The sequence below is a fragment of the Cupressus sempervirens genome, chromosome 3 (assembly GCF_028749045.1).
Source record: "Cupressus sempervirens isolate cs-2001-9-10 chromosome 3, ASM2874904v1, whole genome shotgun sequence".
NCBI classification, from domain to species: Eukaryota; Viridiplantae; Streptophyta; class Pinopsida; order Cupressales; family Cupressaceae; genus Cupressus; species Cupressus sempervirens.
In genome coordinates, this window is record NC_143120.1 from 565,431,095 (window position 1) to 565,503,183 (window position 72,089).

The 72,089-nt window shown below is 35.6% G+C and overlaps 1 protein-coding gene across 1 annotated transcript; it reads right to left on the minus strand.

The window, feature by feature from the left end:
• Positions 1-14,842: 14,842 nt before the first annotated feature.
• Positions 14,843-31,225, minus strand: MMT (methionine S-methyltransferase). Its single transcript, XM_089820938.1, has 12 exons — positions 30,958-31,225; positions 27,022-27,218; positions 26,510-26,716; positions 26,205-26,300; positions 19,516-19,704; positions 18,666-18,854; positions 18,334-18,570; positions 17,282-17,416; positions 16,862-17,182; positions 16,576-16,755; positions 15,518-16,477; positions 14,843-15,355 (listed from the first exon to the last, which is right to left on the minus strand). Exons 1-12 carry the CDS (start codon positions 31,199-31,201, stop codon positions 15,041-15,043), a joined length of 3,270 nt encoding a protein of 1,089 aa, XP_089677064.1. The 5' UTR covers positions 31,202-31,225; the 3' UTR covers positions 14,843-15,040.
• Positions 31,226-72,089: the final 40,864 nt, after the last annotated feature.

Sequence of the window (72,089 nt, forward strand, 5' to 3'; positions counted from 1 at the left end):
ATGGTCAATTTCATTGAGACCATCAAACAGGTGAAGATACCACTATATTGGGCCATCACACTAACTGAGAACTTGTGTGAGCAACTAAGGACGATAAAGGACAAAAAGTTTTATATGACTTCTTACATAGTGTACCTGCTTGCAATAAGGGCAACAAACTATCCCGATTTTTATAGAAGAGGCAGTATGCAGGATCCCAATGCCTGGCCATACATATTCTACCCTCAACTGGTGAAGAAGTAGCTCTCAACATAGAGCAAGGAATATAGAATCATGAATGATGCGTTCATCTTTGTGATCATTCAATTCATTGAGGGAGACTATGGGAAGAGGTTATCTGATGAAGCCAAAGCACAAATCAATGCTCTTGGAGCCTACTCCATCCAGTTCAAGACATTCACATATCTATGGCTAGCTGGTGCATCCATCAATTCTAAGAAGCTCCCAAGATATCCTAGTGACAAATTGGTGTTGTTGGGGATTTCCTAGAAAATTGAGTCAGCCTATGAGAAGATAAAGAGACAAAGGAGACCTTGATGGGCATGGCCATTTTTCATTGGACCATATCAAGTAAAGAGGACGCAAGATATTTTGTCCTTTGAGTAGGAATAGGAGAACTATCCCCTTGAAGAATACAACTCTCCTTGACCCAATTTTGATAATGTCGAAAGGGTGGAGAGTCTACCAGGAAAGGACTTCCATCATGAGGATGTTTTTGAAGATCATTGGATGAATGCCACAAATGACTACGATGTTTGCATTAGGGACTATTGTAGGATGACTTTGTATCTAGCAAAAAAAGCTCTCTAGTTGAACATCCCATAGGAGATAAAGCAATAGGATTCTAAAGAGTTACTGGACCCCCTATTCAACACTAACAAAATTGGTGAAAGACCTATTATGAATGTTGAGGTTGACAGGGAGGAGGTCGATGATATTAATCATCGAGAGAGGCATGTCATCAAAATGATGAAGGATTAGATCAAGAAACCTTTTCCACTTGATCCAATTCCTGATACAGTAATCTTCCATGCACATGCTTGCCCAAAAACAGGTAAAGGAAAGAAAGTAACAATTCCTACCTTCGCAGATCAGTCTCTTATCAGGCCAGAAATAGTGTACCAGCTTGATCACCCAGTTGGATATTATCACCCTCCTGAAAGGAAAGGAAAGGAAAGAACAAAAGGAAGAGGACCTCCCCTTGGAGGATTCAAACAGAACAAGCACCTCCTCAGCAGCAAGAACAAAGTCCACAAGGGTCCCAAAATACTGGAGCTACCCAAGTCTAGGATGAACCGCATTTAGTTGCCTCCTGTTGTGCCTAGCCAACTAGAAGAGGGAGAGATTCTGAAAGTCTCCATTCCTCCTATGCAAGAAGAGCCAACTTCTCCTTCTGTCCCAAAGAAACATAAGAAAAGGATTAAGATTTGGATGAAGAAAAGGCAAAGAATTAGTAGAAGAATAGTGCCTAATTCATCTATTCCTGAAAGCATTCTAGAGGGAGACGAAGAGGAGGAAGAAGAAGAATCAGAAGAGGAAGAGGAACAAGTGCACCTATAGGGAAGAACTCGGCTAGCTAGAGCCACAGAGTTGCAAAGGAGAAAGAGTGCCACAGGTACCCCGCCATCCACTCAAGCAGAACCCTTAGAACTCTCTTCTTCAAAAGATGAAGTACAGCAATGGATGGATGAGAAAAGTGAAGAGGGAAATGATGTTTTTTCAATGTTAGATTTTAGTTTCATGCCCATAGGTACAGAGTTGATCAGGGATAAGATCAGGGAAAACCCTATAGGTGAACCTCAATAGGAAGACTAGATGCAAATGCTGCCAGATACATAGGGTCTTGATCTTACTCCTCCATCTCCACCATGAGTTACAGTGGTAGAACAAGGCTCAGTGACCCCTCTACCTTAGATTTCAGAGGAAGAGTAGGTTCAAAAGGAACCATCATCAGAGGAGAGACCAAAACAAATGATGACTAATGAAGTGTCGAACGAGGGACAAATAGTGCAATATTCTCAACCACCTTCCCAAGACACCGAGGTTCGAGCCACAGGATCCACAAAGAATGAGGCTATAGAAGAACCTTCCCAATAGGATATGACTTTGAGCAGAAGCGACAAGGGGAAGGAGATAGCAGAACACACCCCTTCGTCATCAAGAGCCAGGTCTTCAGTAGGATGCATCCCTAGATGGATCCGAAAAGAAATAATGAGTACCAAGCCTCAATTTCGTGCTTCAGAGGAAGATATTTGTGATATTGTAGATATCCTAAATAAACTTAAGTCTCCATCACATGAGGAAACTCCATTGGCATTTATCACCACCATAAGGACCCGGGATTTATTTGCACAAGTGGCTCTCCCTCCTAAAGGCACATATGCATAAGGCCTTAGCCTCAAAGACTATGAGTTAAAGGATGTTATGTTGGGGAGGCCTACATGGGATTCATCCCAACAAATGATGACTATGGGGGTCAAAGAGGTCCTCAAGTACATGGAACAAGAGGAGGTTGAACTCCAAGCACTTCGAAGGCAAGTTGAGATGCTAAAGGGATATCTAGCCAAAGTAGTTGGTCCTGATTTTGAACACCCCGAACAGACTTTGAACACTATACTTAGAGAAGGGGGAGGTGTGCAACTTGATCCATTTTTGAAGGCTTGCCAGGAATGGCAAGAAAGTTTTGAGGAGAAAGGTGTCACCATCATCACAGGGAATTTGAAGTTATTGCATGCTATGCAAGAGAATGTGAATAAGATCGTAGCAATTTTGAAGCAGGACTTCAATATTATGGATGAGGTATGGGCTTGGAGTAAGGATTCGCAAACTCTACAAGCCATAAAGGGCCAAAGATATCGAGTTTTGATTGATGTATATATTGAAGAAGAATTAGACATGATTGATGATTGGATAGAGAAAATATTGGATAGCAATAAAGTAGTGGAGACATTACATGAGGAGATTCATCGGCTTAAGGACCAAGCCCGAGAGCGAATTTTGGAAGCAGAGAGACATTACAGTGAAGCATGCTTGGATATTTTTAATGATGAGGAATGAGAAAAGTTGTTACCTATAGAGATAGTAGTGGAGAATTTTAGGAAGATTTTTGTGGAGGTTGTTGATGATGAGGATATCCAACAAGCCTTCAGGATAGAAGAAGCCTTGTTAGAATTGGATACTAAACTCAAGGATTTTGCTAATACCTGAAATGAGGTAGACAATTATAGACAGAAGGTAAAAGATAAATATGAGGCTTTAGATCTTTTGGATGCGGCTAAGATTACTGAGATAATAGAAAAATTCAAGGGCAAACATCCAAACATAGCTTTAGGATGAAGATGATCGAAACCCAGATGCCAAAATTTCAATTTTGACACTCAGTAAAATTTTGAGATTTTGACCCTGTTGAGGTCCATAGCTCTACAGGTTCGCAGGTCCACAACTCCGCAATTCAGAGGTGCACCAATTGTTAAACTGCTAGTTCAAAAATAGCACTTTCCATGCACCGGGAACAAATTTGACTGCAGTTTAACTTTGACACACACCTGGTAAAGGAATGGCTTCTATTTTTGGCACCTCCAGACACGCCTACTTTGACTAAAGGCTTCCTCCTACTTTCTCTCTCATGTTTTCTTTGTTTTGGACATATAAAGGGCTCATGCATCCAATTAATGAATAAAATATGGATAGAGTCCCTCTAAGTACCAGATTAATTGTTAGTATGTATATATTTAGTTTGTTTTATTAGTTAAAAGCATTTTATTGCATGAAGAATATCTCTCACTCTCAACACAAATTGAGCAGATGATTTCTTATAAATACCCCATTATAATATGTAACAAGGGCCACTATTATTATGCAATAAAATTATGCTTTTGGTGCTCGCATTTGGAGTGTAGTGATTCTTGCCTAAATGTGTCATTGTTTTGTGAATTTTGTTCATGGAATTGTGATTGAGCCAAAGGTTTATTGCATTGTTTTTTGTTGTGCTATCTTTTAGTTCTTGTGTTTGCTACAAATTTACGAATTTCGTTGACCTATCTAGCTTGAGAAGAGATCATCTAATTGTGCCTGCATAACCTTTTGTCTCGCATGAGCGATTTGATGAAAGGTGAAATATCATACGATTGTTAAAGTTTCTCACTAACGATTGCATCAATGGATTCTAGGAAGCGCTACTCCTATTTTTCGTTGGTTTTCTCCCGATTTCTGCAAAAGTTTAACTTGCAGCATGTTGTTTTCTATAGCTTATGTCCATTAGGATTTCAATTTCAAGTTATTTCAATTTCATGTTATTTGCTTTCAATTTTTTTGTTTGCTTTGCTAACCCCTTGATAGAATAGGAACTCATTTTAGTTGCATTGTTAGAATTGCATTCATTAAAAAACTAGAAAATACAAAAATATTGTTCTTTTGTGAGTTATTTTGAGATAGAAAATAGATTTACTTCATTTTAAGATCATAATCAGAACCAGCAAAGGCCTCGTCGTGAACAATCGCATTTATCTTTAACTGAGTGGATTTTGGTATGTCGCAAGACATACTGAACCTTGGAATTGATCCCAAAAGATTAGCTTTTCAAGAGAGGAATTGTGCAATGGATTCTTGTCGTTGAACTTGTGCATAACGACCACCCAACAGATACCCAACCTAAAACTGATAATCTTGATAGTCCTTATGCACTTGACTACATCTTTATTGACCCTAATAGCCTACCTATGGAGAATAACCATGTTACTATAACTCCACCTATCACTCAAACTAACTCTACACCTTGGATCAAAACATTCTAGGATCCAAGTCCTCTAGCTTCTGAGCATGATCCTGATGACACCACTGAATCAAATATCGATATTTATACCTTTGACCAAAGCCCATTCAACACTGATAATGACATCACCTCAAGCTATCTTGAATTGTTGGATAAGGACCAGTGTGGACCATCAATCTTTGATCAATGCCACAATGATGATGCCCTTGTAAAAGCCTTTGAACTCTATGAAAGCATTACAGTTAATGACCATAAAGAAGGAATTTCTCCTAAATTGAACACATTGACATATGTTGGGGAGTCAACTCCATCTCTCAATCACAAAACAGAAAGCAAAAGGAAAAATGGAAAAAATGACAAGAATAGGTCTCTTGATGAAAATCAAAAGGCACCATTAGACTGTGAAAGAGAAAAAGCTAAGTAGGTCCCAAGGTTACAAAATGGACAAGTTGATGCCATGAATATAGGTGTTCCAATGTTCAACATGCCAGGAAGCCTTTTTGAGCTCTCTCAATCAACCTTCATTTGGGAAGTCAGTGGTCTCAATCCCTTGAGTCCTTCATTGTATCTAGCTACTTATACCCAAATCCTACTACCTAACTTGTCATCATCAGTCCTACCTCTATCCAAAAAGCCTTTGAGTATGTCATCATTAGTGATCTCCTTTTCAAAGAATCCTTTGACCCTACTATCCTCAGATACCTTGATTTGCAAGAGGTAGACATTGTCTTGCATACAGTACATGATAGTATGTCCCAAGGCTATTCTAATGGTTTGAGTTTAGCTACAAACTTGGGATGAATCCTACGTAGTTATAGTCACTCATGTATCCAGATGTTATCAGCCAATAGCATTGACAAAAAATTCATGTCTAGCATTCGTCAGCAAAATTCTTGATTCCATCTTAAAGTCCTAAAAAATAGCAAAAAAATGGCGAAAATTCATTCAAAGAAATGAAACAAAAAAATGGAAAAAAAATTCATGAAAAATGGATGCCTTGATGAAAACCTAGAAAATAGGCATCTTGGAACAAAAATTTGAGTCAAGAGAAAAATTTCATCCAAAAGTGAAAACCTAGCAAACAAGTGCTTTGCGCGAGTACCATGGTGAAAACCTAGCAAACAGGTTCCATGTGTAATCATTTGTTGCTCCTCCATCTATTGAGATTCCATTTGGTTTTTCCCCCTCTTTTCATTCCCTGACCACATCCTTCAAATTACAAGATATCTTAGTCCTTGATCATGGCCAACAAACTGGTTAATATCCATTGTTATCTTATTCAAGTGTTGCCAGTCTATACATACTCATTCTATGGTCTTTGTACATAGTTTGTGTTTTGTATAGGGGCATATTACTTACACAATGCATGAGTTTGAAATTGAACTAGGGGCATATCCCTAAGAGCACTCCATCCATTGGACTTATCACATATTGGATTAGAGCTAAAACTTTCGAATCCTTTATGATCTTGAAAAAATCCTAAAAAATTCAAATATGATCAAAAAATCCATAAAAAATCATAAAACGTCTTGAACAAATCCATAAAAATCATAAAATGTCCTAAAAAAATCACTAAAAATCATAAAATATCCTGAACAAATCGATAAAAATCATAAAACGTCGTAAACAAATCCATAAAAATCATAAATGTCATTAAAAAATTCCTAATAATCATAAGACACCCTAAAGAAATGGGCAACACAAAAACGTCAAATATCATCAAAAGCCCTAAAAATCACATACCCATTGAAAATTTGCAATACACCTTGTAGATAGTCACTATGGATACTCACCCCTTTTTCTTAAACACTTGAACTTTTGTAGACTAAATCTCAAAACACTGCACTTCAAAGACACATTATTTGAGCAATGTGAACCAACAACCAATCCAACTTGTCACTATCAATCAAACCAACAATCAGACCTATCACATCACAAATCTGACACACAAAAGAAGACACTACAAAAGCAAGTAATGATGGACAAGAATAGTTGTTGGCTCATGTTGTTTAGTGAGTGAGTTACTTTTTCTTTGTTTTTCTTTGATCATGTTCCTATGCCACTTGATGATATAAATTGATATATGAGAGTGGTCGGGATGGTTCATGGTCATATTTTGTTTTCTGTCTATTAAATGTACCTTTGAGATTCTAGGGCATGTATATATGCCTCAAGAAGGACAAGGTCATTCTTTTCTGCATTGTGCTTGTTTACGCAAAAGGCTTGCATTTGCGCTCTGGCCCTTTATGCCATGATGTGTTGCATTCTATTTACCATATCAAAATAAAGCTCCTTTGACATATAGTGCACTTTATGAAAGCAAAAGTCCTCAACTCCTACTAACTGGTCCTCATCTTGTCTCTTTTGTCTTCTCAGATCCATCTCATCAACCACCACCATAGTCATGTACTCTAATACACCAAAATCATCTTCATCCTCCATTCCTAGATTATACATTATCTATCAACCTTTTGTGGCTTTCTACCAAGTCTAGCCTAAGTTTGACCTAGGTTTGACCAAGTTTGATAGCATTTGACCATTTTTTACTAGGTTGACCTATGTTTTGAACTCTCTCCATGCATGCCAAATTTCAAGTCATTCCAAGTTCATTTGCACTCTTTATGACCCTCTACATTGCTCCTTGTCAATGTTCAGCCAAGTTTTCCTAAATCTAACCTAGGTTTACAGTGTTTTAACTAAGTTAACCTGTGTTCTAACCTTGTCCTAGGGTCTTGGGCATGTGTACCAAGTTGCAGGTCATCTTGGCCCCATTTTGACTATTTTTCAAGGCCCTGAAGCATCCTAGAGCGCAGTTGGGGCCCCCAACTGAACTTAGTGCACACTTGGGCATGCCAAGTGCACTCAGTGCATACTTGGTCATGCCAAAGTGCACTTGGGTGCGTTTTGAGTGTACCTGGGGCATGTTGATGCCCTAATCTGTCCTCAAGACACCAAGTGGGCCCTGTTTGACCCTTAACTAATACCCAAATGCATAAAAAGCATAAAAGACATAAAGTAGGCCTCGATGTACTCACTAGTGGTCCTATATTTGCTCATCATCAGTAGGTATGCACTCGTTCTCCATGATGTTTCTCCCTAGGTATTCAGTATATTTTCCTTTCTCTAGAGCTCTTTTCTTCTAAATGAGAGGATGAAAATGACCTCTAAACTCTCTCCAAGCCTTTTTATAGCCCTATCATTGCCTAGATAGACATGCAAGAGGCATTTTCTATGTTGATTGTGATGTTTTTTGCACCCTGGACCCAATAACTTTCACATTTGAGCTCCAATTTATGATATGTCAATTGTTGTGGTTGTCTTCTCATTGTTGACAAATTGACCTATTAGTTGAATTTTTTCAATTAATTTCTCGAGGGGGTACCCATATATATCACCTCTACTAGGGCATGCTTTTACGGCTTTTTCACCAGTAGTCTTTGACACAACGCTCTAAATCATATTGTATCAAAGATGGGAAAAATGTAGATGCTCAAAAATGGTTCGCATCTACGGTATGATCACATTTTCATACTAACTTTCTCATTTCACTAATTTTGATCTTTTGGCCAACTTATTATCATTTGATAATATTTTGACAATATCCTTCATCACTCGCATCCCCTTTCAAATCAATTGTAGATCACTTCGGAATTGGTTCCCATTTTATCCAAACTTTTCAAAATCAACCCAAAACCATTTCAACATCATCAAAATCACATCCAATCAACCCAAAATCAGCCCTAATCAACCTGAAACATATCAAATATCTCAAATCAATCATCATCTATCAAACCCTAGGCATTGTCGTGTCCCTTAGTGCCTTGGCAACCTATCAAATCTTATCAAACCTATCAAATCTGACCTTAGTATTGTCATGTCCCTTGGCACTAGGTCAAATCTATCATTTTTATCATCCAATCATTGACATTGTCGAGTCCCTCAATGTCATATTGTGGCATTATCCAATCAATTTAATAACATTGACAATGTTTGTCAATGTTATTAGGATCAACCTTATCAATCAATTTCAATCCTATAGCATTTACAATGTGTGTTAAATGTCACATGTTTGTAATCCATGTCATCTATCCTTGGCATGTTATCAATCCTAATCAGTCAATCAATTTGATCATAGCTTTGATCTACCCAGCATCATCCTAGTCGATCTACATAATCATCGCATTTCATCAAAGGATATTATCATATTTATTTCATCAAATTGGCCAATCATTTACTAATTTATCCTATAGGATTAGATAACCCATGATCTAACCATGTCATTCCAATCATTTTCATCCTGCATTATTAATTATTCTTCCTACTAGCCAACGTTTTCAATTAATTGATATTTATTAATTAATTGATTCACCTTCGCAAACTATGGGAATTCTCAAATTTCCTAAATCCTATTTTCTACTTCTAATTTCCATTTGTGTGGATATATGAATTTTTAATTCAAATATTCCACTTAGTCTTGACACATGGACATCATACATCATAGATATTCTCTCTACACTTGGCTAAAATATGTCATGTTTGATATATTTTATTCCTTACACATCTCTATAATAAGCCTCAATCATCATAGATTCTTGGCTACAAGTGGCTTTGAGGTGTCATATGCAAGTCATAGATTTTCCTCCACTTTTAACCATATTGACTTTCATGTATCATAGAATCCTACATTTGGCATATTGTGTCATGGTTGTCATAAATATCTAAGGAATATCATGCCAAGTTGCACATTCAAAGAGACAAGTGTCTATTCTCTCATTCAATTCTCTCCTCTTGCATTTTGGCTATAAATTAAGCCATCTTGCACCCATTTTCGATCTCTTAGAACTCATTAGGCTTAAAACCACATCATCCCATCATAATCATTTGCTTTCAATTTTATAGGCACTATAGGCAATTAGAGCTACATCAAAATGGAGAAGAAAGAAGGATATGGGAGCTACAATTAAAGAGGGGGTTTTGTTTATGTTTTCTTCCTTGTTTTAATTGGTTTTCATGGTAGACTAGAAGGGTTTAGTGTATTTTGATTGAGTTTTGTGGTTGCTCGTAGTATGCTAGGTTCTAACTCGTTTTCTAGTCCTACAATATGAAAATTGGAACATTGCCAAACATCGATTTGAAGGCTCTATGCTCTGCTCTTACATGGTGTTTTGTACAAACAGTAGGATATGTATCACTGATAACTAAAATAATTTGGCACATCATATACCTTTGGTGACAACGACAATGAAGACTAGGTCTATACTGGTGTACTGTTATGAAAGTAAGATTCTGAATAGATAAAAAAATTCATCCACCATGGAAGCTCAAAGAAAATAAGCCATTAAGATCACGCGATGAAAAAACTTGGCAAATCTCATTCATGATCATGGATTAGATTATAACTTCGTGTAACTTATTGGAGAACAACTCATGCCATGAGACTAAGATAATAAGATTGCAAGATGTCATGGTCAAGGTGGAATGAAGATCATTCAAGGTGTTGAAATTTCCAAACAGTGCTTCTTGTAGTGTCATAACACAACCAAGTTGTTGCTCGATGATTCTTACGATTTGCAAATAAAATTATTTTAAGTAGCGGTGATTATAATCTTACTTGGGGAATCATAAGTATCAAATTTTAATTAAGATATCTGTGATTTATTTCTAAATAATGTGACCTCTGACTTTGAAAAGTCACATCCTCAAACAAATAGGATATAAATATAAACTAGTTTATTTGAAAACAAGACAGATTCGACATTTTCCATAAGAAGAAGAAAAAATACATATTCTAAAGAGAAAACATTTTATATTCATATGCAAGGAGAAATAATGAGCTTGAATATGACTTTGTAAAATAAATTTATTTGTTATACTTTAATAAATAAATATAAGCCTTTTATGTTTTTTGCTTGTGTTGAAGACATGGAGAATTAAACTACAGATGATTCATCATTCATAATCATCTTTTCAAATTATGTATACAATTTAAATATCAGATAAGTGGACACAATCATTTAGCATCTTAAATGTGACTATCATAGATATAGTGAAATATTGAATTGTTTATTTATCTGTGTCCAGAGTTAAAGTCCAGTCTAGACTAATTTAAGATTTGCATATATATTTGATCTGTCACATCTTATTTAATTGTTGACAATTTAATTGCATAGAACATTATAAAGTTTTATGTTATAATCTTCATTGTAATTTACTCTATTGCCCAAATAAGTATCAAATTTTAATTAAGATATGTGTGATTTATTTCTAAATAATGTAACCCTAGACTTTAAAAAGTCAAGTCCTCAAACAAATAGGATATAAATATAAACTAGTTTATTTGAAAACAAGACAAATTTGACATTTTCCATAAGAAGAAGAAAAAATACATATTCTAAAGAGAAAGTATTTTATATTCATACGCAAGGAGAAATAATGAGCTTGAATATGACTTTGTAAAATAAATTTATTTGTTATACTTTAATAAATAAATAAAAGCCTTTTATGCTTTTTGCTTATGTTGAAGACATGCAGAATTAAACTACAGACGATTCGGCATCCATAATCATCTTTTCAAATTATGTATACAATTTAAATATCAGATAAGTGGACACCAATCATTTAGCATCTTAAATGTGACCATCATAAATATGGTGAAATATCGAATTGTTTTTGTATCTATGTCCAGTTTGTCTCCCTGCCAGAGGAGTTAAAAATCCAATCTGGACTAATTTAAGATTGCATATATATTTGATCTGTCGCATCTTGACTATTTAATTGTTGATAGTTTAATTGCATAGAACATTATAAAGTTTTATGTTATAATCTTCATTGTAGTTTACTCTATTACCCAAATAAGTGAAAGCATTGGTCTTTTTATTATTGAAGTCAGAAAACCTATATCTTCCTTCTTACAAGCATCAAATCCAATATTGACAAACCTTATACAATTCATTCAATTCAAACATTAAATATTTGGTTTCATTTTAATTGAGTTCAAGGACCTTGCCAAGTTGAGAACTTCAAAGTTTAAATTTTCTTTAGAAAAGCTCTAAACCAAGTAATCAAGTTCAAGGAGAAGGTCTACCTGCCTAGGTGCAGCAAAGCCTGAAGTGCGGGAGAATCAAGATGATTCTCGTTTGTTGGCCAAAACTAATTGAGAGATCCTATCGGGTAAGTGGCAAGCTCTTGGATTTCCAATCAGCGGTTCAACAACTTGCAAGATCGACATGGTGTCTTGTTCTCCTTCATGTAAATATTTCTCTCTGTGTGCAACAGCTATTATATATTGAACATCTATACTTGATGTTTGCTTGATTACTAAATAGGTACTGAGTACATTTACCTTTAGTTTGGGATCGAGTGTGTACCTATATCCTCAACAGTGGCACCAGAAGATAGTGACTTTGTCCCTTCATGTTGAGCCAAAGTCGTCCTTGTATGGGCAATGTGTCTATCTTAATGTTATTTTTAATCCATCCAACAATAGGTTCATCATGCATTATGCGATTAGACCTATGAGAGTGTGTGCATATAGGACTCCGCAATTGTCCCACAAAATGTTATTTAATATGCCAATTTAATTAATTTGAAAAAAATTATGTTTATTTTATTTTATTTACTGACTAATTTGCCATAGTTGAATTTAAAGTAATTGGAATTGCCTATTTTTATTTGGGAAAAAGTGCCAATTGGTTAAAGTTATTTTCATAACCTAATTTATGAGTCACTTTGGAAAGTTTTTATATTGGCAAATGAGAATTTCATTTCTCAGGTTTACCTTCCCATTTAATGTTTTTGGAGAAAAATTCCTCAAACCCTCTTCTTGGCATTTTATTGTTTTGTTCGTTAGGTGTGATTGGCTCGCTGAATCCTCTTTGTCAAGTTTCAGCACATTCAACATATTTTTCACTTCCTTGTTGTAATTCCCAGATTCAAGCATTTTGGTGTGAAGTAAGGCTTTCTTGTTTCTTTAGTTTAAGTTTGTTTTTGCTTCTGCTTTTGCTTGCTAACTGATAGGAGGTTGAGAACTAATGTTCCCCTTCAATTTCATGCTTATGAAAACTAAAGTCATATCATACAACTATCGCATGGCTTCTTTCCATATTATAATACACCTCTTGGAGCCCTATTATATAGTGCTGGAAAGGGATAATATTCAGGTCGTTATGATTCTTTGTTTAAGATGGATGCATGTTGGATGATTGATAATCCACTTTTCAAGTTCGAGAAGGAAGTTCGAGAAGGAAGTTCTTTCTGATTTCAGTGATCAGAATGAAATTAATTGTATGAATTAGTTTCTACCATTATAACTGTTGTAGATGAATGGTTCCTGGTTGAAGAAGGTTGGTGGATGGTGGATGGTAGGTATGATCTGATTAAGGAAGATGGTTTTTCAGCCATTTTCCTACTCATGATTCCTATGCATTCAATGGCATCTCAGATTGGTTACTGTTGTACTAGTTCCTACACACCATTGATGTTGACCTCGGCCTTTTAAGTAGTACATCAATAGCTCAGAATGGGCACATATGTTTTATCGTGTGCCTATGATGAGAGTTATGCACTTCAAAGGGAGATCATTTGCTGTTGATATGGGATGAAAACATTTGGTTCCAGCATGCAGATACAGATTGCTTCAAAAGGGAGGGCTGTAATGTCCCTTTTTGGTACAGTAGAAGTCAATTGAGCAACGAAATGTTAACTAGTCAAATTATTTAAAATTAAATGTTAAGTTGTCAAATTGTTTAAAATTGAATAACAACTTAGTTTTATTACTTGATTAGGTAAATAAATGACTGTAGGGAGCCTAGTGAAAAATTAATCTGAGACATTTTAATTTGAAAAGGGAAAAACAAAAAGACAAAAAAGAATATTGAGAGGCTTATTCTTATTATGATTGGTTTTATGTTTTTGGTAAATACCATAGTAAGTTTTCCCTTGCGTATTTCACTTTTCGAATTTTCCTATGCCTTCAGAATCTTTTGCATTCATTTGAATTTACATATAAATAATTCTCCCTCAAGTTTGATATGTTAACTTAGGGTATCCCAGCTTGTGTGGCCCCTGCATCACTTATTTCCCCTGCTTGAGTGCTGAGACTAGAGTCTAAAGCACAGTTGATGCGATCATTCGGGGGTTCTCATAAAATTTAAAAGGGATTAAGACCTCCATGTGTTAATATTCCGAAAATGGGCCTTTGGTCTAGCCTATAGGTATCTGACCCTACCTTGCTATTTATCTCATTCTGTTATAATTGTATCTGATCCTACTATCTATTTCTGAACCATTAAAATATCGGACTTAACATCAACTGGGTTTCTCCTAATATCATCAGATTCTGGGAAACCTTTTTCCATACTTTCATTCATTGGGTCCACCTTTGCTATCATTCACCACTAGTTTTACATATGGTTTACAGTTTCTGGTTTTCTTGGGCTTATGAGCTTAGGAAAACAAGCAAACAAATAAAAGATTCAGATTGACAAGTGGGGCTCACCTGTATTGTTGGTGTTGTCATTATTTGTCACTGTGAGTGCCACCTTGTGTTGTCCTTGGTAGGAAACTTGCCCAAACTATGTCTGCTTGAAGCCCTCAAAACCCACAAATGTTATGAGACATGAAACCTTCAAAATCTGCCCAACCAATGCCTGCATAAAATCCTCCAAACCCTTGAATCCTGTCATTCACTATCGTCTACCTCCACTGAAGGAAACAATTTTAAATCACAAGGATCGTAAAAGCCAACAGATCCATCTCCTAACCCACGCATCCGCCCTGCCCTCTTGGTCAACCCATGGACACCTATACACATCCTTCTAATGCCTAACTATTTGCTTCACACTCCGTGTTGAACAACACCCAACAGTCATACATCTAGTGCCATGTGCAACTGCCAAATATTTCTACAAGTTTTTAAATAAGACTCAACCAATATAACTGTTTTACATTCTTATCTTGTAATGACCAATTAAGAAATTCACAAATAATATTACCAGATACATGAAACACAGTCCTAGCATATTGTCTACTCCATCCATGGCCAATGCCATTTTCAAACCAATATTGCAATCCTTGTTGTAAAATTTCAAATACATTTGATTTCAAGATATAGATTAAATAGGGCAAGTCACAATGTAACAAATTTTGCAACATGAATACATTGTAATTTTTTTATAACTTTCCAAAACTGATAATAGGTCAACAAGCGACCTACATTACTTAAAAGTGATGGTCATAATTGAAACATCTCAGTCATAATTTTCCCTAAGACTAAAGGCTGTTTTCAAAAACATAATTTTTAAATGTCTCAAGCAAGTACAAAGCTTGCTGAAATCCTCCATCATCAAGGGCAAGAGCAAAACGGCAGTAGCCTGTTATGCCAGTCCACAAACTACTATTAATGCATAGACCTGTTGTTCTCATGATAGCTTCCCTTATGTTGTCTCCGTCAAGTTTGAGTTCTTTAATGCCATTATCAAGAGGCTGCTTCAGATGTATTGTTTTCCCTTCATATGCTACTGGCCGTGCCACCATTGAAACTCCTCCAGAACTATCAATTACCTCCCAACCACAGTGCAAAAGTATCTGATATATTGAGATGCACATGTAACAAGTATGTCGATTCATGGAAAATACAGACATAAAAAGAAAACTTTATTGACATTACACCATTACAGAAATAAAAAATAAAAACATAAGCTAAACATTGTTTTAAAATAAACAAGAGATGAGTTTCACATAGCTTACCTCTTTCATTTGCTCAAATCGTTTTTTCAAAATCTGCTTTTGCTCACAAATAGCTTCCAGCAACACATTTGATTTTTGGCCACACATGGTTAACAGCTTTTTAATAGTGTACTTGATAGTGCCGTGTGGGCGGCTCAGGCTAGGAAAGTCTTTGAATGCTTCAATCAAAGGCATATGAGTCATAATGAGATAGCCAAATTCAAGACCACCAGTAAGCATTTCAAATGAAGAACCTCCAAGAAGCGAAAGTGAAAATGACGGATTTAATGATTTTGACAATACTGATTCCAAATTCCATATTCTTGACTCTGTGATTTCAAACTCAAGGCCAGAGAATGAAGTATCCAATATCACTTGAGCACCGTATTTCTTGCAAGCCAAAATAATGGAGCAAATTTCTTCACTGGTGTAAATCAAGCCTGTTGGATTGATGGTAGGACCAGAAATATATACCCATGGTCTCTCTATTGGTTCCAAAAATTGTTCCACTAACTTATCTGTGAGCTTAAAACTAGTCTCGATACTTGTTGGAATTCTCGCAATTCTTGCTTTCAGAAATTCAGCAGCATAAACATAATTTCCATTGCACCCGGTAGGAAAGCATAATGTACCACCTTCTTGAATACAGACCAGTACTAACTTGGTGAACAATGCCAAAACACTATCACCAAGGAAAATTTCATTGCATTGGTCTGCTGGAAATCCAAATTTGCCTTCAACAAAATCCTCAACACCTAGCGCAAGATCAGTCTCGGCATCTGTGATGTTCTGTCTTGCAAAACTTTCAAACACTGCTTCTTTTACAGTGTACGGAACTTGAAGCAAGCTTTGATCCAAGTCCAGATGAATCGCATCTACATCCCTCAGCTCTAAGTTTGACAGCTCTGCTTTCTGAAGAGCCCTAACAGCTGAGTCGGAAATGCCAATCATATTACCTGAATATTCCTCTCGACAGGTCCTCTGTCCAAAAACAGAAAAATCAGATAATATCAACCAAGCCCTCACTGATCAGAAAATGTAACCAGGGACTGGAAAGAAATTGGGTGAAAACTGAAAACCTTCGCAGTTTGATGACGATCTGGAAGCTGAAAATTCAGAAGCTCATGGAAAAGGCAACCATAATAATACTGGCTAAATAGAGGTGTCCGACTCTGCAAAAGCTCCATGGTTTTTGCTAGTGACGTATAAACTTCTTGACTTTCAGATATAAGAAAAGCCACCTCTAAATCTGTGTAAACCTGCAATAAACAATAATATCCACTACTTCAATGATGTCAAGGAAAGCAATTACATACAGAGATCCTAAATGTCAAGTATCAAATCTTGTGATAAATTCAAATTAACCTGATTCTTGACAAGTCCACATAAAATCGATGCATGTGAAGGCAAAGTATTTGTCGCCATATACTTTAGTATACCATTTGTACCAGGCAAACTAGATAATTCAAGATGGTCAGACATGTCCAGAAAAAGACGAGAACCAATGTGCTGGGTAGCATCAAGCAGCTGCTCAAAAGCTGATGAAGTTTTTGCCTCAAAATCAGCTATACCAGTTACTACGATCTGTGGCTTCAACTTCTTTATCAATTCAATCATCACATCAGATCTCTGTGGCGCTTCAATTACAGTAACTGCCTCAGGACTGAATTTCTCATTTGTTTGTCTCTGAGATGGCATCAATTTCAAACATAAATTTTTATAAGAAGCTATTTCAAGGGCAACAAAAAGGTAAAACAAGCACAACCCTGTAGCCCTGCTCCTTACCTGAATTGCCAAAGAAGTAAGCCATTGCTTAGGCAGGTTTCTTGTAAGATTTTGATCAACCAATGCAAGGCATGGTGAGAAGAGTCGTAAAGCATTTTCAATCGCAGCGGACCTTGAAGGGAATATGACTATGTTCTTGGGGAAACAAACAATTGAAAAGAGTTAGACAGTCTTGCAAAGCTTTATATAAGCCCTGATAGTTTAAACTTTACCCATTGTCATTTGTTGTTTATAAAAAAGTTTATCACTAAAACAAACTTTCCCAAAAGACTGTGTAGGTGGACAACAGTGATAACAAAAGACCTACCCTTGAGCATGCATTCACTATTCATTTTTCTGTGATTTACTGTAGCAGCAAGAAACAATGCAAAGCAGTTGGGTGTATATTTCAGAGCCAGATAAAATGATTTTAAATTCTAACTATAGCTTTAACTGTGGAGAAAATTGAATAGTTTGGAAAAAATGCATGTTACAGGTGTTACAAACAATTTTTAATCTTGAACTCTTTTAAGCATTATTTTTCATATCCTAAGTTGATGTAAGGTAATATTTTCTGAATGTGCATAATGAGGACCATCAATTAAACTATTTCCCATTTTTGTAGCTCCCACAAGAATCAGTAACTTAATTTGCACTATTTTCTTCTCTTTTTAAGAAGGTTGTTGTAAGGAGACATTCATATGACATATATTCTCCTTATGTATTCAGGCAGACAGGTATTGGGATTCTTTTATTTTTAAATAATTTTCCATTCTCATTTTGGTAAAATGACAAATACATTCTCATTCCTGCAAAAACGCCTTTTGCTGCAGCATATTTTCTTTAGTGAAATATATCCTCTTCATTTTCATATATATATTGCAAACTGAAAACCATCAAGAATCCAACGCGTACTACATTTACAATACAATAGCCAAGAATTCCATACTCACACGCTTAAGAATAATTAAACATTTTTAAGAAAATGTGCATGTCTATGTGATTAAGGATAAAACATAACAGGTTGATATAAAATAACAAATATGTACAAATGGAAAGAAGAAATAACTCACATCTGGCGTTAGAGGAACATGATGATAGATGCGCATGAAATGCACAATTAGATTACGGAATCTTGTACTGCCTGCTGGTGGTTCATAGGGAAAAAATGAATGCTCTTCCAAGACTTTTGCAAGGTAACTTAAAAATGGAATCTTCTCATCTGCTACTGAATCATCTTTGAAAGACAAATCCAAAGCACTGCTAGCTTCATGGAAACCTTTTTTTAAGAAGTTGAAAATGGTTTTCACCTATCATTTGCAACTATAGAGTCAAAATCTGGGAAATAAATTGACTACACAAAACAACTATTTCTTTGACAGGATATGAAAAAAAATTGGCATACATGATTTGGCTGTCGTAGCTCGCAGTTGTAAACTGATAAAGCATGTGAAATTTGCCCTCCAGATTTTGCATAAGCCCAAGCTGTCCGAGCGCAAATAGGCTCATCACTTACAAGACCCATGAAGAACTCAAATCGATGACGACTACTTTTTTCAATTTCAACAAGTGCAGAAATGTCTGTATCAGCAGCCTGACAAAGACACCAATGCAGCTAGTCAGCTCAAAAAAGACAATGAATATCTACTAAGTTTCCAACTGAACAACAACTTTATGAAAATTTCAGTTTTAAGATTCCAAAGGAGAATAGCACATCAGTGGAAAGAATCTATAGAAGGAACTACTAATAAAAAATATTTTGACAGATCAGCATTTTTTTAATTGTGGAGATTTATTATCCTTCATATATAGGCACTTAAGAACTGATTTTCTATTAATATTATGCTGTCCTTTTCCAAATGACAACCCCACTAGACAGTTTCACTGTGCTATATGTGTGTGTGTGTGTGTGTGTGTGTGTTCTAGGACTTCATTACAAACTACGAAGACTTGCATTCTATAAATAGCCTGAACTGATTGGTAGGATTCCTAATCATTTTAAGATTTCCTTTGAACTAGTAAATACCTTCTTATGTGCGATTAACCATGTGTCTTCTTGTCATTATCAGAATTTCAAAATATATAAACGGATAATCCTAATAGTAACTATGGTTTATTGAACATAGTATTGACTCCATCAAAAGTTTTAAGTAAAGAGATCAAAAAGGTATATAGAGAAATCCGTAACAATGTCACAAGGACATTTCAAGATGTGGGAGGCATTATTAAGAAAACAAGATCATCATGTACTCAACCTGAGTAACTTTGGTTTGCCAAAGTTTTGAAATACGAAAGCCTCTTCTTTCAAACAAACGCTCACAAACAGCTTGCCCTGGACGACCTCCAATGTTGAATATCATTCTACCCATTGGCCTTATAGATGTTATCCCTTCCTCAGCAGCCCTTGCAATAAGACCAAGGCCAAATTGATCTTCAACAAAGCCCTGAAAAATTTCAAAAAAAGCCATTCATAGTCAAATATTGAAGCCAAAATGATTGCCATGAAAACAGAAGTGCAGGTTGACTGCAGACATAATTATTTACAATCAGGGAAAATGAATAAAATAAGCAACCACATCACCTATTCTTGACACTAGTGTGTTGTATATTATAAAATAAGTTTGATAAACATATATCTCCAAAATCTTTTCCCAAATAATCAAGATCTTTGATCCTTCAAATAGAAAATGAACATTGTCTTTGTAAAGTCCATTCATGGATATTTGTACCTCAAATATGATAGAATGGTTTTATCACAAAAAAAAGACGGCTAAGACAGACAGGACCAATAACTAATCTAAAAGTTTTAGACAAGGTTCATCCGAAAATTGAAGATCATTGAAATGAACTTTAGATTACAGGTAATATAGTTTCATGGCTAGCCTTGATTAATTGCATCATGCAATTTAGATGGTTGTAGATTAATTGAAGGGTATAATTTAGATGGTTTTAGATTTATTGAAGGGTTTTGAGCTGCACACATTTCTTTTTTGCAGGTAAAAAGAATTACACTAATTAATTATCAAAAACCCGTTGAGCTTGACTCCATGTTTTTTCAGATATACACAGAATTCCCACGCAAGTGGATTCTATCAGCCACCTTCTATAAACTACAAACATCCTGAGTAAATTTGCTAAAAACTAACCAGTCACTGTTGACATATCATTCTCCAACCACTTACCCAGATCACTCACATAATCATTTCACTAAGACCTACTTTACTAAGTTTAGCTTTAAGCTTTCAGCCTTTTAAAAAAATCACAGAATTGCCCATGGGACAACAGCTAAGTTCAGGTTTCAGTTTTCAATCACAGAATTGGTGGTGGGATATGCAATCACAGAATTGGTGGTGGGATAATAGAATGGTTAGCTCTCAAAGCATTGCGGAGGAAAATTTATGATGGGGGTGCTACTTTCCCAAAGATTTTTGTGGTTAAGAGTGAATGCATCTTATAGGCACATTGCTGGAACAAGTTGAATATATTAGTGTTACATGACTTGATTATGTCAATGACCTTACTCTTTCTATACCTTAATGAGGACATAAGAGTAAAAAATCTAGTTAACATATGGCTAGTGCTTTCATTTTTATCTTCCTTCTGGGGTACCATTACCCCTATTGATGTATGCTGTGTGGATGCTAGTGCTTTCATCTCATGTGACTTGTGATATACTAGTTGCTTTCGTTGTCATGTGCCTTGATGGGTCATGACTGCTAACATGCAAGACTACTGTATTCTCTAACGGTGACTTGTGAATTGAATTCATATCAAGGATGCTTCATGGCCCTTGTACAAGAAGACTTGCTGTGTATTTTTCAATACTTTCCAATAGGTTGGTGGCAAGAATTGCATTCCTGAATTGCTATTTTCTGACCTCATATTGTCTCCCAACAATATAATCTTCTCTTCTGTTCCCTGTTCTCCTAAATACCAGCTTCAGAATTATTGGATGGGAGCATGGACCTGATCTCAGATGAGCTAGACCTTTTTAAAACCTTTGGATAATGTGAAACTTGGTAAACACGTCTATATAGAAACCCATAAATTCATGTCTACTATATTAGACTCAAAAACTGCATACTGTATTGTTAGCACATGCGCATACAAGTTTTTAATGTATCTATTTGGTTTTGTATGTTTTCCATTTTTATTTTGTTCTACAATAAAGATTTGCATTACAAAAAACAATTATATTTTAAAACATTACTAAATTCACAATAATCTCGTCCATCTTTTCATGGATGCAGTGGATAAGATCTGTCACAAAAATCTATTGAGAATTTCAATTGTCTGTTGGAACGTAAATAAAATTGTACAAACTACTTTGGGAGGTGGCTCGATCTTTAATGAGAAAGAAAACCTCATCAATTAATAAAGCTCAGATGACAAAGAAAATCAACCATTGATGTTTACCTTGTTAAAACACAAGAGCATACATTCATTACACTCTTGAAAGCAATCATACTGGCATTATTGTAGACTCGCCTTTGTCGGGAATGGGGTATTTGAGAAGAGTTATTGAAGATTAAGATCATTAACTTTGTCTATTATCAGCGACATTTTTTCAAAGCCCAAAGAATCAAGCTAGAGTACCCAATTACCTCTATAAGCCCTCATTAAGAATGTGCAAGGGCAAAAAATTATCAACAAAAGCAATCTACTAACCAAAATATGAGGCAAGATGCGTGTTTTTTAATCAAGTCTTTGAAAGCATAGGTGTACCTTGTCTGCCACCAATGGTACTTCTGAATCACTCAAAAACTCAATGGGTGCTGTGAAATGCACTTAACACTACTGGAGTCCTATGCCAAAAAATAAAGATTTTTCATGCTGCATTCATGAATCTAACAGTGAACTTACCCGAAGTGTGTCAGGTTGCCTTGAGCAATCTCAGAGCTGTGTAAGGGAAAATACTTAAAATTAACTCCTCGGTGATTCTAGAAATGATAAGATTGTGCTAGGAAAAGCATTGATCAAAGCAGAACAGCTTTGAGTTAATTCTGTTGTTGACACTCAGTTTGCGACAGTCATGCTGAATTTAGGAGAATCCAAGGACACTGTGAAGAGAGTTATTGAAGACTTTATCAAACTCAAATGGGATGTGGAACTGAAAATCTGTTCTGAAGCTTCAACTGTGGGGCTTGGTTTTTAAAGTAGATATAGGGCTTGGCATGCTTTCCACCCCATTGGGGTTTAGGTTTCCTCAAAAAAATTATAGGGTCTCCAATGTCGATACTATTAACTGGACATTGCCCTCAAATCAAGCTGAGGCAGCCAAGGAAGAGGAAGAGAAATTCAAAGTGATATTATGTCTAGAGTAGGAGTTACAGCTTATAGTTCTAATAGGCCCTAGACAAGGGCAGCCAGTTTTCGGGATGTATTCTCAAAATCTTTTTATGGGCATGGACTCTTAAGCATACTCGCTGATTAAATTAATATACATACATATATTGGAAAAAGATGAATACTCAATTAAGAAGAAATTTAATTATGTTTAGGATTGAATGGATAAAGAATTACAAAAAAAAGTCATTATATTCATATCCATTTCCAAAAACTCTCTTGGAGAGATTTTAAGCTTTGGTGAAACATTACCCTGAGGACAAAACCTTCACAGTTTGTTGAGAAATTCGAAGACAGAAATCTTCGGGTTCAACAATTTTCACTTCATACAAGGGTCAAAATTGTGCTAATTCGGGAATTTGTGTGATGGTTAGTCAAGAAAAAAAAAAAAAAATTATATTGTTTTGTAACCCAGAGATACAAAAAAACAATTATTCAAAGTAACCCAGAGATAATATTTTATTTTCTGGTCACGAGCTGTTGCACCAATTTAAGATTGCATGGTCTAATATCTAAAAGTAAGGTTGTAAGGATTACTCGGGCTCACGTCATATTGAAGGAGGCATTAAAGTTGGTGCCCACAGAGCTTTGACAAATGAACTAGCAGACATAGGACACTCCCATCCAATTGCACCTTTTCAAATGCCATTTGTGAGTCTCAAAAAGGGCAATCACAATCTAGTCAAAAAATGTTTAAAAAATGAAGGAGATTGTTGCAGTGGGACATAGCACTTTGGCAGTCGGAAAGGAGACCTTTGTAAGGCAAAGAAAGAGTTTTTCCACTGTTGTTTCCTTGGTTTTTTGGAATGGGTTTGCTACTGTGCATAAATGAGACTACAAAGATAGCTAGCAACCTTGTGAATAATATTACAGAAAACCTATATCTACATTTAATGTCAGAGCTTATACAATATAAACAAGCTGAGTTCAATATGTTTATAATATTGGTCATTTGGAACTGAGTACTTACTTATCATATTATAAATTCCTGAATAAAATAATAAATTCAATTAGTGTTTATTTATTTAAATTTAAAACTGACTAAACAAAAACATCAGAATTAATTTTATAGATTTCTGAAAAACAGTTACAATAAGCCTGAGTGGCTTCTCACTTTCACTAACACTTACCTTTGCATGGGCTACAAAATATCACCACAGGACCCTCACATGATTGCACTCCACCTCACTATTCTCCTTGATCGATATCACATTATTACAAATGACTTCAAACCACATAATTGTAACTGTCTCCAACTACCCAAAAAATCTGCGTTAGCCTCAAGATGGTGCATAGCTTGAAAGTTGAAACCACAACAAACAAGTTGCCAACAGGAAACTAACAGACTTATAGATTCCAACAGTTCATTGGTGTAGAATTTCCATGTGGTAAAATTCATAACTCTCCAAAAGTCATCAGAAACACCTGAAAAATCTACCCTTTGGCAAACTAAAGATATCCTTCCCCCAGACCAAACAATTCCAGGGAACACTAATGTAACCCCATAGACATCTGTTTACTCAAAGTCATCTCAAACTTTGTAAGCAACCCAATAAATCATATAAAAAACTCCTTGTAAAACCACAAACCCAAACTGTCAAACAAACTTTGACACTAATTTCCAGTTTCCTCAACAAAATGCAGATTCCTCACAACACCCTCAATATGCCCCGAATCATGTGCAAGATTAGAAGAATATTCTTCTTGCTACACAAGGGATTGCTTCGTGTAGAAAGATATCCTATTGCTGCACACCAGATTCCTTCAGCTAGGCAAAAGGCTGACTTACAAGACACTTATATTGCTAGGCAAAAGATTTATGTTAATGTGAGAGAGATTCATGTTATTGAGCAAGTTAATGTCTTTGTTTTGTTGCACAAATGATTTTGCTTTCTCCACAAGACATTCCTTTGGTTGCAAAAGAAATCTCTTTATATAGAAAGCACTATCTTTTGTTGTGTGTGATTACATGCACCACAAATTGGAATGATGAGCTGTTCAAACTGATTTACTACTGACAAGTAAATAGGACACCAAGATCTACACCACATCTCACCATAACATTACTCCAAAGTGAGCATATAAGACTCCAAATAGGTTATGTTTGTTTGAAATTGTTTCATAACAAAAAGACATTGTTGGAGAGTTGGTTGAACAGTTAAACAGGCTGGAGCTCAGATAGAAAAAGAAACAAATTTGTTGTAAATTCACAGTGCTCCCACAGAAAACTGTTGTCTACAAAAAGTGGACATTTCTGAGATGCCACTGTACGGACATGTCCCTCCATCATGTCATCACTGCTGCTACAAAGTAGGAGGATGTCTCTCACAGAAAGAGGACATTTGTGGGGCATAAATGTGTGTAAACGAATGTATTTAATGTATATGTGTGTGTATATTCTCTTTTATTAAACAAATGAGCACAAATATCAAACTACCCAATACTTGACGGTTGCAAATGAAATAGATTTAGTGATAGGTAGGGACCCTCAAAGAAACTTGATCTAGTGCCTTGAACAAAACAGGCAAAAGGGTGTTAGCTCCAGTAAAAGCTACCATTGAGAGGACTGGATCCAAAGACCACAGCCAAGAAGTTATTATAGCAAATAAAGTTAAACAATTGCAACAAAAAAGAAATAGAACACAAAATAGCTATGGTGTTCACAATTGATAATGTATGTACATATTTTTTTATCAGATTTTGAATGGAAGGAAAATTCTAGGAGAGGATAATGTGTATGCAGATATATAGAGTGATTAATAAAATATAACAAGCCCGTGTGGCAATGTCACGTGATTAATAAACCTCTGGCGGCTTTTTGAAATATCGAGGTGGCCTATTGGACCTTTACACAAAAATATGGCAGTCTATACCTTACAAAATTCTACTCAACCATACCTATAAATAGCAAAATTATCAAATTTTTTGGCATCATGTGGATAAAGAGATTAGATAAGCCCTTGAAAAAATTCTTCAAGAAAGCCCACAAACTTAAGTGCAATATACAGGGACTTATCTGAGCCTGAGTCTCTTTGTGGCTAGGGACCTTTCAACTTTTTAAAATTACAGTAGGAATAGGGTGATCTCATGATTCATCAACCTTGGACCAGGACAACTATTCTGTTCTCATTAAGTGATGAGATGAGATAGGTGGGGCTATTTCACTGCAAACTGTGTCAGTCAAGAAAACCACAAAATTTAGAGTAGAATAGAAGAAAAGTGATTAACTGGTTAAGCTAAAGAAACAGGTGAATTCCCTGCAGACTACCCATTGTGATCAGGCTAAGAATATTCCACTGTTGGAAAGCAGCAGCAAATATTACATGTGTTTGTATTTAGATGACAGTACTCAGATGTCAGATAACCAGGTAACTACAAAAATAGAAAAAGTCAATGTAAATGCTAAGTCAAGCATTTAAATTTCTTTCTATAGTAGAACTACCTCCAATTAGAATGCAATGAGAACAAAATTTATCTGTGATCCATAGTTCCTCCAGAATTTATATTCCTCACATCACCAAACAAGAGATAACACTAAGATAGTAAATCTCATGAATCACAAAGAGAGATAATGAAATCATAAAGTCGTCATCTTTACCTGAAGTGCACAGTAATTGCTAAGTGAATACAAGAATTCCTCACTGGCATTTTCTGTGATTAATTTTGACATGGCTTCAGGATTCGGATTAAGTATCTGCATATAATTGATTTCAATCACAATATTACAATCAAGTAGAAATTGAAAACCATCAAGAAATACTATCCTAATCATTTCAACAGCTCTATAAGTCAAAACTGCAATGATCCAAACTCTAGTAACAATAGGGAGTCAATCTTGCTCCTTTGAAATTAGTTGAAACAATCATGCAGACAAAGAAATATTAGAGAACATGAACTGGGTACCTGTGGAATGCAGGCCACAATACGATCAACCATGATGTTGTGTTCTCTGCAGTAAGATAAGAGATCTGATTCATGGAATTCTACCCTTTCAAGCAGAGTTTTCCCCTCATCATCATAAATTGGGAACCCATTCTCATCTAAGGAGTTCAGATACAAGTTTATCCAGGCAACTTTGACAGCTCTGGGATTAATATCAAGACCATAAACCTGTAAAAGGAATAAATGAATCAATTACAAATATATTAGACATTCATAGGTGTATAAGTGCACATTATTATACACACAATATGAATAATTTTTGTGCAACACAATAATCTCCAATACCAAAAAATCCCCATCTGATGTTAGAATTTAGTTGCAGCCTAAGCAATAAGACAAGAGAAGCATTTAACATGGGAAGGATCGACAATTTGAATTAAATTAGGTTTGTCCAATTAAAGTAAAGGTAAATCAGAGATCTCCAATACTGCAATAATCAAATTGGCAGAAATGAGCATTTAATAGGAGCTTGCCTTCTGAGGGGACCACTTTTCAGCTAATGCAATGGATATCCATCCATTCCCACAACCAAGTTCAGTCACTGTTCTGTCCTTAAACATAGAATCAGGGTACCTGTTGATTCCTTCAAAAAATGTAAAGGACCAGTCCTCTGGAATAAAAATACTCGGAAGCTCCATCATTGTCAACTTCTTCCTATTCTGCTGAAAACCTGATTAACAAACAAATACTTGTCAGTCAAAAGATTTAATATTTTTTTAAAAGCAACAAGTGCTCACAACAGAGAATAAACGAGCAAAATGGACTGGATGGTTCTTGTTGATGACTAGTGGTCCAAGGCATAGCTATGGTCATAGTAATGTCAATTGAACAGTATTCAACTAATTAGAGCTGCCATTAGAGTTGAAGGAAGAGCTATGTCTACCTTGTAAGAATTCAAAATATCAACTGCCAAAGATAATGAATGTCTTAATTTATAATGACTCCTAATCAAAAAAATTGTCTTATAATTTTTTTTTATCCATGTGTAATTCCTCCCAATTTCCAATGATTATATCCAAGCACCGCATAATCATAAAGTACCCGAGTAGAAGATAAGCCTCACAGAACCAAAAGAAAAAGGAGAGCGAAATTTGTAAACATCAAATGTATTATCAAACAAAAGCCCATGTGAAAGATTGAAACTGGTGAAAATAAAGTTTATTATCAAAAGAAAGTGCTCATGAAACAAAAATACCAACAATCAACAGGAATCCAGGATGTGTGTGATGAGAAACAAACCTTACAAACAATGACCAATGTTTTCAAAACCCTTGATGTAGATTGAAATACTAAAAGTGTTCAAAAACTCCTAAAAGATTATAGATGAAAACATAATACAACTTAGATACAATGCACACTACATACCACTGGTAAACGAGGGTATATACAATATAAATCCAAAGATTTTGTTACTGCCTGTTCTGTAAAATTCTGACCTCCAACGAATTGTAGAAGTTTGAGTATGTTGGACGGACAGACAAAATATATAACAGGCATGAGCTTTTGAGGTGTTCACTTTCTAAAATTTGTTTTATTCTGTAGGTGAAACAACAAAATTACAAAAAATAATTGATTGACAATTTTCATATCCAGATACATTTAACCCAGAGAAAGTTTTGGGAGGACATTAATAAAACACATCTAAGGTGGAATTCTGGTAGTAATTTATTAAATGTTGCTCTTAAGAAGGTGTTGCTCATAAGGGGCTAACTATTAGTATCAGATAGCATATCCACTTGTTTGAGCTTGACCTATATTTGTAGATTTTCAGAACATATTATAGAAAAACAATTGACAAACAGATTAACTGACCAGCTGAGCAGAAAACTAATGATGATAGAGCTTTACCCTTACTGAACTAGGACAGTCAGATACCAAAATCCACCATCCAAATCTGACAATCTAGTAAAAAATGGTAGATATAATTTAGTTTGTTTGGTGAAAAAGCCAAAAGTTCAAATATTTTGATGAAATAACAGTGTTCTATAATTGTGAATAAATGAAACCATGGAAGATCAAGTAAACAATTTGAGGTCATGTGGAGGTATTCATAAAATGGGACCGACATTAAAAGGTTGAGCTAAAATTATATAGAAAGAAGACAAAACAGAAGAACATAACTTATTCTCAATGGGCCGTGATTAACAAAAAAAATTGGATTAAAATCTTCAGATTGCATGCAATTGCAGAGATTGGATATATGATTTTCTTTAAGAAAAATAGACGTGATAATCAAAGAGAAAATAGTTCCATTCATGGTGCTCAGGAAGACAAAGAAGATGGCAGTAAGCAATCAATGTCTCCCTATTTTAATTGGCTGTTCAAAATGCATTTGTCGTGTCCCGTCCTGAAACCCTGAAATGCATAGACAATGTAACTGCCACATTCTGAACCGAAAGACAAGTAGAGATCAAAAATCAACATTTATTACAGCAACTACAACTTGTCTTACTCAAGAAAATGGATTTGATGATTCAGCAAAGTATATATAAGCAAGTCAGCATTCAAACATGAATCCTTTATTTGCTACACAATAAGAATGGCTATTGAATATATTCCAAACTTATTGTCAAAAGAGAATTCGATTATTTTATCAACCATACTGGAATCTGCAACTATGACTACGAAGGCGCCAACACCATCTCCACATCAAGTTGTATAATGATCAGCATCCAATATAAATATCAATTTGTATTGAGCGACACATATGTTGCTGAGTAACAAGGAATTGTTATTGAGCAGATCACAACACAAAAGAGCCACTCTAGCATATCACTGAGACAACTCATGAAGAGGAGAAAATACAAATGTTACAAACTATATAATTCAAATTATTTCTTAATTGCATGAGGTCATAATATTGTAGTTGTTAGGTAAGCTAATGAAGACCTCAAAATTGACGTCCCAAAAATGCAACAACAAAAGATTACAATGCAGAAATGGGCATTGTAAAGGTACAGATGTAAGCAAGTTACGTGTGAGCTGGTATTGAGACAATCTTATCTAAATGGAGATCCACTTGTTTCACATGTATAAAAATCAATTGTTAGGAGTACTGTAAGAATTTTGCATGTCTTCCTTTTATGAATTTGTGGGTTTTTTGTCTTTGATATTGCGTTTGCTAGTGCTACTATTGTTTTGTCAAGTGTTGATAATGGAGAGATACAGTTGTGGTCTGCTACAGTTTTAACTTCACTCATCTTGTATTTGCTAATGCTGGTTAGACATTTGCTAAAAGTGAAAATAGACCATTTCTTTTAGCAAAGATACTCCTTTTTTGAGACAAACCCTCTTGTTAACCTTGTATATTTGGCTCGTGGTTCAAAAAATCAGCCATTGTAGCTAAACCACAGCATAACAGTGTATTTCATGAGGGATGCAAAGATTCTTAGAACAAATAGTAATAGTATCGCAATTGCAAGGTACTTAGAAGAAAAAAACATAATATGTTCAGTCTATTGGCTTAAACTGGAACATGCCAATACACTACCATTTTCTCATTTCCACAAAAGTAGAAAGATGACAATACAGAGACCGCAGTGTCATAGATGGAGGTATCAATTTCGTAACTGAGTCTTTCAAATATTTATAACCATGGGAAAATTTGGCCCATGGCATTGACTGGCTGTTTGTACATGGAGCAACTCAAAATATAGTCCACTGAATACAGAAATAAGAAATCAGAAAGAAAATATACAAATGAAGGCATGATATATTGGACTTTTTAATCTGCTCGCTATTCCCTGAGCCCTCCATTAAAGCATTAATATCTACTACAGGCTTTTCTGCTCCTCCTTGGTTGTCAACGTGAAACAAGTACATCTAGATTCATGGTATATAAATTTGATATAATTGCAAATTAAACCATAAATCTTGCCAGTAGTGACAGTTGTCCCAAGCGATTAGGGTTTTAGTTACTTTAATCGTTACTTTTAAGAGATGCACAGTGAAAGAACTAGAAATAGAAAATGGGGAAAATAGCGAGCTGCAATCTAGGAGACGAAGGTAAGGGCTACGAGGGCGAAAAGTGATCCAAAGAAAATCACATTTGCTTCGTTTTTAACTTCCCTAGAAAAGGGAAATTTTTGACAACTAATTTCTTTCCGGCAAATCCCCGATTTTTGCATCATGCAGAAATAAATGTATCTTACAATTTTGTAGCTTAGACATTTGGGGATGCTTTAAGTAATGTTGAAATGGGATTTCGTGTCAAGGGTCGTCCCACTCATGTTAACTGATCGGATCCAATCGAATGAATAACTACTGAATCACGCTAGTCATACTAGAAAATTGGACTGAGCAGAGGTCAAAACAAATATAACCCATCCATGTTAACATTGCAGGCTATGATTGAAAATATATGGTGACGAAGAAGTGAATAGAAAGAAAAAAAGCAAGGAAGAAATGACCTTCGTAACTGGAGAGGGACAAATCATGAATGTTGAAGTGCAAAGTGGAGAGGCGGTCGTGGGGGTCAGTGGCAGCAATGTGCCTTTGCACTGAGGCAAGGAACACCCGCGCTTGTTTCCGACTTTGGACATTGTCAAGCCTCTCCAGGATGCCTTTTATGGCATTGTAAGCACTATCTCCAGAGCGCCTGCACTCTGCCAAGAAGGCTTCCACTTCACTCTCCCTGCCTCCATTCAATTCCATTCTTCCCTTCCTTTCCGTCCCTTTCCACTCCCCTCGCTTCTTAATTCGGTTTAAAAGGCAGTTTGCTGTGCAATTTGAGAGATCGCGACGTGCGTAAATAAGAAGGGACCAGAACCAAATTATTGTAGATCGTTGTTTAAAGCTGCCACTCCCTAAAAAATGGAAAATTGTGAGTGCGTTCCCGACTGCTGGGTGGTCCCGTCCACAACTAAACCTCCATCTGGCAGACGTTGATGAAATCTGCGCGCAGTGAGACTCTCCGATTTCGTTCCCGCCACTCGTTCCCAATGCCTTCTGACCACGTTTTATCTTGCAAACAGACTTCTAACGTTCACCGTTTCAAAGATAGTTATGGGACATGTTAAAAAGTTTTATTATATCTTTTATTTATTTAATCGAAATTGATTATAGAATTGCTCCAATCAAATAAAAGTAATACATATTGAATGGAATTGACTTTGAAGTTTTAATTTAAACTTTCAAGTGGTATCCTAAGAATATTTTAACAGTATTATATTAAAAAAATTTAGTAGTGGACGGATTTTTTACATTCTCCTTAGTCTTTTTATTTAGGGTGATTGTATTTTTTATATATTTTAATGTGAGCCACCCAATTCCATAAGAGACACCACTTTATTTATAATAAAAAAGTGATCAATAGATCATTGTATTGTATGTGTTTTATTGTATTTGTCATAGGCTAGTATGTTGCATTGATATGTACAAAATAGTGAATTTTTTTGGTATAAATCAACCAATTATAAGTAACTATTTTTTTGTAATTCAAATATTCTAAAGCTCATATATTCTTTTTTATTTTCCTATTTTGTATAAATGGCTTATCCCAATTATGATTGGTTGAATTGGTTTAGTATTATATGACCTCTTTCCAGGGGCTTTTAAAATGAGCAAAATGCTTGCAAGACAATTGAATAAATTGTGACCTTTAGTTTGTCATTATAATAATTTATAACTCATAAATGGTATAGTGTTTATTGCTATACGCCTTCCATTTTAACTCATAAATGGTATAGTGTTTATTGCTATACGCCTTCCATTTTTACGTCACCCTCGTCGACTTCATTCTTGTTATTACGATTCAGTTTCACCTTTCTTGTTGCTAAGTATGACATTCTCTATTTACAGGTGTCATCATTTGGCTATGAAATTGGTCATTCCCATAAAATTGTCATTTCGTCTTGCAAATGTTCTCCACTTCCTTATTTATGGGACAACTTGGTTTTCTTGATACATTGCATGTTATCTTGACAAAAGTTTTAATAAATACTCAAGTATTACTTAATTCCCTTCATTTTCGTTTACACTCTTCAAAACCTTGTCTTGTATCATTTGCATTTGTTCAGTAGGGCATACAATTGTTTGTACTATCATATTTCTATTTTAGGGTTTTTTTAAAGTGTTGTCCTAGAAATTCCCTTGTTTTTAATGTTGCAATTATTCTATTTGAAGCTCTCATTGCTATAGGAGGTAAATTTAATTGCTCTTACAATGCAATTTATTCTCATCATTTCAACTTTTTTGTATTGAAACCCTTCCGCATTTTTTTATCATTATAGTGGTATATTGTGTTATCCTTGGATATAGCACTAGCCTGAGCCTTTTCATTTTATATAAGAGCTCAATCATATTGATAGTTGCATGTATTAGAAGGGTTTTCCCATGGTCTCTAATTCTAAAATAGATCAAAACCATAAAATAATTATTTTGTACTCAGGTGTGGTGTATTTAGTAGTTTAATATTTTATACCAAGAAGGGTATTGTGTAGTGCCCATCCATAGTTTTCTTTTTAGGTCATTTTGCCAAAGTCTTTTAGGCCACTTTTCATGCATGTGTTGGTTACTTCAGTGATATTTGAGGATTTTGATGTATGACATTGCATTGTAATTTGACTTATATATCATGAGTGATTGGATACTATGTGATACATTGTGTTTATATTTAGATGTTATGGTCACCTTATGTACTGTCTTAAAATGGAAGCACCCATCATTTAAAGCCTTTTAGCTCCCATCCTTTAGTGACTTTATGGACCATGGATGGATGTGTGCTCAATCAACTCTTTTTCCTACTATGTCACACATCTTCCATTTTCATTAATGTGGAATCTAAGACCTTGAGGTTAGCTCATTATGGACCAACCCTAGAAGAGGTCGACTTAGATTGACCTATTCTAGAATAGGTCGACCTATTCCAGAATAGGTCAACCTAGGTCACCCTGTTTTAGACTAGGTCAACCTAGTTCGCCTTGTTCCAAACTAGATCGATCTAGGTCAACTTGTTCTCCAAGCATTTTGAATCTCAAGGCTAGTTTTGTCTCGAGGTTATGAATTAGAAAATTAGGTGACCCTGTCTACTTGCATTTTTTTTTTGCCCAAAAATTAATATAAAAATAAGCCTAGGCACCTCATTTTCACTTCTACAGTCATTATAGAAAATACACACACAAGTTCAAGCACTCAAGCATTCAAATAAGTAGACTTTCATCAAGCATTCAAGGCATTCAAAGATTCAAGGATTCGTTGTGAGCATTTCCTCTTCATGATCTAGCAGTTTGTTGGCCATCAAGGGAGGAGATCTACATTGTAGCATTTGTCATCTTCTACATTGATGCACATTTACATCCATGGCTCCATGGTGTAGTTTTGGTGGATCGATTGCATTTATGGATATTTTCTACATCCTTCATTGCAAATTCAACATCTACAACACCCAAACATTGAAAATTCTTATTGACAAGGGTTTCTACAAGCAAGGTGAATATTTACATTTGTTTTGCTTCTTCTACACTTCAATTTCAAGGTTGATTCCTCAATTTAGGGCTTGGCCAAGGAAAGAACTCATCAAACCAAAAGAAAAACCAAGTTTTTTTGGCCTACAAAAATAGATTAGTTGAATTGTGACTACATATATGGAAACTGCACACTAAAACATTTCTGAAAAATTTGGGTCAACTTTGTTACTATTTCATGGGAACATGTACATCATCCCATAAAGTGTCCAAACACTTTACCATCGGGTTGACATCTTCTTGGAGGCCTAAGGAAAACAACATTTTCTAGGTTTTTTGTTGTAATCGTGAATTCTATGTCAGAAGTTCTATCACAAGTTTAGTTCCATAAATTTTGGAACAAAAAGACATTTTGAGGTGAGTATTTTATCATTCATTTCACTTTTTAGTCTAGACCTATTTCTATATCTTAATTGGATTGATTACATATATTTATCACCTAGATCTATCTTACACTTCTCATTTAACCAATTAGCTTAATTTCACAGTTACATTTACATTCTTTAATCAAACTTCATATTACATGAAAGAGGAATTGTTTGCATTGTTGCTTGATATAATTTGGGTTCACAATTGGCATCCATTTATCCCTTTGAGTTTTTCTAATCTAACTTGAGTTATATTGAGAGTTATGTTTGGAATCCCATCTTTCTCTTATATTTTGAATGTTAGTGTGGAAGTGGTTAGTTAATGAATTTGTCTTACATTGTTTATATTTTAAGTCATTAGCATCCATTTTATTTCCTAAACATTTTGGTGAACCTGGTGCATCTCTCCCTTTTGAATTTGAAGTTCTATCCCTTGATCTCCCTTTTTGCATTAAGCATTTACCTTTTGCGGTGAACTCAACCCATGCCCTTTTCTTTTTAGAGTAGATTGTGTTAGGTAACCATCTTTTGTTATTAAACCCAACATGTCTCTTCTTTTTTACTTTGGAGTTAGATCCCTTGATCTCTTTTTTGTGCATTATATTTGTGTGGTTAGCTCTCATTAGATTTCCCTTGTGTGATCTCCCTTTTATGAGATCTATTATATTAAGTCCAACCTATATAATTTTCATTAGGAGAAGTCATAGACTCATGGACTCTTTTTATCGTGATTCCTCTTTTCTTCCTAGGACCTATGATGATTCCAACATTTTTCCTCAAGATCTCACTCCTTCAATGGAAAATAAGTATTCTCACTCTTCATAATATAAAGGTGAAGCCTCAAAAGTTCTTCCTTCCCAAGTTGATAATCTCTCTCATGATTTTGATAAGCTATAAAATTATCTTGTGCAAGGGAACCAAAATCCTAATTGTCTTGTTATTGAGGCTATTAAAAAGCTTATTACTCATGAAGACAATAACATCTCCATCTTTCATAGTATGTCTCATCGAGAGTAACACTAATAGTAAGCCTTTAACAGAATGTGCTCAAGAGTTAGGGTATGTTGCTCCTTCCAAAACCATTGAACCTTCTACTGATATGTCTACCTTTATTCCTAGCATTACAACTTATGTGCCACCTCTCATGAAAACTTATACAAAATTCTCTAATCTGCTAAATGTTGGTCTTCCTAATCCTTCACTTCCTTCTAGTATTCCTCTTGTCTCCATACCTTCTTCCTTACCTTCATTAAATGTCATTCCTTTCACATATTTCAATCCTCCTCTTGTTCCTTCCAATCCTCCACCGACATATTTACATATTCCTTCAACTTCCTACAAATTCTTTGCTAACACATCCAATATGTATATTCCTACTATTGTGTCTTCTAATCCTACCATTAGTAGTTTGGTTCGAATTTTCATCTCTTTGAAACAATAAGTGGTGAGTAGGAGATAGTTTCCACTACAAGTCAAATTATGATGTTGCTATTAGGATTTAATTGTGTAGTTTTTGAGTCAAACTCATTGACCCATATTTCATGAGTAGTGATTCAACATGAGTCCATATCTCATGAGAATAAATAGAGCACTTAACACTCATTGGATCTAGGTGATGCTCATAGAGGTGATTAGATCAAGATTTAACTATGTATTTATTGAGTCATCACCTAGATCCAATGAGTGATAAGTGTTCCATTTATTCACATGAGAGATGGATTCATGTTGAATCGCTACTCATTAAATATGGGTCAATGAGTTTGACTCAAAAACTACACACTTAAATTTTGATAGCAGTATCACAACAATAAGTGGCTCAGTTTACTCAATCTAAGTACAACATCCCTACATGTGACATTGTTTTAATCCTCTTTCATTAGACATCCTTCATGTTGTTATATTGCAACATGTTGAGATACCTCATCTTGAGACTTATAATGATAAGGGTGATCTTTTGATTCATGTTAGGACTTTTCAAACAATATGTAGTAATTTTTCTCATGACCATAGGCTCATAACTAAGTTGTTCATGCATGCTCTTAGGGACAAATACTTATAATGGTATTTCTCTTTACCCCCTTATTTTATTGATTCCTTCTAAACCCTTGCCAATGATTTCATTTAACAATTTCAAAACAATATTGGTTCTCAAGTTTTTTGACTAATTTGATACATTATAAGCAAAATGTTAAAGAAAAAGTTAGTAACTTTATTGGTAGATTTAAACACATGTATGCTCAAATATCTTATCTTATGCATGCTCATGATATTCAACACATGTTTATTCTAATGTATAAAAGGATATTAAAGGTAAAATTATCCTTACTTATTATACTTCCCTTTCACATCTCTATGTAGTGCTTTAGCATTATCAGTTACAAGTGTGTCATTTTGAGAGCACACTCCAATAGCTCCTATTACTATTGATAAGTGTGACATCATTGTTCATCAAAAAAAGTTATCTAAGCCCAACACCTACATCAAAATTAATAAATCAACAAATGAAGTTGACAATTGAGTGGCTACATCTAAAGGTATGACTACTTTTTCCTTTGTGTGTCATCCTAATCACAAAATACTACTTAATTGTCTAGATAATATGTTTACAAATGAGTTAGTTATTTAGGTGAGGTTTTTGCAAATGTTCAATTATTTTCATGGGTTTTTAAGATTGTATTAGTATGGTATATGTGGAGTGTCACAAGTGATTGAGACAATTGGGGATAGTAGTATACATGCATATATACATTCATTAGATTAGGCAACATGATATGGTTAGCCAAATATCACCTCTTCTCAACTTTTTACCATTAAAGAAGACCCTATATATTAAGAAAATGATAAGAAACATGACATGCAACCATCCTTAGCATTTTTTCTATATTGAAACTGAGCATGGCATAAAAGAAAAAAATGTAAAAATAGATTTTATTGAGTATATGGACAAGAGAGTGGAAAAGAGGAATGCACATAATGAGCTTGAAACACATATGTTGTATTTCCAAAAATTTAACAAAATACAAAAAGGTTTCATTGAAAACCCTAGTTGGGTGAGAGGAGGTGGCCTCATGAGAGATTCCAAAGATAGAGTGTTGTCACTTATATTGTCAACATGGGAGTCCACACAACCTACATGGAAGAGATTTCAACTCTTTTCTATGGGGTCATGTTAGATGTTGTGAAGGGTTATAAGATAATCATAGTTGAATGCAATGCTCTTAATGTTATATATATTTTGAATGGGAAGGATGTTGTGGGTTGACAGGGAAGCCATGTTATTAGCAAAATGGTGAGTCTTCTTGACATGATAGATGGTGTGATTTTTAAAAATATATTAGGTGGAGGCAATAAGTCTATGAATAGGTTGTTGACACAAGAAAATTACGTTAATTTTTTATAAAGTTTGGGAAGATTTTGAATCTATCCCTATAGAGGCGCATGCAACAGTCTCTTAGGATGTTACCACTATGTATAATGATGGCAAAGTAACCAATATAATTAGTAGGTTTAGTTAATATAAAATTAAGTTAGCAATTAGGCCATCGTTCCATTTTCCCTTCTTTTCTATAGGTTTTGTTTCAAGAACTCTACAAGTGGCTTCTCCTCTACAAATAAAGTTTTCCCATGCATTTATTTGGTTTCATTATCTATTGGTGATAAGAAGGCCCTATGAGTTCAATCTTTCTTGGTTTCTCTCTACAAGATCATAACCACCTATGTATTTTCTTCAATACTATGGACACGAGCCTTCAAGATTTTGATAGATTCAATTCCGTACAAGAACTCTCCTAGAGCTTCTCAATCAGTATGGGTAAAGACTATTGTTTGTACAAGGCTTGTCTTCACTTGTCTACTCAACACTTACTCAAATGCTTCCTTGGATAACTCAAGAGTGGAATGACTCCAAACACCTCTTATGTCACTTGATTCAATCTAATTTGGAAATTTCTTGAAGCCAAATTTTATCAAGTTCATCAACAAGCAAGAATGACCCACTAGGACTAAGCCCCAATTAGGCTTCTATTTTTAATTTTTAGGGTTTTCCTCATAATATTTCCAAAACCCCCCCAAAACTAATGGTCATTCTATATGTCCTTTTGGATGACCTAAAATATTTATAGGTTTCAAGGTTGTACCTTGTGTATAATGCCCTAGTCCAGATTGAGGCCTAAATAGGCTAAATAAGGCCTAGAACTGGTCTTCGTTACACAAAGGTGGAAACCTGGATTCAAATTTTAATGTAACCTTGAATATAGTATCTCCTAACTTCATCCAAAATCCCTCTATAATTCTTTTCTATTAATCAATTTACTCCTTCAAGATATGTTTTCTACTAACCAAACTTCCTAGTAGAGCACTTTGTTTGCTTGCTTGCGGCTAATTGTCAAAATTTACAAATGTAACTTTTTGGAAAACTTCTACTTGGAATAGAATGTACATTTCCTCATCTATCATTCCTCCAGTGGTCATTAGTTTTTCATGGTGGAATTTCCAGATAGAGGTAATTTTGTCATAAAACCCTAAGTCTGCTAGAGAACAACAATTTATTGTTTGATTTTTAGTTAACATATCAAAATTTAAGAAAATGGAAAAAAATGTATAGCAATGAAGAATTAATTTAAATACAACTGATTATATTTCAAAGAACCTCTATATAATAAAAATACAATGGATGCTTGTATACAAGAAACCCTAAAAATTGTCATTATGTTCATAATTACAAATTAAGTAAAATGACTTCCAACCTCATGGAAATTGATTTAGGAGCCTTATATATGATTCCTAGTCATTTTTTATTGAAGATGCAAAAGTTGCAAAATCTTGCTCAAGCAACTTTGCAATTTTGCAGAGTTGCCATGCAACTTTTTCAAGTCACGTGCAACTTCTTAACAACTTTAGTCACCTAGGTGTAACTTTTCCATTTCTTGTTGTAGTCTTGCTTCTTCCACCTTATAGAGCCATTCTAGTGTGAATTTTACCCATACCACACTTGCTACCTCCAAATGATGGCAAAACCCATGCTTTGACAATTGTGACAACATTTGGCCTAACTGACAGAAACATGACTGAACAACATCAAAATAGTCCAAAATATCCTAATGGGATTTGTTGGAAATGTAATAGGAGTAACTAAGAGGGGAGGGGTGAATCAATTGACACAAAAACAAATCCTTGTCCCTTGGATGTCAATACAAACTTCCACTTATCATGCAATATAGAATAGCTCAATTAACACTATAATATAACTGATGCTTGGTTAACAAAACAATCTTAAGATGTATTAATCTATTTTATCCTTTAAGGACTTAGTTGCAGAAATATAAAGCATAAGTAAATAACTTGAACATAGATGACACCAAGATTTAACATGGAAACCCAATTTGGGAAAAACTACCTTGCAACTAGTTATAATAATTTTCGCTCTTCTGAATGAATCCTGTTAGGAGCCAACCATGTTAAAGGTTACAAAACATGCTATTAAGTGTGACCCTATTAGAGGATTTAGTTCACCCTATTAGGAGTGGCCTGGTTAGAGGTCTTTAAACACTTCAATCTAGCTAGAAATGTCACTTTGTTAGAGGATTTACAAAATGACTATTAAGTCAACTCTGTGAAGAGATTTGTGTACTGGTACAATGGTTAGAAAGAAACAACAATTTGACCTAATTTATGAAGAAACTTTCTTTGTTGATTCAGATCTTTGTTTTAGCTTGACCTCTAGATCCTTCTTGGTCAGATGTTTCTTTACAACTTAACTTTCACACTTCATGCTCTACCTTCCCTTCACTCACATATCCATCTCTTTCATATTTAACTTGATACACATCTTGTCCTTACAACTTGACCTTTCTTATATATCATAAGATAGGAAAAGTCAGCTTGAAAACCCTTTCAAAACATCAATAAACATCCAAGTAGTCAGCCTCAATTAATGAAACATTTTGTAATTTCAATCTATTGTCACTTGGTCAGCACTGGAACTGAACACTCGGTTAACACTATGACTTCTTCATTGCTTGACCACTCATTCAATATTGAACTCCTTCGATGCCCAACCACTTGATCAATACTACAACTCTTTTGATGCCTAACCACTTGATCAATACTACAACTCTTTTATGATGCTCGACTACTCGGTCAATACTACAAGTAGGTTCCTTCCATTACTCGGTTACTACTAGAAAGTCTTCATAACCCAATTGTTTGATTAGAACCTAGACATACAAGGTTAATACTGAAAACTTTATATTTCTTGGTTAATACTAACATTTGTGTAAGCATAAATGACAATATACAATTGGATAATTAATTCCAACAAACTCCCTCTTTGCCATTGAATATGTCATCATTAGCGACATCCTATACAAAGAATCTACTGACCCAATTATCCTCAGATGCCTTAATTCATGAGAAGAAAACATTGTCTTACATATGGTACATGATGGTATATCTTGAGGCCATTCTAGTGGTTTAATTTTAGCTACAAACTGGGAACAAATCCTACGTAGTTATAGTCACTTATGGGTTCAGAGGTTATTAGTTAGCAACATTGATGATAGATTCATTGCTAGTATTCATCAACAACATCCATGATTCCATCTAAAAGTCCTAAAAATATATCAAAAAATGGCAAAAAGTCCTGAAAAAATATTTTAAAAAATAGAAAAAAGTCATGAAAAAAAGAAACAAAAAAATCTTAAAAAAAAGTCATGAAAAAAATGGATGCCTTGATGAAAGCCTAAAAAATAGGCATCTTAGCATGCAAATTTGAGTGAAGAGAAAAATTATGTCCAAAAGTGAAAACCTGGCAAACAGGTGCTTTGAGCAAGCACCATGGTGAAAACCTAGCAAATAGGTGCCATGTGTAATCAGTTGTAGCTCCTCCATCTATCAGGATTCCATTTGGTTTTTCCCCCTTTTGTCATTCCTTGGTCACATCCTACATATTGCAAGACATCCCTAGTCATGGCCCATGAATTGGTTAATATCCATTGTTATCATACCCATGTGTCACCAGTCTGTACATACTCTATCTTTTGCCTTTGTACATAATTTTTGTCTTGTTCGGGGACATATCACCTACATAGTGTGAGTTTGAAATTGAACCGGGGGCATGTCCCTAAGCACACGTTATCCATTGGACTTATTGCATATTAGATTGGAGCCAACACTCATGAATGCTTTATGACCCTAAACCAAATTCATAAAAATCATAAAATGTCAAACCCATAAAAATAATAAAATGTCCTAAACAAATCCATAAAAATCATAAAATGTCTTGAAAATTTGATAAGAATCATAAAAAATCCTGAAAAAACCACTAAACATCATAAAACATCCGGAAATAAACCCTAAAAATCATAAAATGTCCTGAAGAAATGAGTGACCCAAAAACATCAAATATCTTGAAAACCACTAAAAGTCACAAAACCCACTACAAACTTGTAATAAACCTTGTAAATAGTTATTGTGGATAACCACCCCTTTTTCTTAAACACTCACACTTTCATCAATTGAAAATCAAAGCACTACACTTCAATGACAATCACACTATCCGAGCAACATGAACTGACAATCAATCCAACTTGTAACTATCAACCAAATCAACAATCAGACCCATCACATCGTCAATCTGTCAAACACTCTTTGAAGACCTAAAACACTAAAAAAGAAAGTAATAATGGACAAGAATAGTTGTTGGCTCATGTTATTTAGTGAGTGATTTATTTTTTCTTTGTTTTTCTTCAATCATGTTCATATGCTACTCGATGATATAAATTGATCTATAAGAGTGATCAGGATGGTTTATGGTCATCTTTTGTTTTTTGTCTATTCAATGTACCTTTGAGAGTCTGGTGCATGTATATATGCCTCAGAAAGGACAAGGTCATTTTTTGTCTACATCTTTCTTGTTTATGCAAAAGGTTTGCATTTGTTCTTTGACCATTTATGCCATGATGGGTTGCATTCTATTTGCCACATCAAAATAAAGATCCTTTGATATATAGAGCACTTTATGAAAGAAGAAAAGTTCTCACCTCATACTAACTAGTCCTAATCTCATCTCCTCTATTTCCTAACATCCATCTCATTCACTACCAAAAGCATCTTCATTAGGCATTCCTAGATTCTTGCATGATCATACACTGCCTGTCAGCCTTTTGCAGATTTCTACCAAGTCTGGCTTGATTTTGATCAAGGTTTGACCAGGTTTGACAAAATTTTATCATGTTTGACCAGGTTGACCTATGTTTTGACCTCTTTCTAGGTTTTTGAACATGCACACCAAATTTTGGGTCATTCAAATTTCATTTGTATTGTTTTGACTCTCTGCCTAACTACCTATTTACTTTATATCAAGTTTGACCTAAGTTTGACCAAATTTGGAAACATTTGACCCTTTTGACTAATTTTACCCATGTTTTTACCTCTTTCTATGATTTTTGGCATGCACACAAAGTTTTGGGCCATTCTGAGTCTAGTTAGACTAATTTTAGCCCCTGAAGCATCTTGGGGCATAGTTGGGTTGCGCACGAGGCATAGTTGGTTTGCGCGTAGGGCACACTTGGTCATCTTAGGTAACACTTAGGATGAAAAAGTTCATACTATGTGCACTTGGGTGTGTTTTGGGCACACTTAGGGTAGTTGGATGCCTGAACTTGCTCTCGGGGCCCAATTGACCCTCGTTTTGCACTTGAGACCCCATAACTTTTGCATTTAGGCTCTGATTTTTTATTCATCAATTGCTATGGATTTGTCTATTATTTTTCAATAAATTGACCTATAATTTTAATTATTTTACCAATTTATTGAGGGGGGACCCATACATATCACCCCCTACTAGGGCATGCTTTTATGGCTTTTTCATTAGTGTTCTTTGACACAATGCTCTAAACCACATTGTATCAAAGAGGGGCAAAATATAGATGCTAAAAAATGGTTCATGCCTATGGTTTAATCACATTTTCATACTAAATTTTCCCATTTTCTCATTTTAGTAATAGTGATCTTTTGGCCAAAATTGATTATATTCAAATGTGTTGTGACAATATTCTTCATCACTTGTATCCCCTTCAAAATCAATTGCAGATCATTTTGTAATTGGCACTTGTTGTATCCAAACTTTTTGGAATCAACCCAAATATATTTCAACATCATTGGAATCACATCCAATCAACCTAGAATCATCCCAAATCAACCCAAAATCATCCCAAATTAACCCAAAATCATCCCAAATCAGCCCTAATCAACCTGAAACGTGTCAAATATCTCAAATCAATCATCATCTATCAAACCCTAGGTATTGGCATGTCCCTTAGTGCCTTGGAAACCTATCAAATCTAACCTTATAACTTTCATGTCCCTCAGCACTAGGTCAAACTATCATTCTTATCATCCAATCATTGACATTGTTGAGTCCCTCAATGTCAAATCGTGGCATTATCCAATCAATTTAGTAATGTTGAGAATGTCTGTCGATGCTATCAATATCAAACTTATCAATCAATTTCAATCCTATGGCATTTATAGTGTCCATTAAATGTCACATCTTAATACATGTCATGTTTCCTTGGCATGTTACCTATCTTGATCAATCATTGGATTTGATCATGGCTTTGATCTACCCATCATCGTCCTAGTCAATTTTGTTGGTGTAAATAAGTATTTACTTATCACACTTACTTAAGTTTAATTAGGTTAATGCATTATTTAATTATTTTGTATTATTTTATTCTTTATTTTAGGTGAGACACTTAGGAGTTTGTGTACTCTCATGAGTTATGCAACTCTAATTATGCACATGGTGTCTAGAACATAGGAGTTTGCATCATTCAGTAAGTTGTCATGATGAAAACACAATTATCTGCACTCCTTATTTAGCACATGTCTACACCACTGATTTGCATGGTATACCATTGTAAGCTTATCCTCACATCATCACACTTAATTTTGTGCTTAATGGAGGATAACCCATATCTGGTGGACATGTGCTTGGTTGTATGACTTATCATGTTGTTGACTTCTATGCATTCTAGAAGCTCTCCTGAGGCCTTTATATACAGGCACTCCTAGTGTACTCTTAAGCTGGCATATTGAATGAATATCGTCATTCTGATCATACTCTATCTATTTTGGTCTACTGTGTGCTTGTGTTGAGTTCTTTAGTTCTTGGGTGAATTTTGGCCTAAGTCAAATTCTTACATGGTATCATAGCTCTAGGGGAGATTTTCTACACATAGCCATTCGAGACCGTTCGTGCTTCAACACCTTGACACAAATTTAGAGTATCCACAGAAATTGGGAGCATCTAGAGCCAGATCTGACCTCACCATTGTGTCCAGAGCATCGATTCGATGAAGATCAACTATAAATTTTCCTATGCTAGGTGAAAGTTGATTGTGAGGCAAAAAAATTTTGCAAATCAGAACTTAGAGGCCCTGATTTGTAGTACGGATGGTCATTCTATTGATTTGATTATTATTTTTTTAGATCTAAATTACTTCAAGTCTCTACAATTAATTTCCCAACTGGTATTTTCGGATTTATTAATCAATTGGTCTGTCAGAGAATTTTTTTTTAGTCGAACCGGGCAGTGACACATTGGCTCGGCTCTGTGATTTTGGTGGATTTTATATTATTTTCGCAAGGTTTATTCATATTAAATTAGTGGGCTCATTAATCAACATTCAGAGTGCCATGCTATAACTCTGCCTAATCTACATCGACATTAAAATCTAGTGGTTATATCATCGGCGAGAGCCAAAAAAATCGTCAGATGTCACTCCACACCAGCCGTCAACCAAATTTTTGGCAGACGAATTCCATTCAACCGGAGTGGCAACAACACCCTCACCGACGGGTTGGTATTTTATTTCCTTGGCATGGCAATGGGTATTTAAACCCATCAATATCCACCTCACCCATGAATGTGAGATAAATCTGAGGAAAGCAATGACTGTATAAAGAGATTCTGGCCACTACACAAACAAATTCAACAATGTTAAAGTGGTTTCTGACAAGCACACAATGTGGAACTTTCTTTGGCAACTTTGTCAACCTTGGCCACACGGCAATAAATCATTCACCCCATCTACTATACTATGAGCATTGTTAGCACAATACCTTGGACACGTGGTGCAATCTGCACATTGGCACATGTAGCCAACTTGTCTGCACAATCATCGAACATGTAACAGTAATAATAGCAAACACAATGCTTAGTCAGCTAACATTAGTCTGAGTCAGTATTGAGTTAGCACTACCAACTCATCTACTATACATTCTACCCGAACACGTCATTCCAGTCTGTATGATTTCGTACAGTCTATATGGCATGATACGACACATCATATGCCACATCAATAGGAGTCTAAAATTTTTGTTGACGTCATACAGTTTGCTACCTTAAAATTGACGGCCATCTGATCGTCATTCTAGGCCAAATTACAACTGCTATGATGGCCATATGATTGTCAAATTTAATCCCATAATTTGTTGATGTAACCCCTCTCCAGATTGATTTTGGTTTTTGTAGTCTAACTTCGAGAGGCCATAACTCAGACATTTGGACTCCAAATTAGGTGCAATTTTTTTTGAAATTGGGTAGAATTTCCTAAATTTTTTAGTGGTGTAGCTCTTTTCTAGTTTTGGTGCATGGATTGTTTAGAATTTTCATTTTTTGGTCACTATACCTGCATAATCCTGCATTTTGCAACTTCAAATGCTCCGTACAGGCACATTTAGAGTCGAAAACATGTTCTATTTTTTTTGAAAGTGTGTTATTTTTTGTCTACTTTCTAGATATACTATTAGATTATGGGTTGTGTGGACAAAAGTGTCACTTTCAGCAATAGGGCCTTTCTTTGCTTTGTAATGCTTCAAAATTTTAGCACATTGTAAATTTCCAAATTTTTAATCCATTAAGAGATTGTAACAAGCAAAATCAGAAGTCCACAAAGGCCAAAATTGGCAAGTGGCCCATTGTAATTGCACTACTGATAAAGTGCCCAAAGCATCTATTTTGGGGGGGTTTCTTGATTTAGTGTTCTTGGTGTTGTGTTCTCTCTTTTCTACACTTTTCTTTCATTTTTTGCATTATGGGCAACTTTAAGTTTCCTAAATTAACTCCTCATAACTATGGTACATGGTCAATCAAAATGTGGTATCACTTAATGCATAATGGAGTTTCACAATATGTAGATGGTACTCTCCCTAAACTAGCAGGTGATAAAGTATTAGAAAGTGATAATTTAGCTTGGGTAGCAATGGATAGGAAAGCCCTAAGTGATATATGTTTGAGGGTTTATGATAAGATCATGTATCAAATCAAGAAGTGTACTTCATCAAAAGAAGCTTGGGATACCCTCGAAAACCTTTATGGCAAAGTGTCTAAAGAAGATGTGTTCAAAATTGAAGATGAGCTTGTCTCCTTAGATACTAAGTCATATGACTCTATACAGGATTTCATCATCAAGGTGAATGAGCTAAGGACAAAGCTTACTGATTGTGGGAGTTCTATCAAAGATGACAACCTAATTCATCTCATACATAACAAGCTGCCATTAGAATATTCTACATTTGTATCTTCTTTTAACACATCAAAGACTACCTTAGGGTCTGCCTACAAGAAAGTCACTTTTGATGAATATGCTAAACTGTTGGATGATGAAGAAAAGAAGTTGAAATCGATGGGGATTCTCAAATCACTTTAGTCTAAAGCATTGGTGGCCAATGAGGGTTCTCAACATAAAGGAAAGGGTAAGAATAAATGGAAGAGCAAATATGAGGATGCATTAAAGACAACGCTACAATCTAATCAACAAGGCAAGTCCTCAAATTCCAACAAGAAGGGGGACAACAATAAGGAGAAGAAGAAGTGTGCTTATTGCAAGAAATTGGGTCATGAAGAGCATGAGTGTTATCTTAAAAAGATTGATGAGTTGACCAACATCATGAAGAAACATAATGTTCCATTGCCTAATGATTACAAGGAGAAAGGGTCTTCTTCAGATTCAAAGGGAAAAGGGCAAGCATTCATGGCAAATGCAAACTCTTCAAAGGAATGGATATTTGACTCAGGTGCCTCATATCATATGGGTTCTTCAAAGGAGGATTTTTCTTCATTGAATCAGTCAAATGTACCACACATCTTCATGGGAGATGATAGCAAAATGGAAGTTGAAGGAAAAGAAAACATGGATATGGAAAATGGAGAGTTTCAAGATGTTCTCTATGTTCCAAATCTAAGTTCAAATCTCCTATCAATCTACCAAATCACTCACCTTGGAGATGGAAATAGAGTTGAGTTCCTTCCAGACTCAGTAAAAGTGCATAGTCTTAAAGATGATTCCTTGGTTGCAGTGGGGAAAGTGAATCATAACAAGAGGTTGTACTCTTTCTCTCATTTTGTGCCCAAGTCTCCTTCAAAGGCCTTGTTATCTCAATCCAATTCAAACATGCAATTATGGCATGAGCGGTATGGTCATCTTGACTTCTGCTACCTTCAGCAACTTTGCACATACAGAATGGTCAAAGGTCTACCTCAAATCAACTTTTCTAAGGGTGAATGTTCAACAAATTCAGTGGATATGCATCCAGAGGGGAAGTTACAAAGAGGGAAGTTTTCAAGAGCAATAGGTGTTCTACAGATGGTTCACATGGTATTAGCAGGTCCTTTTGCATTTAGCCAAGGTCGCTATATACTTACCTTTGTTGATGACTTTTCAAGGTTTACTTGGGTCTACTTTCTTCATAAGCAGAGTGAAGTGATGGACAAGTTTCTGGACTTCAAGACTCATGTAGAATGGAAATCCAAAAAGGCCATCAAAGTACTCTGCATGGACAATGGAAGCATGTATGTGAACAAAAGACTTATGGACTTTTGTAGACTCGAGGGCATTGATCTTCAAACTCCTTCAACATTTAGTTTGCATAAGACAGATGTTGTAGCTTTGAGGATCCAAACTCTTAAGTCTATGGCAAGTTGCATGATACATGCCAATTTTATAGATCCATCATTAGAAGTCAAAGCAATCTCTAGTGCCACTCACATCCTTAATCGTTCTCCTCATCCAGTCTTAGATGGAAAAACTCCTTTTGAGGCATGGTGTGGTAGGGAACCTATTATGACACATTTCAAAGTTTTTGGTTGTCCTGCATGGGCAAAGATATCTTCTAGAGGATGCAAGGCACAATCACCTTGGCCTTGTACCTTCATTGGTTATGAAGACAATGTGAAGGCATATAAACTTTTAGATATTGAGACACATCAGATATTTGTGGAGAAGGATGTAGACTTTGAGGAAAGTTCACCAAGCTTGTCCTCTACTCCTCTTCGCACATCATATAGTGTCGAAATTGATAGTGACACTAGCGATAGTGTTGCAACTGATTTAGACACATGGGGTTCTATCGATAGTTGTAGTGAGAGGTCACTTCATTAGTTCAGTCCATATGCATACATCGCCATTGTGATAGGTCCATAACAATAGGGTACATCCAATCTTCCAGGTACAGGTTCAATGATAGATTTGGGGGATAGTATTGATGATCTGCCTCTTCTTCTTAATCTAGAATCACCTTCTTTAGTTTTCATGAGGGCTCCATCCAACTCTCTTGTTCATTCTCTACATGATCAATCCTCACAAGTTGAAGTGATTGTCGATACTTATGATCAGCAGTTGCAGCAGGGTTCTTCATCAGCTATAGAGACAAATAGTTCTTTGGGACAAGTTCTTCAGCCAGTTGAGCAGGTTTCAAAGACATCACTTATTCATGGGATTCTTTTCACACACATCAAAATCGTCTCATTTATACCCTTGGCACGATTTCTTCCTAAGGGGAGGAACACCATTCTACAGTCTTGGATCAACTTCTTCATCAGAGCAGTCACTATTCGACATTCTTCTTTTGGTGTGTGGGGGGGGGGGGGGGGAGCTTATCCTGTCTCTCTTCCTCTTCTTATCATTCTCTTATGTATATTCTAGATGTATGTCATAATGGGGGGGGTCTTGATTACTCCATCCATCCATGCATCCCTTTTCATCTCTCTTTTGGGGGAGGTTTTTTCCCATGAGGTTTTCCCTCTTTCCCTTCTTTATGAGAGATTGCATATCATTATGTACATGGGTACGTAACATGGCCTAGTAGCTGGGACCCATCTTGCATTGCATCCTACATTTTGTAAGCTTAAGGGCATTCCCCTAAGTTGCACTTAAGGGGGGGTGTTGGTGTAAATAAGTATTTACTTATTACACTTACTTAAGTTTACTTAGGCTAATGCATTATTTAATTATTTTGCATTATTTTATTATTTATTTTAGGTAAGACACTTAGAAGTTTATGTACTCTCATGAGTTACACAACTCTAATTATGGACATGGTGTCTATAACATAGGAGTTCACATCATTCACTGAGTTGTCATGATGACAACACAGTTATCTGCACTCCTTATTTAGCACATGTTGTCTACACCACTGATTTGCGTGGTACACCATTGTAGGCTTATCCTCACATCATCACACTTAATTTCATGCTTAATGGAGGATAACCCATATTTGGTGGACATGTGCCTGGTTGTAGGACTTATCATGTTGTTGACTTCTATGCATTCTAGAAGCTCTCCTAAGGCCTTTATATACAGGCACTCCTAGTGTACTCTTAAGCTGGCATATTGAATGAATATCGTCATTTTGATCATACTCTATCTATTTTGGTCTACTATGTGCTTGTGTTGAGTTCTTTAGTTCTTGGGTGAATTTTGGCCTAAGCCAAATTCTTACAAATTTGCATAATCGTCACATTTCATCAAAGGATATTATCACATTTATTTAATCAAATTGACCAATCATTTACTAGTTTATCCTATAGGATTGGATAACCCATAATATAATCCTATGTCATTTCAACCATTTTCATCCCACATTTCTAATTATTCTTACCAATCAACTTTCTTAATTAATTTATTCATCTTTGCAAACTATGGGAATTCTCAAATTTCCTAAGTCCTATTTTCCACCTCTAATTTCTATTTTATTAATTTCCATTTGTGTGGATATATGAGTTTTTAATTCAAATATTCTACCTATTCTTGACACATGGACATCATACGTCGTAGATATCCTCCCTACACTTGGCTAAAATATGTCATATTTGATATATTTTATTCATTGCACATGTCTATAATAAGCTTCCATCATCATTCTTGGCTACAAGTGGCTTTGAGGTGTCATATGCACGTCATAGATTCTCCTTCACTTTTAGCCACGTTGACTTTCATGCATCATAGAATCCTACATTTGGCATATTGTGTCATGGTTGTCATAGATATTCTAAGGAATATCATGCCAAGTTGCACATTCAAGTTGACAAGTGTCTATCCTCTTATTCAATTCTCTCCTCTTGCACTTTGGCTATAAATTGAGCCATCTTGCTCTCATTTTTTATCCTTAAGATTAATATCCTTAGAACATCCTTAGAGTCTTTGTTCTCACATCAGACCAAAACCACACTTCTAGTATTCCCAGTAGCATTATCATATCCTATTCATTTGCTTTCAATTGTATAGGTACTATAGGCAATTGGAGCTACATCAAATGGAGAAGAAAGAAGGACATGGGAGCTAAAATTGAAGAGGGAGTTTTGATTATGTTTACTTTCTTTAATTCAATTAGGGCCTAGGGCCCATTTGGTTGCTGGAATATGATGGGAATGGTCATTGAGAATTAGAATATATTTTTGAATTCTTTGTTTGGTGCATGGAATGGGAATGGGGAATAGGATTACGTATTCCCATTTTAGCCCAAAATAAGCATAAGTCCATTCCCAAAAAATCAGTTATTGGAATGGAGAATAGGATTTGGCTAGAGGATTCTTCATCACTTTCATCAACATTTCATAAATCAATCTAATGTGGAAGACAAACACAACACATCAAATCCATTTACATTCATTCATGGAAACTCGGTAGCAGTATCACATTGATTTTCATTTTATGTTCTAAATAAAGACCATTTTCTAATGTTTGCGAGGCCATCATACAAGCTGCTAATACTGTAATAAACTTATTGGTCAACCAACGGTCCATTGCTCAACGCAGGGAAGAAACGACATTGGAATTTTCATGGGAGATGGAGAGAAGTAACGGAAACAACTTGCCCTTTATTACCTACAGCAAGCATTTTACAAATTTCGGATTTTACATGATTCTACTTATTTCAGAGCAAATCTTAATGGTGCCTTCAATCTATAATTAATTATAGTCTTATTCCAAATGCAAAAATAATAGTCCAGCAGATCTGCACACAAAGAAACAAAGAAAAATATGTAATGTTATCAGTTCTCGGTTATAGGCATGAAATGAATTTGAGTAAATACTGTAATAAAATGGACTATTCCCTGTTGATATTTCATTTGGCTATGAAATCTTGCAATGAAATCCTCTGCTTCATGCAGCAGAAAAGCCCTAAAAATATTAATTGTCAAACAAATTCTCAAATAGATTTTAAGTAAACCAAACAGGAATGGGATTGTCATTTTCCATTCCCATTCCCTACTCTGACTCCCATTCCTATTTCCTATTCTAATTTTTTATTCCTATGCTTGTCACCAAACGGGCCCTTAGTTTTCATGGTAAATTAGAAGGGCTTAGTATATTTTATTGAGTTTTGTGATTGCTCATAGTATGCTAGGTTCTAACCCATTTTCTAGTCCTAGTGTCCCTATGATTTTATTGAGCATAATGTGTTCTTAGGACTACCATAGGTCTTTCATCATTTGTGTCATAGTTGGGTTCCTTGTTGAATTTAGGACCCATCATGCAAATATGTTCAACAGGCTCTAACATGTTTATGACATTGTCAACGTTAGTGTAGGTGTAGTTGATCTTTGCATCATGATTTTTCTTGTCAATGTGTGATGATCCCCCTTTTTCATATTCAAGTAAAGGTTGTTTGAAGGCCTTATGATCATAATTTTTTACTAGGCCATCCATTACAACCTTGTCTCCATCAATGAGGACTTGGATAACATATTTGAGTTTTAAGGAATTTTTGTTGTTCTGTCCCTTGCTACTATGATAATTGTAAAAATGCTCATCTTTCCACCAATCAAGTTTGATAGGTGGCTTATAGGGTCGAGAGTTGTCTGTAAGTGTGACAAGCTTATTTGTGAGCAAGGTCTTTAAGACCACCTCATAAGATTCTACCATTGGTGTATAAATATGCTTTGGCTTAGAAGATTTTTTGATTTTTTCAAATGTTTGAGACTTTGAAATCTCTTGTTGTTTGGCAACATAAATGACATTAGAAAGGTTGAAGGCTGATTCCCTAGTCTTAGGAGCGTTCATTACTCCATCATTGACAACATACTTGTTTTTGTTCCAAGGTTTATTTTTTTCTTTTCCATTCCCATTTCCAATTTTGTCTTTGTTCAACATAATGCCACCTTTCTTGACAACAACATCCTCAATGCGACATGCACTTTCAATCATGTTATTGAAGGATGTGAACAATTTCTTCCTAAGACCATAGTAGAGTTCAAGTACAAGTGTATTGACAGAATTGTCAATCTTCTTGGTCTTAGGAAATTTTTGAGGGTACCTACAGTGTAAATATCTCCATCGTTGGAGGTATGTGGCAAAATGTTCACCTTGTTTTTGCTTAATGTTGCACAAGTCCAACATAGTGATATGATGTTGAATGATATAGGAATATTGTTGAATGAAGTGTTGTGCAAGTTTGTCAAATGAATTGAGAGGAGGTGACAACTTTTTGAACCATTCCATAGCTTGGCACCTCAAGCTCCTAGGAAACAACCTCATAAGGTAAGTGTCTTCATGCAAAAAGTCCATGCCAAGAGCGTAGAAGTGTCTTACATGACGTGAAGGATCATCATTTCTGTCATATTTGTCATATTTGGGAACCTCTATATCCCTAGGAAATGAGATCATGTAAAGAATCCTATCAAAGGGAAGAGCACATATTGATTCTACAAAAGAGGTCTTGGGTTGTTCCTTGGCAACTTATAATTGAGTGAATTGGTTTTTAAGTTCTCACATTTTCTCTCTCAAAATCTTAGCTTTAGTAGGTTCTAGTTTTTGGATGACTCTTTGCACATCAAAATCATAAGGGAGTTTCCATCCTTTAACCATCACGTACTAAAAATATAGGTCCCTATTTTGTTCTAAGGCCTTTAGCATCAGCCTTTGGGTGACCTTATCTTGTTGAAATATCATGAGATCTTTGCTAGTGATTTTGTCATTGACCTCACTTTCGTGATGTGAATAAGAATGTCTAGGTGGTGAAGGACATGCTCCTACATTTATTCTAGGAGTTATAAGAGGTGTGTTGTTTCTATCATTGCCACCAAGAGGAATGTTCTCAAAAGGATTGCTATAATAGCCATGTCTATTTTCAGCATTACGTGCATGAGCATCAACCTTAGCTTGATGATAAGATCTCTCTCTATTAGCCATGCATATGGCCTCTAGGTGTACTTGTTCTTCTAGGCGATATTTCCTCTCTTCATGATGCATGGTGAGTGGCACATCATCTTTAGCCCTAGGAGTATCAAAGGGCATATCGAAAGGGTTCTTAAAGCTTCTTAGCCAAACAATGGTATTAGAAACCCAAAGTAATGGATTGCTTAATTCAGGATTGGACACCCCAATGATTCCTAATGCACTATTTAGTCTCATTTAATTATCAACTAGGGACGTAAACTTGGAATGGCATCTACAAAGTATATGCTTTAAACCTCCTATTTTAAGCCTATTTAAGGAATTTGAATGCTTAAGCTTCAAGAAAACTAAACTAAAATTGGTAAGAAAATGTATTCTAATCAAAGTAGGAAATTATAGTTAGGAACTACTCCAACTGACTATGCTGCAGGAATAGGCTACTAATTTTGGTATCAATGGTTGTAGGAACAACAAAGTTCTAAAAAATATAAATGAACATGAAATGAATTCTACATTAACAAAGCAATTTACTCATAAAGTGCCCCCCCCCCCCCGCTTGAATGAGTGAATGGAAAGTAAAATCAAGATGAAAGTTGCAAACTTGAACTGAACATTCTATTCATCCATAAAAATAATTACACTTGATTGAAACAATATGCAAGAGTTCTATATTAAAAATTAGTTTGTTTGACTAACTCCAAAGAGTCACAATAGTCAATTATTTAAAAGGAAACTACCAATAAATCCCAAACCTATGATCACTGCATAATGAGGATTGATTACAAATCATAAAGTTTCATAGTAGAAACATTATTGACCATGAACAATCCCAAAATATAGCACACACTAAATCTGTGTGTTGCATGCAAGAGAAAGCATTGACTTGCTTGCAAAGATTCTGTAATCATGGTTGGCTTTAATGACTCTCGCACTAGTATGTTGGTCCTTAAATATCCATTTTCAACTCTTGCAAGATAATTAATACACACACATCTGACCATATACATATATATCCACATCATCAATATCAGGAAAATGTATTAGTCTTAATTATCACTCTTGCAAACCTATGGCTATAGGAGGTAACTACCCAAAACATAGCTTATGAGAGAAAATGTCCATTAACATGTATAACTATTATATTCACCGTTCTTGTCCATGAAATTAAGCAGATATTATGTCTTTAGAGATATCCATATTCCATCTTATGTTCACACACATGTACATAATCATATACATAGAAACCATAAGTTCATATGCTTAAAACCATAAATGTATGTATATGTGTGTATTCAAATGTGTTAGAAAGAGGATAAAAAGTTGGTGAGAAAGATGGCTAATTTAGGAGCCCATCATTCCCCCCAACTGAACTATTGCTAGCCCCCAACAATCATAATGTTCCAAAACTTGGCACGATAGTTGTTTTATGCCTTGGCTCATCATGAATATAATCAAAGTATCCATGAGTCTCTTTGAGTCTTTCCCAATGTTGGACTTCAAAGGCCATATCGTAATCTGTTACATTATCATTCATTGCTAGCAATGGCTGAAGGAAGAGTGGAGGCTAAAACCTTAATGGAACCCAATGGTTAAGGACTAACATAGTATACCATTAATTCCTCCTTGTGGCAAGGGTTAGATTCTGAGGTGAGTGAGGTTCCATTTTCTTTAGATCCTATGACATCCTTATCCACCTCTGCTTGGAGGTGATAATTGTTGTAGCAAGATCCTAAGAAGAATGTTGGTCCCAATCTGCAAAGGCTTATTCTCTTACTAGATAGATCTTATTGGCTCCACTAATGCTTGCTATGACAAAGATCTAGTCAAAATATGTTCTTCTGGAGTGTTGTACCTCAAGCCTCATCATTAAAGGAACTGACATTTCTTTCTCCATGTATGGTGTAGCCTTGTGTTTATGACTTATCTCATTCTACAACCATGACATAACTACTCTGAGCTATACATCTCCTACACAGAGGAGTGAATTCCACTTTGTCTCATCAAGAACTGCTAGGTTATGCAAGTATAATTCACGCAACAAATTCTTCAGAGTCATTGGGGTAGACAGAAAGGCATAGTAAAATTCATGGGGAGTTGATATGGATGGATTGAGGCCTTCTACAATCCTTGGTAATTTGAAATTAACAAGTTTCTCTTGAAGGAATATTGCATACATTGGTGAGGGTGATCTGCATTCCATTAGCTGTGGAACTAACCCAGTAATCTGATAAATTCTTTGTTTCAATACCTCAATCTCATCTAATTTCTATTCCAACTGAGAATTCTGCTCATTGTTGACTCATTTCAATTTTTCTTTTTCTAAATTCCATTATGTCTTTTCCCATAACAACTATTGGTACAAACTTATTCCTACTGCAAGAGGTGTAGATAAACCTAGTTGGGGTAAAGGTTCCTAATTGAGTATGTTCACCCATCGAAAGGGAAAGTGAGGAATTTTAATTGTTTCTTCAAGTGTAGAGGACTTACCCTTCCATACAACAACTGTCTTGATCAAATTGGTTTCTTCACTAACATCAACTTCCACCTTAGCCGGTGTTTCTAACTTTTCCTGACTACCCTACTGGGGTACTTTTTCAATGATTTCAGTCCCAAAGTCAGACATTTCCTCTAAGTTCATACTAACATCTAGTTGGGAAAAATTATCTACATATTTATTTGTGTCCTCAAAGTCTTTATCACTATCTATCAGTATGTAGTTAGCCCTAGGGCTAATCTCTATTTCTGGACTCCACTCTCTCATTATTGTGTCACTAGTTGTAGGTTGATTATTCAAGTCCTTAGAAGAGGAATTAGATGCTTCAGAATCTTTCTCAAAAAGTCTTTTACTTCTCCTCATAGGGAGTGTGGATGAGCTTGAAGGACTCTTTTGTTTCTTTTTCTTCTTGATGACCACCTCCTCTACCACTACTTCAAGAGGTTTATCAACATTCCCTTTCCTAGAGTTCTTTGAATTCCCTTCAGGAGGATTCTCAAAATGTTCTTCAGGAAGGTTTTTTGAATGTTCTTCCCTAGGGTTTTCACAATTCTCTTTGGGGTGAAATTTAGGATTCTCTTCCCTAGGGAAATGTAGGGTTTCTTCCATATTATTAACATTGTCACCAGGTTGAGGTTCTAACATTTCCTCTTCTGGTTCCATTATTTTACCCTTACCCCTCCTAGATGCAGACCTTGTCCTTGCGGATGGTAAAGATTCCAGAATATTAGGAGCTTCTACACTCTTGTTTTTCTTCCTCTTACAAGTAGAGGCTCCTAAATTGAACATTGTTTTTCTAGGTGACCTAGAAATGGAGAGAGAGTTGACTATTCTAGGTTCAACCTCATTCATCTATAAAAATTATTGCCATGTCCCAAACTTTTGTCTATTTAATTTTATTAAGCAATGATGTGAAATAGACTGGTTGCTTCCTGATTGGATTGACAAAGACTATTTTTTCACAATGTTAAATAAGTTGCTAGGAAGGTTTACCGATCAACTATCATGGTGGAGATGATTGAGAATATTAAAGTGAGAAGCATGCAGGTATTTGTAGCATCCCTCGTAGGTGAAGTACTGAATAATGAATGTGGCTAATTGAATGAACTCCAAGGGCAAAGATAATTGCATGGTTCCTTGCTTCTTGTCAATATCCAATTGAGGATCACCATGCAAAGTGAACTGTGCTCTTGCTGATCACAGGTTGAAATCTTTTAGACATGGTTCACCTTCCGTAGGCAAACTTGTCACCTTAGCAATCACATCTTTTGTAAACTTAATTTTCAAACCTTTAACTTCTGCAACCCCATCTTTCAAGGTGGACATAAATTGTAAAGAAACTTCCTCGTTAAACCCTATAAGGCTTAAACAATAATCTAGCCACCCTCTCCTTCTAAACATTTCACAGGTGGGTGCATCATTTAACAAAACTGTGTGGTCCACTGGTTCATGCCTTTGGAGGTCACCTCCCATTGCTTCTCTTAAACAAATTTTTAACTTGTAGAACACAATTCTCATAGAATTTAGTGATGGCAAGTCACATACCTCAATGCATTACAGAACAAAATGTTGCAGAAGAAAAGATGACATACAAATTGCAACTTGATTCATAAAATTAAAGATTTGTTTTCAAGAAATCTAATGATATGAGTTTTACAAAATATCTCATAAAAGCTCATGCATGTTGAGGCTACCACCCTGAACATGTCGCAACACATCATTAAAAATCAGGATCATCTTTTAATATCTTTAATTCATTTTGATTGTGATAATGCAATCACAAAAGGACAAATCATCACATTATGTCATAGAAATATTTTGAGACACAAACTTAAATTTTACATGCCAATTTTGAATTTTGAAAATAGCATAGTTCCCCCCCCGCAACCCCCCAACTAAGTAATGTCGTGGGTCCCACCAAGCCAAGTTAAGCAAGAGTAAAAAAATAAAATGATACAAAATCATAAAAATTAATGAATAGAAATAATATAGGTATGAGTATATGTGGCACTAACCTAGAAGTGTTGCAAGAAGAGTTGTCTAAAAAACTGCACCTGCATATGTGAAATGATGGAATGGGGTGGATGGGTGGAAAAGAGAGAAGGTGAGATGAAAAATTATTATGGAGAAAGTATTCCAAAAAATTTGAAATATTTATTATGGTGGTCTTGAATGGAATCAAGAATCAGTAGAATCATGGGTGGAAGACAAAGATTCTTTGGCTATAGGAATTGTTGCTTCAACTATGCTCTAGAATTGCTTGAGGAACTCATCACGGCTTATAGGTTTGTGGTAAAGTTTTAGATGATGCCCATTGATGAGTAACTTGAATTGAACAAGATCTATTGTTGAAAGTTGTACAACTCCATTGTCAAATACTGATATAATTTCATAAGACCGAAGCCATCCGGTATGAAATTTCCCTAGTATATGTTGGTATCGTGAATCATATAAAAGTGCCCAATATCCAATAGAAAATTTCTTATCACAGATGAACTTATCATGCCACTTTTTCTATTACTGTTGTATCAACTTTGTATTGTGTAGAGAAAACTTCCTATATTCATCCAATCCATTTAATTGCAATAACCTATCTTGTTGTGCTTTGGTGATATCTATATCCAAATCTAAAGTAGTGCAAATTGTTTTATGCTGGAACTCAATTGGCATAGAGGCAAATTTTTCATATACCAACTCAAAAGGAGTAAACCTTGTGGTGGTGTTCCATGTGGTATAGTAAGCCCATATGGCTTTAGGAAGGCGAGTAGCACAATCCTTTTTATGCACAACTACTATTTTAGTGAGAATAGATTCTATCTCTTAGTTTGTGATTTTAGCCTGGCCATTGGCCTAAGGGTGATAGGGTGAAGAATTTCTATGATGCACCATGTACTCCTGCATCAACTCAATGATGAGGTTAGATGTGAATTGTGTCCCTTGATCTATGACAATCTCCCTTGGTACTCCAAATCTGGTGAATGTGCATTCATAAAGAAACTCATCAATTTTGTGATCTCTAGCATGTCTCATAGCTTTGGCTTTAACTCATTTTTTTGCATAATATGTACATACTAAGATGCAAGACTTTCCATTAGAAGAGGGCTCAAGAGATCCAACAAAGTCAATACCCCACTTGTCAAAGGGTGTGAAAACTAGCTGTAGCTACAGAGGCATTTCATCAGTCTTTGTGGGATGTCCCATATGTTGACACCTATCACAGTGCTGAGAATGCTTTGTTGCATCCTTATGCAAAGTAGGCTAGTAGTACCCAGTTGTCAAACTTTTATAGGTTGTCCTCTTTGCAGAAAAGTGTCCTCCACATGGCTCATCATGGCATGCCCAAATAATGTCACAAGTTTCATCTTCTTGAATACATCTCCTTTTGACCTAGTCTAGTCCTTAAAAAACATAAAACCTAAGATCCAAGAGAAGTTAAAACTCTTCTCAACTGATAGATGATGCTATTTAGGAGAAAAGTGAGGTGGAATTTTTCTTGTAGCAAGGTATTTTGCCAAGTCTACATACAATGGGTTAAAAGAATCAATAGAAAACAAGTGCGCATTAGGAAAACTATCATCAATTGCTGCAAGATCATCTAGCACTTGCAGTCATGACAAGAAATCAGCCACTACATTAGCCTTGTCTGGTTTGTCTATGATCTTTACATCAAACTCCTACATGAAGAGTAACCAACATGCTAGTCTACCACTAATGGTAAGTTAATTCATTACGTATTTGATAGTTGAATGATAAGTATAAACAAATACTTCATAGCTTGTAATGTAGTGCCTAAATTTGTTTAGTGTATAAACAACTGCTAACAACTCTTTTTCGTAACAATATAATTCAATTTTTCTCCTTGAAATTTTTTACTAATATAGTAAATTGCATGTTCAATAATACCTTCCTTTTATCCCAAAAATGCTCCAATGGCATAATTAGATGCATCTGTATGGATATGGAATGGAAGCTTCCAATCAGGTCCTCTGAGAATAGGTGTTGTTAGAACATCCTTCAACTTCTGGAATGATGGTTCACATTCTTCTGTCCATTCAAATTCAACTTCTTTCTTTAAAAAATTATACAAAGGTGTTGCAAGTTAGCTAAAATCTTTTATGAACCTTCTATAGTGACCAACATGGCTAAGGAAGCTTCTGACATCCTTCTGCTTAGCTGGTGTGGGAAGTGTGTTTATAACTACAATTTTCGTAGGATCAACCTAAATTCCAAAAGATGAAAGATAATGTCCCAAGACTAATCCTTCCTCCATCATCATGCAACACTTTTCACTATTAAGAGAGAGATTATTATCTTGACATCTTTAAGAACCTTTTCTAAGTTAGCTTGTGCTTCTTCAAATGTTGCTCCATGAGTTGTAAAGTCATTCATATAGATTTCAACACAATCAGTAGTAATGTTAGAGAAAATACCCAACACTACTCTCTGAAAAGTAGTAGGGGCATTACATAATCCAAATGGCAAGACTGAATAAGTAAAGGTTCCCCAAGGATAGGTAAACATTGTTTTGTTCTGATCTTCTAGTGATATTTGTATCTGATTATACCCACTAAAGCCATCTAGAAATGAGAAGTACTTTTTACCCACTAGATTATCAAGCACTTGGTTAATGAAAGGTAGTGGAAAGTGATCCTTCTTAGTGGCTTTGTTAAGTTCTCTATAGTCAACATAGACTCCCCACTTTCCTCCTTTCTTTCAAACAATTACAAGAGGAGAAATCCACTGACTGTTAGAGATAGGATAAATAAAACTCACACTAAGAAGCTTTTGCAATTCAATCTTGACTATGTCTCTCAAAGCAGGGTTTATTCTTCTTTGAGCTTCCCTTACTAGCTTGTATTCTGGGCTTATAAATATTTTGTGAGTACATATTTTAGTATCTAGGCCTATCATGTTGGTGTAATCCCATACAAAGTCTTGCTGGCTATCTTGTAAAAGCTTGAGAAGATTAGACATCTGAGACTCAGTGAGGTTTTTATTAACATTTAGTTCCCTTCCTGAAGTAATTTTAACTCTCTCTACTTTTTCTAACATCAAAACTTCTGCTATGGATGGAGACTTTATCTCATGAGGTAGAAAAGTGTGAAGGTAATAAGGTGCTACAAGAAATTGAGATTTGGTTTTCTTGGGTAGTATTGTTTAAAGGGAACAATTTGGATCATCACAAGATGACTCCTCAGAACCATACTAGTTGGTAAGGATTGTTGTAGGAATGTCATCTTCTTCTTGGGATAGCATGAATGGATTTCTCTCAATGACCATGAGTTTTTGCACAAAGCCTACTTTAAGAGCAACATCTCCTAAATCGGGCCAGACAACTTCATCAAGTTCACTTTGGGGTTTTATTGGAGAATATAGAGTTAACTTCTTGGTATTTATTCCATTTGATATCATCGTCTTTCCCGAACAACATGCAATGCAAGCATCAAGTATGGCTAAGCAAGGCCTTCCTAGGATTAATGGATAACCTCCAAGAGTGGCTTTGGGTGACAAGACTATACAATTTGAAGGGTACTCTAAAGAATCCAAAGTAACAACAATATCATCAATCATACCATCAGGCTTGACTATGGAATTATCAACTAACTACAATATTGTTGGTGTGTCCTGCAAAGCAATGATACTAAGCTTCAATAAAACTTCTATAGTCATAACATTAATTATTGCTCCTAAGTCAATTAAAAAATTTAGAATTTGGGTAACATTAATGGAGATGGCTACAACTGGACTTCTTGGGTCTAAATACTTAGGCATGACAACTTTACTTAGCATGAGGTCAGAGAGTTGGCCTAAGACATGGACAATATTAGGGTCTTTCTTTTTCCTTCCAGGCTATTTGATACAGGCATCTTTAATTGCTTTGGTATAGGCTAGAATTTCTTTAAGTGCATCCAACAAGGGAATCTGCACTATCATTTGTTTGAGCTAATCAATCAAATTAGTGGCTATAGGATTTTCTTTTAGAGAAACAACTTGAGACAATCTCTATAGATAAGGAGGGTTCTTAGGCACTGGTGTAGTTTGAGCAACATGTGGAACATTAATAGGTTGGCTCACAGATATATCCTTAGTATCAACAACTTCGGTCATTATTGGCTCCTTGGGTGCAAGAAGTGTAGTTCTTGATCTAAGATGGATGTCATTTATATGCAAGGAATAGGCCTGTTGCTCATTATTAGGATTTGGAGTTGGCTGAGTTGGAAGTTGAGTTGGGTTTTGAGGAGTGCTATTTGCTATAGGAGGTAGTGGCATAATAGCTTACTGCTGAGGTGAAGGCACTAGTATTGATTGCTGATTAGGTTGATTAGGTCCTCATTGAGGTGGTGGTTGCCAGTTACCATGAGCTGACCATTGGTTATTCTACTGTGGCTACTGATAGGAGTTATATTATTGTTGGTATGGGTTAAATGGTGGTTGTTGTGGATAGGCTTGGTTATAGTATGGTTGTTGATTGGACTAATTATGATTCCAATTCTGACCTTGAGGAGTAGAACTTTGGGGGTTTTAGTTTGGCCAATAGCTAATATTATTATTATAACCAAAATTATTCAGTGGGTTTAGAGGCATACCTTGTCTCTAAGCCCATGGATGCCTTTGAGCAACATAAAAAACTTCTCCATTCTACTCGTTTATAGCTTTGAACTCAGTGGGAATTGAGTTAACATTCACAGATGCAACCATCTTACATTTACAGTTTCTTTTCCTCTCTCTACAATGAGAAAATAACTCAACAAGCACAACATCTGACTCTTCCTTCCTCCTCCTTGCTTGCATACTATCTAGCTAAGTGGCAATATCATTAATAATGTCTTGCTTGAAATCAGATCGCAGATTAAACAACTCCATTTTAGATACTCTAGAACCACCATTGGACTTATGTGGTAGGTTTCTAAGTTGCCTACCATTCTTAAAAGTGGCCCCTAAGTAATTTTCACACATATTCTTTATGTCAACCCATGCCTTTTTTGTGATATCACCTCCTGCCATCAGGTCTAGAGCCTCAACACTTCCATCATTCACACCTTTTGAGAAAAGGTGCTTCTAAGATTCCTCATCTAGCTGGTGTTGAGCATTAAACATAAATTTGGATAAATAATACTCCAATGTTTCATCCTCCTTCTGAGACATTTTAAAAATGTTATCACCTTTCAAATCTTGTCCTCTATAGCACTTTTTATACTTTACAAGAAACATTGTATGCATGGCATCCCAGTCTACTACAACATTAGCACCCCACCCCATGAACCATCTCAAAGTAGCTTCTTTTAGAGTTGATGGGAACAATTTCAGCTTGTGGACATCAATAGTATAGTCATATTTTCGGAAAAGAATATCAAATTCAAAGAGAAAGGTCTCAGGGTCTTCTGTTAGGAGGCCATAAAATTTGGGAAGTGTAGCAGTAGGTATATTTTTTAGATTCTAGTTGACTTGCTGTTGAGGTATAGGAAAAGGAAAGGGAGCATGAGTAGCCATTCTGGGAGGAGGACCTTGTGGTGGCAGCTGATATACAATAAGAGCAACCTGATTATCTTGATATTCAGGTTCAATGAATAGGTCGTTCAAATGTAGTGATTCTTTAGATGATGAAGAGGATATGTGTTCCTGAGCATCAAAAAATGGATTTTCAAGGGGTTCTTCTTCTTCATTCTCAGTTTGTGGTTCTTCAATTTGAGGATTAATTAAATCAAATGGTTCTTCTTGATAGTTACAAGGAAGAAATATCTCGAGGTGATCTCTTCTTCTATGCATAAAAGTGCTCACTGAAGTACTAAATTAAAACTAAGACTACAACTACAAGGATTAGTTTGAATTAACACCATCCCTGGCAATAACACCAAAAATGCTTCGCCAAACAATGGTATCAGAAACCCAAAGCAATGGATTGCTTAATTTAGGATTGGACACCCCAAATGATTCCTAATGCATTATTTAGTTCATTTAATTATTGGCCAAGGACATAAACTTGGAATGGCATCTGCAAAGTATATGCTTCAAACCTCCTCTTCTAAGCCTATTTAAGGAATTCAAATGCTTATGCTTTAGGACAACTAAACTAAAACTGGTAAGAAAATGTATTCTAATCAAAGTAGGAAATTATAGTTAGGAACTACTTCAACTAACTATGTTGTAGGAATAGGCTACTAATTTTGGTATCAGTGGTTGTAGGAACAACAAAGTTCTAAAACATATAAATGAGTAGGAAATGAATTCTACACTAACAAAGCAATTCAATCATCAAGTAGGCCCCCCTTGAATGAGTGAATGGAAAGTACAATCAAGATGAAATTTGCAAACTTGAATTGAACATTATATTCATCCATAAAAATGATTACACTTGATTGAAACAATATACAAGAGTTCTATATTAAAAACTAGTTTGTTCAACTAAGTCCAAAGAGTCACAACAATCGATTATTTAAAAAGAAACTACGAATAACTCCTAAACCTATGATCACTTCATAATGATGATTGATTAAAACTCATAAATTTTTATAATAGAAACATTATTAACCATGAACAATCCCAAAATATAGTGCACACTAAATCTGCGAATTGCATACAACAAAAAGCATTGACTTTCTTGCGAATATTTTGCAATCACAGTTGGTTTTGATGACTCTCACACTTGTATGCTGGTCCTTAAATACCCATGTTCAACTCTTGCAAGATAATTAATGCACACTCATCTGACCATATACATATATATCCACATCATCAATATTAGTAAAAGGTGTTAGTCTTAATTATCACTCTTGCAAACCTATGGCTACAAGAGGTAACTACCCAAAACATAGCTTAGGAGAGAAAACATCCATTAACATGTATAACTATTATACTCACCATTCTTGTCCGTGAAATTAAGTAGATATTATGTATTTAGAGATATCCACATTCCATCTTATGTTCACACACACACACATATATATAACCATACACATAGAAACCATAAGTTTATATGCTTAAAAACATAAATGTATGTCTATGTGCAATCAAATGTCTTAGAAAGAGGATAAAAAGTGGTGAGAAAGATGGCTAATTTAGGAGCCCATCAAAAGCTATAGAGTAGGTTATGCCAAGTGCTAGCCTCTTGTAGCTTATTAGAGATAGGTTCCTCCACACAAGATTGTCCATGAGGATGCCTAGTTGGAGTTTATAATTGTTCAAAGGTGAAAGAAGGATGACTTCCTTGAGTGACTTGGAACCTGTAATCACCTAAAAATGGTCATCTAGACTATTAGCTCCCTTCTCATCATTTTGGCTAAATTAATTAAATCATTTACTTAGACCAAATTGCTAATAATCAATCAATTTGATTATAGCCTATAGTTTGACTATGCTATCCTAAGTTCATTATTTGATTAAAAGAACATGTCCCCTTTTAATTAAATAAAAGACCCCATTCTTCTAACCCACTTAAAGTGCACACATCAAGTCCTTTTTCTATTTTGCAATTAAAAGAAAAAGCTTTGTGACTTTTGTCTTATATGACAAGTCAACTTATATTTTATTGGTTGACTTGTGTGTGCACATGGATCACTCCTCTTTTCAAATTTCACCGTTGATCATCCACCATATTCATCTTGATCTCTACCATCCATACGACTTTGAAAGGGAGAGAGATTTCTGCCTCAAAGCATCCATCTTTTGAGTATTGTTATGCTACAGGTTTTCTAACAGGTTTCTTTAGAGCTTTGTGGAGAACTTCTCTTTCTTGTCTACATTCTCTCATCCATGGCATTCTAGCTTAGCTTACCTTTCATTTTTACATGTAGCTTAAATCATATAGTCTAATAGTTGAATTGTAACACTCTCATACATGCTTAGCATAGCTACACTTTGCATCTCATTCTAGCTTAATCTTCATTTGCATTGCATCCTTGAGGAATTCCTTGGGACATTTGCATTCTTGCATCTTGTCTTTGGAACCTCCCATTGCGTGGTTTACTAGAAAGAAGAGTATTTTGAAAGCTCAACTAAGAGCCCTTCAACTTGAAATACACTCTCTTGTACTTCATGGATAGGGAGCTCTAAGCTAGCATCCAAGCATTCCAAACTCATGGAATCATTTGGATAGAAGGGCTTAGAGTGGGACACTTTTGAGTGTACATTTTTGGTGCCCACCATGGGGCTTGAATCAAGTTTCTAGCTCCATTTTCTTTCATTTTTTATCTCTAGTTTTTTACAGCAGCATATTGGATCTAATCAAGTGGTTTTGTATATTTCTCACTTTGGTTTTAAGGCTAACCCATATGTAGATTGGTTTGAAGGCCAAAACCTAGTTGTTTTAAAGATTTGATCATATCTTTTAAACCGCTTAGAGTTTGGTTCTAAATTTTTTTTTACAAGTTTATTATGTGTCCAACATGGCTCAATCCAATTTTCAAAGCATTTTGACATGATTTTTGTGAGTTATGATTTTTTCTTTTGTTTTTCATAAAAAGTCATTTTTGGTCGCAAATTAGCGTCTTTTTCAAAAAAAACTTACATTTTCAGAAATTTTTTTGAATTCTAAAGGGGTACTTTCTTTGTGCTTTAAATTTTGAGGTCATATTAAGGATCAAAAATCCAATTTAATATATCTAGTCTGTTTTGACAAAATGGGTCTCTAGGGCACAAATGAAGATAATTTTTGAATTTCTTGCATTTTTGGAAAGCTCTCTAGTTTTTAGTAGGGTTCTCTTCTTTTCATTTCTATTTTTGAATCCAAAATCATAGCAAAAAAGTCTAATATTGTTGACTAGGTCAAAAGCAAAGAGTAAAAGTGAGAGCATTTGTGATTAGTTTGCACTTTCTTTGCATACACTTTGTTGGAAGATAACTTGGGTCTTTGAGGCAACTAACCACTTTTTATTGTAGGTTTTACTTGGTTTTTATGCCCTAACCTTGGTTTCTTTATAGGAAGTTTCTCATTTCATTGCTAAAAAGAACGCATGTCAAAGCTTCAAATGCACAAGGGCTACTAACACTTGTTTGCAGGGCTGCCCAAAGTATAAAAACCAAAACTTGCTTGTTCTTTTTATTTCATGTGTGGCATATACTAGTTCATTTTTTTGTAAGCACATTAAAACTTGTAATTAAGGTCCATTGGTGATAGGAGAGTTTTCTCTTCGCCCTTGTGGTGAATCATAAATCTTAACCCACCTTTGAATTTTGAAAGCAAGTTGGTAATTTACTCTTCTTGGTGTGTTTGGGTGACACGATTGGGATAGGAGAGTATGCTCTTCACCCTTGAGGTGAATCAGAAATCTTGACCTCCAAGAGTTGATCCACTCCATGTTTAGTTAGGATCCTTTAGTGGGCTTGTCTTCAGACAACTTGAGAGGAATGACCCAAGTGGGTACAAACAGATTACTCTGCTCTTCCAACCCACTATAAACTCAAGGCTATCAAGGACACAAAACCTTGGTAGACATAGTGTTTGTCTTCACCTAGTGTGATCGCTTATGAGATTTTGACCATAGGGAGATCACTAGGCAATAATGCTTAAGGTACTCTTGTGGTCGCGAGATCGGTTACTCATCGGAAGGTGAGGTGTCCCATAATTGGGAGCAAGAGGAACACTATGAACAGAAGCCCTATCTAAACACCTTAAGTTAGTAACTACCCTTTTTAGCCGCTCAACTTCTTGTTGCAAGGATCGATCTTAGTGGACTACCCAGATCACCCCAAGATTTTACACTCACCATATGTGTTCCCTTGGTTGTGCTTGTGACACTTCCATTCTTGTGGGCAACCACTTGGTGTGAGGTGAAGGAGCATCAAGCGTGGGCCAAGTTGTTGAGTAATGAATTCTGCCTTTAAGGTAGATTGCTTGGCTACTATTTTTGATGTGTTGACCTGTGTTAACATTCTTACAAAAACATTTCGGTAAAATTGCTAGGAAGGTTGTTCTGATATTACAAATGTGTGTTGGCAAGGTTGTTTTTACCCTTGCTCAATTTTTTTAAGACATGTTGAAACACCTACTATTTCCAAACCTTGTTGATAACTGATACGAACTAGAAAAAAACACTGTCTAACTTGAAAAACCATCTGATTGACGAATCGAAACAAACACTTTAAGTCAAAAATTGATCTTTTTTGCACAAAACTAGCACTCTGTCACTTGCTTTTTGAGAAAGTATCGCTTGAGGTTTTTTTTTGCCAAAATAGTGTTTGCAGTCAGATTTTTCTAGTCTAAGGTATGTCACATCAGTCTCCCTTGATTCTAGTTGCGTATCAGTGTGTTAGGAATTTGTCCTAAGTTGAAAAGATGGGTTTAGTCCGTCGAATGTAAGTCTTGAAATATCCTTGATGAATCACTTGTCAAAATTTGGTTATTATTCTATTCTAGCTATTTGCTATTGAGCTTCTTGCTCACTCACTTAGCTTGAGTCACCAGTGTTCTAAGCTCTTGAGCACTATTTGATAAGCCATCTGTTACACTTTGACAAGTGACTAGTCTTGGTTGTAAAAGCTTCAAATCCAACATACTTCTCTTGTCCTATTAAACAAAGACGAATCTTTACATGTTGGTCACAAGTAGACATCAAGTTGGTAACGGTGACCATATGCCTTTCATTTTCAAGCAATTGGAAACACCACCCAAATGTCCTTGCAAGCAACCTTGTGATAAGAATCTCGAATTTTCTCAAAGACAAATGACCAACGTTCAGCACAACCGACTTTATAGTTTTGAAAATCCATTTGGTACACCCTCTGAGACACCCAAGGATACAAGTGATATAGTCACTATGGTGCACCCTGATGAAATTAAACACTGCTTAGAAGAATAAGCACATGAAACCAAAAAGACTTTGGATGCTATATACGCTATGGAAAGAGAAAACCAACAAGTCGATACTGACAATCAGGCATGCTATGAAGGACATAAAGGAACTTGTCCTTGAAATCCTTTTGAGAACAATGATGGCAATCACACACCACCAAGGACTCCTACAGTTGTTGCTGGCGCATGTCCTTCACCACCTAAACCATCCCATCATGATAGTGATGAACAAGTAACTAGCGAAGACATGATCAAATTTCAACAAGATGGCTTCGCCCAAAAACTAATGCTTAGAGCTTTAGAGGAAAATGAAGACCAATACTTCTAATACATGGCAACTAGGGGATGGAAACTCCCTCAAGGTTTTGATGTTGACCCTATAATTCCAAAACAAGAGCCCACCAAGGCTGAAATCTTAAGGGAAGAAATACAGGAACTAAGAAAACAATTTGCACAACTGCAAACTTCAAAAGAGCTGCCTAAAACATCATTTGTTGAATCAATTTGCACTCTTCCATTTGATAGGAGTCTATACATGCTGCCATTTCCTAAGGATATAGAGGTTCCTAAGTATGACAAATACGATGGAAATGGTAACCCTCACAACCATGTGAGACATTTCTATACTATTAGCATGGACTTTATGCATGAAGACACCTTTCTTATGCATTTGTTTCCTAGAAGTCTAAGAGGACAAGCAATGGAATGGTTCACAAAAATAAGTCCTCCTCTTAAAATATTTGATGAACTTGCAAAACACTTGATCCAACAATATTCATACAACATTCAACATCCTGTTACTATGCTAGACTTGTGCAACATCAAACAAAAACTGGGAGAACCTTTTGTAACATACCTTCAATGATGGAGATCTTTATATTCTCAGTATCCTCGGCAAGTTCCTGAGGCTTAAAAAATTGACATTTTTGTCAATACGCTTATACCCAAGCTATACTTTGATCTAAGAAAACAATTATTCACATCATTCAATGCCATGGTTGAGAGTGCATATTGCATTGAGGATGTTGCTATCAGAAAGGGTGATATTGTTATAAACAAAGACAAGAATAACAATGGAAATGGTAAAGACAAAGGCAAACCTTGGAATAAGAAAAAGTATGTTGTCAATGATGGAGTAGTGGACACTCCTATGACCAAGGAACCTATGTTTAACATTTCTAACGCCATCTATGTTGCAAAAGAACAAGAAAGTTTGAAACCACAAACATTTGACAAGAGCTCTAAGTTTACCAAGAAACGACATGTTTACACACCTATGGTTGAGCCTTATGAAGTGGTTCTAAAAACATTGATTGCAAACAAGCTGGTTACTTTACCAGACAACTCTCGTCCTTATGATCCACTTGTTAGACCTCCATGGTGGAGAGAGGAACACACTTACAGTTATCACCAAAGCAAGGGTCATAACACTAAAAATTGTTTTAAGCCTAAAGACGTAATTCAAGATCTCATTGAGGAAGGAAAATTTGTCACAAATGGCCTCGTTAAAAATGCTGACCACAAAGCTTTTAAACAACCCTTGCCAGAATATGAGAAAGGTGAAACCTCCAAAGCTGCCAAAAAGAATCATGATGCCAAAATCAGCTATGCTTACGCTGACATAGATAATATTATAGGCATGCTTGAGCCCGTTGAATATTTATGCATGGCAAGTCCCAAAAGTGACAAACAACCCAATTATGATGCTAAGGATGAACAACCAAAAGTGGTTTTAAAGACATGATCTATTCCTCAATGTCACGCTAACACTAGACCTAAGGTGGTGTTTCGAGTGGCCAAATCTTCCTCTTCACAGAGTGAACCACTTAACACCATCACTAGGGGGCAATCTGAGGTTGTCCTTAAAGTTGCTCATTATCCTAAGAATGCTTCATCTTCTAAACAACCAACTACCTCTAGGATCTCCAACTATGACCTTATCAGTCAGCTGCAATGTACCTGGCTCAAATTTCTATTTTTGAGTTGTTAGAATTGTCCCCCTTGCACAAGGATATCCTCGAAGAAGCTTTACGTCTACCAACGTTCACATCGACATTGACGTAGAATAATTCCAAGCCATGGTGAACCATATCTCTTCACCTCATTATCTCACCTTTTTTGAAGAAGATGACCGAGCTCTTAGTCATCCCCACAACCTTGCTCTCCATGTTGAAGTTCAAATTTTTTGTACTCACGTCTATCGAGTCTTGATAGACAATGGTGCAGGGCTGAATATCATTTCATTCAATGTAATCCAACAGTTGGGCATGTCAAAATTTGCCATTGATTCTAAGCACAAGATCACTATAAAAGCCTATGATGAGGTCGAAAGGCCTTCTAAAGGTCTAATTGTGCTTCCAATCAGAGTTGGTCCAGTTGAGAAGAATGTCATTTTCCAAGTCTTGGACATACCACTTGCATACAACTTGTTGTTGGCATGACCATGGATCCATGACATGCAAGAAATGCCCTCTACGTACCATCAGTGCATCAAGTTTCCTTTTAATGTTATTGAAGTAGTTGTCCCCGATGACACCTCCATGTCTATCAATGCATTATCTGCTAGTGAAACATTGGTTCCACATAATCGCTCTTCTTACGAGCTGACACTGTCTTTCAAGGAGTGTGAACTAAAAATGAAGATGATGAGCCTTGGCATGGGAAAATACACTCTAGACTCTATTGCTGCCCTACCTATTTCCCCTCGGTATTATGGGAAACCATCTACCAAATGGAAGCCCTTTGCTTCTATCATGACTCTTTTTGGTACTTTTGTACAGTCCTTAGTTCCCCTAGAAGCAGAGAAAGAAGAATAGGCTATTAGAGATTGGATCTATAGGGGAGAGGAAGATGAGGAGGAAGTCACAGTCACCACTCCCATCTCTCCTAAACGTTATGGAAAAGGCTACAAATTTTTGGCAAGCATGGCCACAGGTCTTTAACTAGTAACAAAAAAGCTCTAGTTGAAC

What these genes read in the sequence shown, in the direction of transcription:
- MMT (XM_089820938.1), bottom strand. Translation starts at nt 31,201, where the DNA reads ATGGAATTGAATGGAGGCAGGGAGAGTGAAGTGGAAGCCTTCTTGGCA. An exon ending in AGCTACGACAGCCAAATCAT is followed by an intron (nt 18,571 to 18,665) that starts GTATGCCAATTT and finishes TGCAAATGATAG; the next exon opens with GTGAAAACCATTTTCAACTT. An exon ending in GTGGACTTGTCAAGAATCAG is followed by an intron (nt 16,756 to 16,861) that starts GTTAATTTGAAT and finishes TGTTTATTGCAG; the next exon opens with GTTTACACAGATTTAGAGGT.